Source organism: Nothoprocta perdicaria, unplaced genomic scaffold (genome assembly GCF_003342845.1).
Source record: "Nothoprocta perdicaria isolate Ctin4 unplaced genomic scaffold, notPer1 scaffold_67, whole genome shotgun sequence".
In the NCBI taxonomy this organism is placed as follows: Eukaryota; Metazoa; Chordata; class Aves; order Tinamiformes; family Tinamidae; genus Nothoprocta; species Nothoprocta perdicaria.
In genome coordinates, this window is record NW_020455943.1 from 1,302,561 (window position 1) to 1,367,476 (window position 64,916).

A 64,916-nucleotide genomic window follows, 5' to 3' on the forward strand; every position below is an offset into this window, starting at 1 on the left:
CTCCCGCCAACAATGGAAATTACTGGCTCCAATTTGGACGACTTATGAAAATCATACAAGTTGTGGCAACAAACACATCCTGAGGTTTGCCTTGCTGTCTGTGTGAGGTTCTCATGGCTGAATCAACTTCCCAAGCTGTGGATCAGCGCCCAGGTCCTTGTGTGCGTTCTTGGAGAGAGCGCGGCAGCAGCCCGGCTAACCATGAAGTTTCTCATGGGTAGCTCTGTGGACATGAACATTAGCTATCTCTTCAGCATACCCAGGATCCCTCTGGAGAATCCGGTGACATGTGCAAGTAGGACAGTGCTTTAATTCAGCTGTGCTTTTTGGAGAGTCATTTTCAGTCCTGTTCCTTCACTACTGCAGATACTTCCCCATGTGAGGGGTAGGATGCTCCACATCTTCCACTGGGGCTCCACTTCCATCCTTTCCTCTCCTGCAGTATGAGAGAAAAACAAGTGTTTTCCAGAACAAACGAACGTGATTGCACCAAAATAAGAAAACCCAGGCCTACAAATCTCCAGAGTGAAATAATATTAATGACTTGCTTAAATATTCTTAATTTCATAGTCTATTTCAGTCCTCTATCTTAAAGCCAGCAAAATGAGATACCTAATGATTAAAATAATGCTTTGGCTTGCAAATCTACAATTATCCCCATATGATGGCTCTCTCCCAGCCTGTAAGCTAAAAGAAAGCAGTTTCAACTTTTAAAGACATTTTGACATAGCACAGCAATAACACGCATTAATTAAGGAGTTTCCCCTTCACTTAATCAGTTGGTGGAATGATATCTGAGATGTATGTCCCGCATGGAAAATTTAATTACTGCTTCTGCTTTTGCCTTGTGTGAGAAGACTGCTCAGTCAGCAGCCCCTCTCTGGAAAGCCCCTGTGCTCACTGCGTGGACGCTGGTTATTACCTGTGATCTTCAAAGGCCTCTCAACATCCACGTGGCCGGGAGAGCACAGGGGTGCCGAGAGTAACAAGGAAGAACAAAGGAGAAGGAGAAAGGCTGCAAAAACCACACAAAATTAGGGCTACCTCTCCCTGCTGCAGAGGACCTTTAACTCCAGCCTCATTGCAGCTGGACCTCTTAATCCACCGTTTTAACAAACTGGAGCCTGAGCAAAGCTCTGCTCTCAAAGCTGTACTAAGCTATGTACTCGCTATGAAGGGAAGACTTAGAGCAGGTCAGACCTGTCCACGTCTGAGCTGGAGAACAGGGGGTGATCTTATGGACCACAGCCACATCGCCTGGAACAGGAGCAAACATCGCAGCAGCCAGAGCTTGTGGGAGAGCAAACTGCCCCAGAGCCTTCCCAGGGGATCTGCACCTGGTCGCAGTATTCTCACATGCAAGCCTTGCCATGGCAGGAAAAAAGTGAGATCAGGCTGGCAAGCAGATGACACAAGGGCAAGATGCAAGGCCTTGCAGTTTCTCATAGATATTCTCTTAAAAAAGCAGTTTTCTTGGGATCTCTCGTTATGAAACCAGTTTGCGATAATCGTGTGTGACTTCCCTGAACTTGGTCAGTTGGCCCGGGTCCAACTTGCGCAAGAAGCTGGAAGCCGGAGGGAGGGAAAGCAACAGTGTCGCGGACCCGTTGGGAGCATGTCCTGCATTTGCAGAGCGATGGCGAAAGGGGAGTCATTGGAAGAGCAAGTTGGCAGGAATAGGCAGAGAGAAAGGCACGGAGAAAAAGAGCTCCCCCAGGGTCACACATGCATATTGCAATGGTTTGGGACATGTAATTTCCTTGCAACATAATATTTAATTGCATCACATTAGCATTCCTGTGCTGTAGTAAAATGTGCTATTGTAGCGTGTCTTGACAAGAGCTCTAGGTTTTGGCCAAGAGCCTGGTTTTGCTGTTGGTGCCATGGTGTGGCTGCTTGCTGTTACTACGGTTTGTCATGTGTATGCTCCTTGTCTGGAAGCTGCTGGAAAACGGAATGTAAAACCCTTTGTTTCACAGCCTTGTGCTCACGACAAAAAGCTTCTAAAAATCATACAGCCTAGAACCCAGGAAATCTGAGGAAACTGTGCTTTTTTCCCTAAGGAAAGTGAGGTTGAACTATTAAAATCTGAGCTGCAGGGGACGTCTGTAGCTAGAAGAAGAAGGGGGTCCTGAGACTGTGCTAGATATGAGAAATCTTCCTGATGGAATGAATACACAGCTGTTGCATCATTACTGTTTTTTTTTTCTTTTGCTTTTGTTGCTGTTATTTAAAATGTTTCTCATGAAAGTTATTTATATAAAAATAAAACAAATGAGAGCACTCAGCTTAGAGCGCCCAGGCAGTGCTATACATGACTCTCTGCTTATACAATCCCCAGTTTCACGAGGAAGACCCAAGGGCATTAGTCAGCTCCCGAGTGCTTTTATAGAAGAGCAGCAGTGGTGAGTGAGGGCGACCCATTTCCTGTGCACATGGAGGAAGCAGTTTCACTGGGGCAGCGAGTGCAGACTCAGCTCTCCACTTTTGGGTCACTTTTGGATCTCCTTTCTTTAGGTTAAAACATGTGATGCACCAAACTGAAATGCAACCAGCTCAATGGTTGACTGTTTCCAAAAAAAAAAGCTGGCATTACTGGGTGTATATGTGCTTTCCTGCAAGTTTGCAAGACCTCACTCTTTTTTAGGTGTTCCTCAGAGGGCTCCTCTCTGAGATCCAGTCAGAATAAAGAAAGCACAATCTGTTTCTGCTCCACCAGTATGCGATTGCCAGCTTCCCCTTCATGCCCAATCCTCGAGCAGGTCTGTCTGACTTACAGGCACTGGGGAATTCAGTCTTCACACTCCTCTGGAGAAAGGAAGTCCCATTGCACTGCACGGGAAGCGATGGTACAGAAACTGGAGCATTCTGTTCCTGACCCAAACTCAGAAAGCAAACACACATCAGAACCTAGGGCTGAATCCTGGACTACTGATTCATCATCTTATGCAAACAGCTCACTTCCATCCTTATCACCAGTGGATTCCCAAAAGGGTGATTTTCCAGCCAAGAATTCCCCGTTAATTGTGGCTCATGGAAGAAGAAGATAGGCATGTGAGCCGACAGCCGGAGCAGTTGCTATGTGAAAAGCAAGTTTCCTTTATGCCCTCACGGAGTCTGTTGCGTTCAGAAATATATCAAACTTCCAACAGAAACGTTGGACAGAAGTAGCAATTCACTCCCCAAATTTGGTCAGAGTCCAAGGCAAGGGCAAATGTCACAGACCTTTCCAGGAACCAAAATCCCTCACCTCCCTTCCACTCCTTAGGGAAATGAAAGAACTTGTTCTCTTCCAAGCCTCAAGCCAGAAAATATGTGTTGGTATCTATACATTTGTATCTGTTCTGCATGTTCCCTATTTTATATTTCCCAAACTGAGCTCAGCCTTCGGTCATCAACTCCAGATACTCATTTTCACAATGGAGAACTCCACTGTGCATGTGAATGTTTTCCCACGTGAATCAGCACCAGCTCAGAGTATTGTCCTTGAAGGCAATGCTATTGTACTGTATGGTAAGATCAAATATTTAGCTGGTTTAAATGAAACAGCTCCACTGGAACTAACAGAGCTAAACCAATTTACACCATCAAAGGTCTTGATCTATAGCTATTTTACCACGACTGGACAGCCAGAGTGCTATGTTTGGGCCAAAAGGATTTATGACCATTTTAAACAGAACCAACTTTATTCTGCACATCAGTATACTGCTATGTTATTGGACTGCAGGCAACTGAGTACTTTTCCACTCTTTTTAGCTATTGCTATCAGAAATCATGAGTTAGTCGATAACCACATTCCTCTGAGATGAGTTTGCCAGCGCACTGAAGGAGATCTGTTCACACTGGGAGGCATTGTTTCCCAGACTATCCCAAACAATACAGAAAACACTGTGTTCTCCTTCGAGTGCTATGAAGAAAGAGCTCAGTGGATGGGCTTTTAAAGAACTAGCATATGCAATTCTATAGGCTATGTTCTTTTAAAAAAGAAAAAAAAACCCTTTATGTCATGTAGAACTAAGTCATGATTCACTTATGGACCGCGTCCAACATTAGAAATGTGGATTAGTTTTGGCTGGGCTTTCTCAGCAACAGAAATAAATATTTCATTCCCAGCAGAAAAAAAAAAAAGAAAGCAGAGATTACACTGGCCTTTGAGGCCACTTTATTCTCGTTACCAATATACAATGACAAATTTATTAAAAGTGAACAGAATCAAGACATTCAGGATGAGACCCTAGTCCATCTAGTTAGTGCATTGAAGAGAGAGATTAATCTATACATACTAGACCACATCAGTTTTGCCAACCAGGTCAGGGGTAGCATTTCAGACACTAGCTGCTGATGCTTTAAATAGCAGTGGAGTGTTTGTGCCCCTACATAGTGCTTGCTGTGAGGAGCAACACAAATACACATTGGTTTTGAGGTGGCTCAGCAAACCAGCAATGTCCTGGTGGAAAACAAAGCAGACAGACTCACCTGCTTGGCCCCCTCCAAGCCAGACAGTAAGAAGTGGGCACCCTTCTCATTGCCCAAATTAGAAATGAATAAGCTCCATTTACCTGCTTTTTTTTTTCTCAGTTATACCTCTGCTCGTACACAAGGGAATTCAGTCCACAGATCTCTTTCCTACCATTCAGGATCACTCAGAGCAGATACTTGGTCCTGCATCATTTGTTCCCACCTTCTCTCTTACCTATTGAATTTAACATTTATTTTTTTCTTGTGAAGGCAGCTGGATAAGACTAAAATAAATAAAAGAAATAATCTTCTCAGTAAAAGTTCAGCATAGTCCAACGGTGAAACACACTTGTAGTGAGGCAGAATAGAAAGTACAGGTAAGACAAAATTACTCATTTTTCCTAAGTGGAAGTTTGAAGGGACAAGTTCAAGTAAGGTTTTTTGTTCTGCTTTTAAATCTGGTATATTTTGCATTGCACAACCCTATGAACTCAAGGCCAAGCTACACTGAGAAGAGAATGAAGGAGGAGAAAATATCGGAGAAGAAAAAAAATGTTATATTAAAATAGCGAGTGTGTTTTAGCAGTGTTAGAAGCCTTTTGAACATCCTTACATACATGTTTTTCTCAACATAATCAAGTCTGAGAACAGTCTGCAATAATAATATTAGTTTTGGGGACATTGACAGGAGTAAATTCTCATTGGCAATTACAGCACCTTCATTTGTCTTTCCTATCCCTCAATGCTACAAACAAATCAAGTAGCAGTACTTTATCGGGTCAGCTCAAGTGATAAGGGAGATAGCAAAGGGCATCATATCATAAGAGTAGTAAAACTGAGATACTGCAGTTATTCAAAATAAGAAGCATCATAAGTTTTCAAATAGACATTATTGTTCTAAACCCACCGAAGGCTTCAATGGACTTTTGGTTGGGTCCCAAGCCAAGAACAAGCTGAAATACTCAATAAATTCCTAAAAGATGTTACGCTAGGTTTTATGTAAATTGTTTTAAGTGATCATAAAAGGAAAAAAAACCAGAAAAGCAGAAGAGTGAGAAATATTGTGTCTGAGGAAAGGATTTACTTTTCCTGTGAGGTAAAAAGACTAGAAAAATACTGGAAAAAGTTCAGAGAAATACTAGATTGCTCAAAGGACTCGGCTAGGATGGGAAACTAAGGGATTTGAATTATTACCATTTGGAAAAGACAAGACTGCTGGAGAGACAAGAGAAGAGGCAACGCACACAAAAAGGGCCATTATTGCATTGGGAGCCTGAAAGTGGACTAAGTACTTCAGTTACAATATATTCATATTACACTGCAGGACAAAAATATTGCCTCTGCTGAAATAAAACTGGATCTAGCGCAGAAGTCTGACAGCACAGTCAGAGCTTCAATCTGGCAGCAAGGCTGGTCGTGGCCTGGGGCAACACACCCCGGGGCTCCAAGCAGGGCCTCTGCAGCTGGTCCCCGTCGTACAGGAAGGTTTTTGGGGAAATGAGCTCTTGTGAATGCAGCTGTGATGCCTGGAGAAGTTTCTCCTCCTGCTCTCCACACTGGAAGTGCATTTCCTGCAGCTGGGGGCTGTTGCCCAGTGGCAGGACGGATCATGCATTGCAGCCATGCCAGCCCTACTGCAGAGCAAAGTGGGCTTGAGCTCAGATGTGTGCCTGAGGGAGTATAATTTAACTGTTCTAAGAAACACAAGTCACAGATCTCTAATATACAACTAGATATTAAATGTCACCCAGTGCCTGCTGTGGAGTTGGTAGCCAGGCTTCTCATTAGGACTGAGCCAAAGAGAGTTGAGCTGATGCCAAAAGGGAAAGTCCCTGTCCTCCCTCTTACATTGGCTTTGATGCTCATTGGGCCTGCAAGAAGAGGAGAATTAAGCTACAAGAAAACTAAAATTACTAAAAACTAAAATTACTTAGGTTTTGATGCGATGGTTGTGGCAGTTTTCTGTCAGTTCATCTCCCTGAAGATGCCCAAAGGAGGAAAGTCCCTGTCCTACCTCCTACTCTGGCTTTGTTCCTCTTCAGCTCCATACGATAGAGGAGAACTAAGCTACAAGAAAACTAAAATTGCTTAGGTTTTATTGTTGTGGTTGTGGCAGTTTTCTGTCAGATCAGCTCACTGAAGATGTCCAAAGGAGGAACGGAGGCAATGGGAGCATGCAGCCCGAAGAACCACCCTCATCATCAGTTTTCTGTTAGGTGTTTTCTTAACTCAGCAAAACAACAGGTTACCAATTTAGCAGGCCACATAGGCACCAATGCCAATATAGGGGAGACTGGACAAATTGCAGCTGGGAGTGGAAAACAGAACCACAGTCCCTGGGGAAAGCTAGCACTTACACCAGACCATGAAGCTACAGCCACACAGTGATCCATAACTTGAACCTCAGTCAGAAGCTTGGAAGGTAAGGAAATCCATACAACTCCAAAAGGGGAGAAAACAAAACAAAAACATGCTTACTCTTGCCTACACTGGGGAATTATCCCCTATAATATTTCTCTTAGGAATGAGAACCTAAGAACACCCAGCACTTTCAGCACTGCAGCTCTTCACGTGTCAGTGGCTACTAAAATAGCAGAGGTGAACCAAGGTGAAGAACCGCAGGCTAAGCTGTGAGCTACACATCCGAGCTCCGGACTATAGTCCTGCCTATCTTCCATGTATTGGGCCAAGGGAACACAAGCTCACCACTCTCACTGTGTTACTGCACCCCGCTGTGCGTGACAAGCCTTGTAGCACACAAGAGCACTGCAACTCATTTTCACACAATCTTCTGGTAGCCTTGGTAGATTGATTCTGCTGCAGATAGAAAGCCTAGAAATTTTTCATATTGAAGGTCATAGCCAAAGCTAATCCAAATCAGCATCTTCAGGTGCTTCAAAGGACTTTGTTTGGTGTATTGAAGTCTTTTCATTTCCTCTCCGCACCACTGACAGATTCAGCTGGTGCTTTGTAATTGTACAGATGGCTTGACGACAATGAAGTGTTCATCCCAAGTTGATACATGGTTAGATTAAGAAAAATGCACTGGCAATCACTGAACAATCTTGGCACGTTAATAACACAAACAAAGATCCTGTTTTCTTTCTTAAATGTGTACAGAAACTGTAGCGGAGACTACGGAAGTCTAGCAACTAATGAATCTAAACCACAGGGGGTGGAAAAGCTTTAAACAGAATTCATATTTTGAAGTCTGAATGATATGATATCTCTAAAACACAAACAACTCTTTTTTTTTCTTTCATCTGCTTTGATTTAGTCCGGCAAAACACATTAATCCCCCATTTGGGGTCTAGGAAGCTCATAGTAGCCTCAACCAAGCAGCTGGCTGAGGTGCACTTCACCAATGGAGGAGCAGCTGAATCATCCAGGCAGGTCTCGACAGCACCAGCCAAAGAGCAGGAGGTGGGTAGGACATCCTTTATTAGCAGTCTTGGAGGATGGCAGCCTGGTTAACCATCAGCATTGCACCAAGTAGCGCGAGCCACAGATTAGCATTCCCCAAACACCCACGCGTGTTCTCAGAAGTAGCACCCCACGAAGCAGACGGCAGGGGATGGTGGAGAAAACGTGGAAAAATCACTCCACATAAGCTCTACCACTGCTCAGTAGGCCTGATTCCCTCTCTTAACGTTAAAAATAAATAGATAAATAAAGCAGTCTTTACAGTCTTGTAACTTATCAGGAAAACACACCTTATGGGCAAGGCAGATATTTGTTTTAGCTAGAGTACTTCCCCTTCGTCTTGGCTGATGCTCTCTGAACCGCGGTGGTGGCTGGCATCTACAGAGAATTTCTGCCCCCAAAGAAGGGAAAAGGTTGTTTTTATGGAGCAAATTCCACATCTCAGGCTGATCTTGTCGGTAACTTGTTGAATGGCTCTAGAGAATAGGGTAGCATTTTAGAACCAATTTTTAAGAAGAGTAAATGTTTGCCGATTATTAAAATAACAGTTAAATATTTTCAGCCACCTGTAAGGGATTCGTAGTTTTCCACGAACTTCCACCTCATTCCTAGATTAAAAATAAAGATCAGAACCAAAGGACAGCTTTTGCTGCAGAGCACACTGAGTACTTAACTTTCCTCGCCCACGTGCATCCCAGTCCAGGAGGGAGTGATCTGATGCACCCCTGTACAACCAAAGAGAAAGGTGGGCTGGGCCCCCAGGCTATTACACTGTTTGCTCTTTAAATGGTAGAAAGTAGCTTCTAGATGAATTGGCAAAGGGAGAAAATATGGTTCTCACATGGAGTCTTCTTGCATTAGAGTCCATACACTTACCAGCTTTAAATCTAACCCAAAGCCCACTTTGTTTTCAGTCTCTTTCTCCATCTTACATCCCCATACTTCTAGTCATCCTGAAGCAACTCCTGCATATTAGTGAGTTTGGGACGGGGCTTTTCTAGCAATAGTTTGGCATGCTGTATCATGTGGGACTGAAATTACAATGTCATTCTATGAAAGACCTGGACAGGACTTCGCCGAGTCCCCACTTCTGATCCTTTTGCTTTGTAGCTAAACATGGCACAAGACTGAACCTTGGCAATTGCCCACTCATTATTAAAAATGAACAGCTCTGCAGTTTCCCTTTTTCTTTTGCTCTGTGTGCATACACACATATGTACATACACACGCACTTGGTGACTTCTTTTTTTTTCCCATCTTGATAAATCCTTATTCTTTCTTGACCCAGCTTTCAACAGTACAACAGGGAGTCAAGCAAGAAAGCTTTACAATTTTATTTCCAATTCATCCCAGATTTTTACAAGAAAATACACAAAAGTGGTGGTGTTGAAATTATCTTTCCTCTGTAAGATGCCTAGGCCACTAAGTTGTCCAGTGAAAAATATGCCCAAATGGCTGCATTTTTAAGCATGTATGCACCAACCTGAATGCCTCACAGAGCACAGCTGCTTCCTATAAAGATTGCCACGTAAGGGCAGACTATCTCTCCAACTCATATAAATCTTATCCTGTTTTATACCTATAATTAAGTCTCCAGAAAGAGCTAAGCATTGTCTTTACAAATGGCTTTTGAAGACTGCAAATTCCCACATTTCTGAGCCTCTAGAGATGATATTTGTAAGTAACTAGCCCTCAGCTAAAACCGCCACTTCTGAGGCTACTTGAGACTGAACAAGCTGAAGTGATGTGTTAGATGAAAACCCCAAATATTTCTCATGTCACAAGTTTCAGAATAAAGAGTCTCACTTGGCCAAAGTCAGATTTCACAAAAAGGTGACCTCTCTTCTAGAGAAGGGCCGAGTAGACCTGGTCTCCCTGCCCACTTATAGAAAGTGCACTGTCCACCACAATGTGAGAATAACATCAAAAAGGGCTTATCTTCATGGCACTGTGCCACAGTGCTCAGAAATATTCTCCTGGGTTTTCCTGGGCTGACATAGCTCTGCCGCTTCCAGTTTCAAAGCAAACCCGGCTGGCACTAGTTCAGAGGTCTCATTGTGCCGTGTAGACAGGGCCCCAGAGTGGCTCTCCTGCGAGGCCTTCTGAGGGAAGGGATTGTTTTATTTATAAGAAGGGAGGAAAAAATAAAGTTCCTGTATTGTTTTTCATTTTGGGATGAAGAGGAGGAAAAGAGTTTTCTTATTTTTAATATCTAAAGCGTATTCAACAAGAATTGCTTTGAAAAAGGAAAAAAAAAAGTGTGGAAATTGAACTTCAGTAATGCTTCAGTTTCTCACACAAACACACACAGAGCTTTCTCACTCAAGAATATAGTTTCTCATGAATCAAACCCTAAATTTGATTAAGTTCACTAAACAGATAAAGAAAAACACGTAGCTGAGCCAGATCCATAAGGCTGTGAGGCTGTTCAGCTCTCCAGGCAATCATGCATTAAACCAGAGAGAAGTTTGTTCTTCAAGCTGAGAGATGAGGATCTTGCCTGGAAGACAGGACAGTGTTCCCGCTCACTACAGCTCAGGCACTATTGCCCTCCTCTAGATGTTTTATTTTTTCCCTCACACAAAACAGACTAGACAGTGAGAGCAGCCCACCCCGAGAATATGAGAATATCTATGGTCAGGGCGCTCTCCTGGGAGATGGAAGATGTTAATTCAAAACAGCTCAGTTCAATGAGGCAATTCAACCAGAGGCTTCCACATCCTGAGAAGTGCCATAACCTTGCGGCTGTTGGGTAAAAGCAGCAAGGGGGCAGGGAAGGATTCACATCCTCCATTTTGTGAATCTAACCCTTCTTTTTTTCAGCTTGTCTTGCAATTCAATGAAGTGCTTTGTTTCAGGGAAAAAATGAAATGTTTGTTTGACCCAAAATGAACTTTTAGGTTTTAAATTCATCAATAAACCATGACAAAAAATGTTTTTTGAGCTGTTCTCTCCATTTTTTTTCACTCTTACGTGTTGACAGCGAAACAAGAAATAAGTGTTCACACAATGAAGTACTGTCTGCCACTTGTTTTTCACATGACTGAGATTATATATTTAAGTTACTGATCCCAAGAAACTTTTAAAGATTTTATTCTAAAATTAAATAGCAATGCTTGGGAGAAGGGAATAGTTAAAATTATATTAAATACAGTTATATTTCACTTAGCAACCCTGTGCCTTGGAGAAAGCTTAATACTATTTATTTATCTGCTGCAGTTAGCTGGATAGATTCCATGTTTCATCACAGTTCAGAAGTGATATTTTTCATCCTGTAAAAATGATTCCCAGTTAATTAATACAACCAAGAGTGTTTAAAGCCATGTACTGAAAATCATGTAGATTTAGAATTAATGCAATTTTATTTTGAATTTATGTAAGAGCAAATAGTACTTTAAAATATAAACTTGTAGATACAATGGAAAATGAATTCCACTCAGATGATGTAATTAACCCCCAGTATAAATAATCTGTGGTGTATATTGTAAGATGATAATGTGAATGTCCAAAAGAACTCATTCCCAGACCACATCTGAAAATCTACTGAGTCAACAACTGTAGCAGACAATAACAGCGTGAGTTAAAGAAGTAAAGCTTTAAATCAGGTTAGTTCAAACTGCACAGCATTTAAAATGCCACTGACAAGATTAAATATGGCCATTCATACTCTGGTACTATGTGAATTTTACTCAGAAAATATTTGATGTGTCAGATCAGTGTGTTAAGTGACAACTAGCTCAACTTGCCATGGTAAATTTCCTTGTCTGCTTCTGTTTTGTGTTATCACCACCAGTTTATTGCAGTTTTAAAATAACTTAAAGGAGAATTATTTGCTTAATTTATTTACTTAAAACTTGTTCTAATTACATTAAGGAAACACATCTGAAGCTCACTCACTTTCTTATATAAAAGTTCTCTATGTACATAGCTATGAAACAGATATAAGCAGCTGAAATAAAAAAGACATTATAAAAGTCATTATTATAGAAATAAACATATTGTTTCAACTGGTCTCAGATTAAAAAAATGCATTTCAGTGGGATGCAAGTGACTCAACTATATTTGTAGGAACAGCACAAGTGCCATATGGTAAGAATTACTAGAAGTGCATAGTTATTCACTTTTTCTTGACAAGAGCCACATGGCTTTTTTAATCTTTTGTATCATATATATGATGTAACAGAATATCAATGCAAATCAAACAGACGCGAGGCAGCTTTCCAGCTGAGAATCCAGACACACAGAAGTCAGGCAGCCCAGACTTCTGGTTTCCATTCCCCACTTAGCCCTCAACACACACATTTTCTGTTGCTATCTGTGCTGTTAAAAAATACAGTTTCAATCATAAGAGAAAGGAGAGAAACCACCATCACAATCTTTATGCATTCCAACGGCACAACAAAACTAAAGAGCCTCTCTCCAGACAAAGCCCTGAGTACTCACCTCATCCAGGAGGTAGTTATCATCCTTACGGACAAAAGGGGCACTCGTCTTTCACAGCATTTCATCTACTGTGCAACTTGATTTAATATTAACCTGCTACTCTGCCCACATCTCAGCATTACAGCAGGGAAATAAAATGAAATTCAGCAGAAGCCAAGGAGCTAAAGGTATGTGTTACACTGCATGGTTAAAGCAGCCAAGTTAAAACTGATATAGTTTAATTTTTCTAATAATTTCTTAGGTTTCCTGCACTTCAAATTCAGTATGGTAATACTTTACAAATGAATGTTTTATTTGTACATTATTAATTTCTTTTTAAGAGATGCAATAACATGTTAAGGGCAGAAGAAAAAGTGTCCATGACACAAATTCATTCATCTAGTGTGAGCTCATGGTGTTGGATCAACACAGCTCAGGATCAACACAGGATGAACCTGACGGGCTAACGATGTGCTATAGGTCAGGCCAGACCTCTGATAAGGGTGATTAAGGGATGGCACGAGACATTATCCAGCAGCATCCTGATTTTGGAACTGCCCCACAAAGATTCCCCTTTATGCAAGGCCAGTAGCAGGTGCAGGTCCTACCTGCTCCCACAAGGATCCCAGGATCAAGCATTCAAACTGGCTTCCATGAGACCAAGCAAAGAAACCTGATTTGCAGATCATTCCCTACTTCATTCATTCTCCAGTTTTGCTTTTCCCTCTGGGATCTGTTTCTGGGCACACAGCTGGGACTTCGGCCATCCTTTCCCACTCTGCTCTCACCCAGCAATCCAAAGTCCTGGATCTCCCTCACCTTGACAATGTTGACTACCAGGAGACTTCATGATACCCCTTGCAGCAGTAACCTGCCACTCAAGGCACCATAATCCAGGTCCCCCATCATCTCCAGCTCTGCACTGGCTTTATGCTGCCATGCATGGTCCATGATGAAGAGCAGAGCCTGCTTCTAGTGCAGAGGGTCTGGCATGACAAAGCAGCCATTGGTGAGGTTTTCTGATTCCTTCCAGATTCCTGACATTGTTGTGTTGCTCAGGAGAAAAAAAGAGAAAGAGGTGAATGAGATGTTTACTACGAAACATCCTGCTGCTGGCAATACCTTGAAGAGGCCATGGCACTGAATGAGAGCTGGTTCTGTTAGGAGAACTGTCAAAAAACAACTCCCTGGTGCAATGCTGCTCATAACTTACAAGGCAGAAAGCAGTCAGCATAACACAGTGTGAGCTGGGACACTTCATGGCTTGTGCCAGCCAGTCATCATTGTCACGTTAGCTTGCTGCTTTCGCAGTGGCCATTCAAACTGCAATTTCGTACTACACCTGTCCGACTCAAGCCTGAACCACCAATTCTATTGCATTTCACAGAAGCAATTTTAAAAATCCCAATTAATCCTAATTAATAGGGGAAACTGTGGCAGCAGTTATTATGTGGCAGAAATTAAAAGGCCTTCCTCACTTTTGAGGTTTGGATTTCACAGAATTTCACAACTATATAATAAGTTCAAACCACCAGAGGCATCAAAGTCAACTTAACTTCTGCTTCAGAGAATAGAAAAAGGCTCTCATCAATGTCCCATATAAATCAAATAGAAGATGAACACTTTGAAATCAAAAAAAAAATGAATCAAGTCTCTCTCATTCTAGTCAATCTACAAAGTTTAGATGTGGCCAGAAAGAGATCTAATGTGAAATTATATTTTGGGTCAGAATATCTATTTACAGTGTTCAATTACATGACCATATTGTTTTGCACAGCCTTCTTTATATTGGCAAGCTATAAAAGAACTTATTTAAATGGAACCATTGTTCTGCTACATACTCTAAGAATAGCATAGAATATATTTAAGACCTCAGCTCCAGAACAGTGCAGAGGACCTGACTTGATAAATTCAGAAGTTTCCTATTACATCAAAGTTCCTTCCTCCTTTCTCTTCCCAGTCTCACTTGCCCAGATGTTCCAGACAGTATTTAGGCCAAGGAGCCCCCTCACCCAACATGTATTTTGTACTATACTTCTGCCTTTTCTTTCTAGGAGATTGTGTTATTTCCGAATTTGAAAGGCACATAATAACAGGAGCAGGTGTGATTTGCTGGTCACTGGCTAGGCGGTGCTCCCACCCAACTTGGAGCAGTCTTCTGTCCATCAGGAGGTGATGGTTTATCCGAGGTTTAGGGAGCAGAGAGCCATCCATGGCACTTCACTCCTGAGTCTATCTCTGTGAAGAGTAGAAGAGTATCCCTCTTCCATTAGGAAGCATGCTAGAAAACTCAGCTTGGGACACTTTGCATCCCTACTTCTGAACACAGAAGTAAAAATACTGTCAGTGTCTTATTTTTCTTCTGGTTAAAGAAACTGTGAGAAGATCAGAACTGCTGAAGTTCTAAAGACAGCATTTAATAAAATGGGTGGTTTGGGGGGAAAAAAAATGAACTGGCAGAAAATCCAGATTTAAATGTAGGGCTTCAGCAGTTTTAAAAATCCAAGAAATAGAGTCATCTGTTAACATATTCATGATTAAATAAAAGGTTGCTTACCATCCAGATGAATCTCTCGACACAATCAATGTAATTGTCATCATGTGCCATGTGATGACAATTTATGTTCTCATGACAGTTTATGATCTCTTTGTCTATGTTAACGTACTGCCAGCTCTACTTTGAATACACATATCTCTGCCTTCTCTGCCTTAACCTTCCTGTTGGGCTAAAACCCCCAGGATCAGCAGCACCGAGGAAACAACACAGAGCCTCCCAGTTAAGTGCAATCCCACCAAATTGCAATAGCCCTAGTCAACACAATGGTTCTCTTGGAGGGAAGTAAGGTCTCTCCAAAGTATGGCCTCTCTTGACCAAAACAGGATTTTGCAATAGAGAAGGGCAGAGAGGATGCACAGAGATCACAGAAAAGAAAAAATAGTCACAAAAGGATCAGGAACTGAAATATTTACTCCCACGGGACCCCCAAAGAAAGCTGATCTCTTGGGACAGGAGAGGCTTTAGCAAGGCTACTTTGCCCTCTGCCTGCAAGGGCCTGAGCTGAAACCCCGAGCAGAGCAACAGTAGGACAGTGGATAACAGTGGATGAAAACCACTGTGCAAAGCTTTAGGCCCCTGTTAGGGTTTCCGAGTGTTTCTCACACATCTTCTAAAGGACTGATGTGTAAGGGGAAGGGCAGTGCCATTCCCAAGTATCACTGGAGGCTACATTAATGGTAAGCATTTATTCCAAAGGTAGCAAAGTATCTGACTCATTAATCAGGACAGGCAACTAAGGAGCCACCAAGAAGCCAGATTTCATCACAGAAAGTGGCCAAAAGCTATAGCAGAATATTTTATTGCATTTATATAATCTTTCAAAACAATGCAGACTGTTTCCATGTAATTTCTTCTAATCTGACTCGCTCTGCATCTCAAGCGTGCAGGCCAGGAAGGCAGCAGTCTGGCACTAGCTGCTCGCAAGAGGAAGGAGGACCAGCTGCTATTTTTATACATTATACATGACTACCCACACTGTCTTAGGAAGTGACTCCTGACTGTGGCATGGGCAGATATTCCAGTGACAGATCCTAATTTTATTTCAGTTTGAGAAATCCCACCAGCACACATACTGAAAGAAGAAGAAGGGGAAAAAAAAAAGAAAAAGAAGAAGAAAAGATTCTTAGATCCTAGAAAAGCTGAATGTAAACTTACAGAGATAGTTTTTAAAACCCTCTTAGTTTTGGCCCAAAACAATTTTGGACAGCCCTCAGAACTGCTGAGAACCTCACATACATCAGGGACATCCTCCATTGCACTGCCGAGATATTTCTTGCATATTTAAAGAATTTGTCTTTGCTGGAACTGGAAATAGAGTTTTATGACAGAGTGTATAGAATGACATAAACTGCTTTCACCAATAGTGGTAACATTCATCACTTTTGGGGCCTTCCCCTTTGATATACTTGAAAATTCTACATTTATCAATACCCTATGGAGGTATTGAGGTATTCAAGCAAATGGCCTGTCTCTGTCCTCAAGCAGTGCAGGTCTTCTGTGTAGCAGAGGGTGCTAAGAAGAAACAAGGTGAAAGAACATATAAGAAAGTGCAAAAAGGGAAGAAAAAAGAAACAAAGGTATTGTTTCAACTGAAGTCTCTGAAATAAGCGATGAAAGACTTAGCAAATATAAAGATACAAAATCTGACCCTCAGAAAGGAGGTCCTTCTGGACCTAGATGTGGTGAAGGGCTTGGATAACTTCTTTTAGCAGCGTGTCTTGGTTTACTACCATCCCTGGATTGTTTGGCCTTTTCATTTCATTTCAGCTGCTATACTAAGGTATATGCAAAAATATAACATGTAAACATATTTACCTGGTAAAGTTGAAATAATGGATGAATGTCATCTCTTCCACTTAGGTGCAAGTCACGAAACTGTAGGAAGAGACAATTTTCTGGAAGTTACAAGTCAAGTGCAAGCAGAACCAAGCTGAGAGGCCAGACATTCATCTTTCCTGGCGAGAAGAGCTTTGGGTTGGTGCTAAATGTGGGGAAAGGGGAGAGGGAGAGTAATATTCTTTTTATTGGAACTAACTGCAGTGCATATATGTGCTGACTACAAAATATCATCACCAGAGCAATATGCACCAGTCAGCTTGGCACACAGAAAGGTAGAAAGCAATAAACACTGATGCAAAACATGATTAAGGTAAGTCTTCTGGATAATGTGATAGATCCCATAATTCATTATCATCCCAAATATAAACTGCAAAGCTGACTTGGTTACTTACACCCATAATATTATCAGTCTGCAAGTACTCTAGTCTGGTAGAGAGAAGTTATCATTCAGTGTGAGGAAGGCAGCTGAATCCACCTCTGAGCATTTGCATACTGGAATGGCCACACACTGTTCCCACTGGCACCCAGATCAATCTAGAACGGGTCCATTTGTATTCTTAATGAACCTAGCCTGTTTACAAGAACTAAAGTGATTCTGTAGTATATGTGGCTGATCAGTATAGACTATACTGTGAATGTACATTTGTTTCATGATAAGAACAAATTTTACCTTCTCAAACTGCAGAGATGATTTTGCATGATTGAGCACTTTATGAAAATGGCTTATCATTTCTTAGAGATAAAGAGAGGAGAAGTGTCATAAGAAAACAGGATATCAAGAATGAGGTTGCATTAAATCAAAAATAAGGAGTAGAGAAAAATCGATTTGAAGGATAAAGCTTTCATACTAAAGGCTGAAAATGACAACATATACATTGTAGGAAGCACAGACAGAATAAGTCTGAAAAAAAATCAGGTAGTCCATCGTGTGCTTTAAGGAAGATTGTCAACACATCGTTCTTGACAGATATTTGTCAGACCTGTTTTTAAAGGCTTCAGTGTCAGTCTTCACAATCTTCAGGCAATCTCTTCCCACATTGCATTATCCTTTCATTGAGAACGTATTTCCTAATTCCTTCTGTTGATTAAATTTTTTTCCAAACCTTTTTTTTTTTTTTCTTAAGTGCAAACCCATTAATTCTCATCCTAGTCACAGCGGACAGGAATTAGACCATATTCCCTCTGGTTCTGCAGTAGCATTTCACTGCTTTCAAGATTATCATCACGTTGCCCCTCACTCTTCAGAAAAAGAAGTGAACAAACATGATCTTCTGTCTTTCACCATAATTCAAGCACACCTTTGATCATTCTGATGATCTAGGAAAGAGTACTCTCCAATCAATCCACATATTTCTTAAAATAAAGTGATTAAAATTTGAAAACACATTTCTCAAGGGTTCAGCAGAGGGATTACCTCACACCTAACGTATGCAATTAATGTATGTAATGTATGCAATGCATCCCTCCAGTATACTCCCAGTACAACACGACATTTCCCTCAGCAGCTGGGCCGGACAGCCCCCTGCCCACCCTGACGCTGGCACTTTGGCGCTTTGCCTCCACCTTTCCCAAATGCATCAGTCCGTGAGAGCACATCGTTCTCAGCCCTGCCAACTTACAGGAGGTGTCTGTCATTGTGCCCCAGGGATCAACCTCTCCTCTACAGCTCTCAGCCTCTGCATGAGGCACAGCTATAACTCTTTATGTGCCAGGATTACCATGGATGTAAATACGTTTAGAGTGGGCTAATTATACCCTGCTTTAAAACCCAAGCAAAAGGTTGTTTGTATTTCTTGCAATCAAAGGGACCTATTCAGAAATCTCTTCCATATTAAAGCTCTGCAGAAATCAGAAGAGGGGACTGCTTTTGTATTAGAAAAATCAATAAACCCCATCAGTCTGACTATACACAAAGTCTCCAAGGAAGCCATCTCATGAAGATATTAAGATCTAGGTCTCTGTCTGCATCCTTTATCTCAAAAATGTAACCTCACCAGGTAACATTGGAGGACCAAAAGCAAAGAATATGTCTCATTGGCAGAATTCTCCTACACTTTCACCTAGTATTTGTCACTATCCAAACGCTTAGCCACTGTCACAGTTTTTTTTTTCTTTTCTAGAGTCCATTGCAGACATGAACAGTGATGCTGGAGACTGTGGTAAGGAAGCAAAACAAAGCAGATCTGCAGGAGCAATGAGCACTCCCCTTCAGACGCCTTTCATCTGTCATGTGATACCTCCTGGTTAAGCCATCACCTCTGATTTGTTGAATCAGAGGCTTAATCACTTGGCATCAAGCAAAGGCACTACTGGTAATACTAACAGAGTTACCCAGGACTGGGGGTGGAAGTCCCCGGTGTTTAAAGCAAGAGTTGGACAGTATTGCCACATGATCCCCTCGCTCAGAGTCTTTGAAGTGTTATGAAAACATTTTTAAAGCAATATTTGCCACAGGGTAGTCACTCATGTTGTATCTGTCCTTGCCCTCCTCTTTTCATCTGTGAGCACCTCATTACCAGTGGATAATACTGATGCTGTAATACCACTTTCCCTTGGGAAAAAATAATAATCATATGTGTCATTTGAGAAGGATCTTGCCTGCACCTTCCCTTATGTGCACGAATGCACAGATATTAAGCACACCTAACAAAAACACCTGCTTTTATTATACTCTCAGTTCAAGAAATACAGCTACAATGTGTAATCATTTGTTCCTAGAAAGGGTTTTTGAATGCACTTTTGTTTGCACAAAGAGCTGAAGTACCTGCCCATTCAGACAGAAAATAAAATTAAAAAGCAGTTAAATGCAAAAATAGCACTGCTACAACTCATACGTTTCTACTTTTTTGACCAAAGGCCTATGATAAATATTTTTTTCATTAGATTTTCTATGCTTTTATAGTATGACTTACTAGGACTCATACTGTCCTACATGTTTTATCAGAAACCTGTAATAGACTCTTTAAACTACCTTAAAATTCAAGAATGGTGTGAAAAAGAGGACTAAAGGCAGGACAGCAAATGTCAGCAGAAGTGCAGAAAGTTTTGTACACATGCACATGTCATTATTCTGAAGTTGGAAGGAATTTCTCAAAGAAAATGTTTAGATTTGAGCTTGGAAGATTAGGAGGAGGAAAAAAAAATATATCCTAAGTAATAAGACCCTGTCCTGTTCCAAAGAGGGAATCTAGATGTTTCCTCCATCTAAAACATGACTACCTCTTAAACAATAGACTCTTAGGTAATGCACTTTTCAGCAGTCAAAATGTTAACTCTCACCTCCAAATCTAAATTAAGACTATTTAGATAAAAAATAAAATTATTTCCAGAAGCTAGTTGCCGCATTTGTTCCCCGGAGCCCTTTGCCCTGTGCAGAGAGCACAGCTGGGCTGTGAGCTTCCCAACCATTGCTCTTCTAACCCACACTTAGGCAAGAAACATGAATTCTGCCTTTAAAATAAAGAAAAAAAAGTGCATTCTCTCCAAATCTTAAGATTACTCTGGTTTTGTTTTGCTTTAAGATAAATAAATCCCAGAGAACCATAAAGCAAATGTCCAAATAGTAGTGCAATCTAAATTTATTGGGGGTGCCCTTCTTAAAGGAATGGGTCATGCTTCGAGCCATCCCTTGTCGTGGGTCCATCTTCAAAAATACAGACAGAGCAGCCTTCTAAGGCAGGGTCCAGCATATCCTGCCCTGTCTCCAGGCAGAAGAGTGAAGGTCTCCCAAGCTAATATAGGGAGGATAATGGGAGAGTGGAACAATCTGAACCTAAGGTATTTTTAAACTTTATCATCAGGGGAGTTAAAGCACTGTGCTTAATGTTAGCTGTTTTCAAGATTAACTATAGTATCGTGGGAAAAAAAGGCTGGAGTCACATACTAATTACATGGGCTTTGATGTTTATTAAGAACAGCTACTCTTGTAAAATTATAATGCTGCATTCACAGATTAGAGTTTAGGTTTCGTCAGCACTTCCATTGTAATATTTTGTAAGGCTAGCCATTTTGTTAATGAAATAGGCATATAATGGGACTGTACTTTTAGAAAGTGCTCTACATACAAGCTCTCTATCTTAAAAATATGAATGATCTGATATGATACAGTAAGTGCTAAATGCATACACAGTAGTGACTTTGTGTGCAAGGATGCATTTACACACATACATTTCACTTTTTAACAAATATGCTTCAACTTTTATGCAAAGCACTGTCCTTGCAGAAGGTGAAAATCTCACTTTATTAAGAAATGACAGCAAATATCCAAAAAGAACCTCATCTGCTGTGGGTGCAATGGGAGAAAAATTACAGAGTGACTCCTATTTGTTATGCACGGGAGAGAACGAAAAGGGGAGGATGCTCAGAAAAAAGTTGTTATTCCATAAATTGAAGGTCCATCCAGAGAAAGTGACAACAGTTACTGTTGCTCCAGTCTGCTTCTCCTGAATCAGTAGCTGCAGCAACTGGATAACTTCACCATATCTGTTCTAACCCTCACTGTCATCACAGGTGGGTGTTTTCTAAGCTGTTCAGTATTCATTACACAACATCCTGGAGAGGTGGTGGCAAATGTTATTATTTTTGTTCTTTAATGGATGTAGATGTGGGCAGAGAGAAAGAAAAGGCCTAATCTGAATGAATAAATAAATAAATAGTTACTTAAAGCAATTTAGGAGAAACTTGGGCGTGCAAGTTCAAGCAAGCGATCCAAAGGATCTCCACCCAGTTGCCTCGGCCGTCTCGTGGCCAAGTTCCCATATGTCAAAGGACACCCACAGGCTCTTCTGTGTTTTCTGAGCACCTCCAAACTCTGCCGGTAGCCCAGATTAGTTTAGCCTGAAACACAGCAGCAATGAGCACAGAGCAGGGCACTAAGCCTGGCCACCTTCCCCATGCTCTCCAGTCATGGACCCACCTGTCATACCCTGTTTGGACCACCTCAGAAAAGCAGGAGATGGTTGGGGACAGCCTTCTGCATGCTCTCTTGGCACTTGGATAGGGTGAAGAAAGAAGCAATGCAATGTTGAGACAGAGAGTAAGTCCAAAGAACAGGGCAGAAGCCTAGCCCTGAGTCCAAAGTTCAAGTTGCTGCATCCTACTCTGATTAAGAAAAGATGTATAAAGTATAAATTTGAAAAGTTTTAACCAAAAGCATTGTTATCTCTAGAGCTAGCTTTTTATTTCATCGTTACAGAGCTAGTTTTTATAGCAAGTTCAGAAGCCTACACTAGACTTCAGCCTGCCATAGTCATAATATTTAGAAAAGAAATGAATGACTAAGGGGAGCTCTGGGGAAATACAAGGAGAGTGGATAACATCTATGCAATTCACAGGCTCGAGTTCACAGCTATAAAGACGACCATATCCTGCAAGAGATGTGGGACAGTGCGGGATTAAAAATAATTTTGCAGTTGTAGAGAAAGCTGATGAGGAGAAGAGAATGTATTCTATCATTATTTTTAAAAACTTCTAGGAAACTACTAAAAAGCGAGAAAAATAGGAGCAGAGTTTTAGCTTTCATACTTGCTCACTATTAGGTAATGGCATTCACACTGGTGACTTCAGTGGAGCAGGAAATTAGGCCTCAAATATGATTACTTATCCAGAGTGGAATTAATTCTTCCACAACTCACAACGGACCGACCAGAGAGGCAACAGAGTAAAATGCCTGAGATACCTCCCCTATTGCAAGGGAGATTTTATTGTCTGGAGCTGCCACTTCGTAGGCAGCACATCCAGGATATATATTCATTAAAAAAAAAATAACACAGTCCAGTCCTGGGTCATCCAGCTGCAACAGCTAAACTGACAGATGAGCACTGTTTACATTCCTCCAGCAGAATGAGATAATACAGGAATGTCAAAAATTCAACCAAATATCCTCAAGAAACAATACTGTCCTTTACAAGACATTGAATATTGAGCAATGGGATTTTCCACAACTATAGATTGTCATTTTCCAATTTCCGTGCTTTCTGTTAGCTGCTCTTGCACAACTCCAAACAGAGCAGTCTGTTTTTAAATGACATCCTTTTAGTTAAACACTTAGTTAATCTTCTATTTAGCTTCCTGGGCAGCAACTCGGAAGAATAGAAAGAGCTGAGTCGGAAACGCACTTCATTTTGACATGAAAGACTTGTGATTCTTTTCTAAATGAATGGAGAGAGTACAGTAGTTTTCTCACAACACAATGTACTGCTGAGGAAAAAAAAAAAAGAAAATGAAAAAAATACACACACATACACTGTTTTTTCTTTGCCTTCATTTTTAAGCTTATATTTCAAAAGAAAGTTCATATTATTACACAATATGTTGATATTTTCTCATTTAAATGCTTAATGCCTGGGAATGAAGAGTTCCAGCAAGAATGATACTCTAAAAGGCAACATTTCATTGCAATTTATGATATATTTTTGAAACAAGCCTTTACTATATGAGGCATTTCTTTATTTTGCTTATCTTTAAAAAGAAATAGACAATATTAAAAGCTGGCAAAACAGAATGAGGATGAACAATTATTTTTATATATTAACAAAATCTTACATAAGAGGCAGATCCTGGCCTTGCTGCTGTTGACTCAAATGAAAGTCAGCTGTAACACTTGGTGTGCATCCTGTGCTCTGGGCCCAAGAGTGCAAAAACTGAAATTCACAATCCAAAACAATATTTAGGACTGCCTAGCCCACATCACAGGTGAATATCTACCAGCCTACACAAGAACAATTAAATCTAAATTCTTAAATGGAAATCAGATGGCATAGGAGATTACAAGCATAATAGAGGTCATTTCATTTCTAGTTTATTGATTTACATACAGCCCAAGTGAGTTAAGAGCAAAAATGTCATTAGCAGCAGACATCTGCCTGTAGCCAAATGAGCTGATCTCACTCAGCCCAGCTTTTTCTGGACAGAAGGATAAATTGGGAGGAAGGAGCAGTGAGGAAGAAAGGGCAGAAAAGCATCAGAAAAATGTACACATATAGAAACCTTCTAGCTTCTTAGGGATCAGAAGTTGGCAAAGCATCGCAAACAGGGTAGCAACACCTTGCTGTGAGTCTCGGTCCCCCAAATACTTAAAGCATTTTTCACAATAGAGTCTCTATCTTTGGAATTGGGTCTGAAAGTTACATAATAAATGGTTTTCATGTATGAGAAGGCAAGTAGAAATTATTCTATGTATGTTTCACAAGAAGACAGGCTTTCAGGTACTTCATCATGACTATCATCACATACAGCACCAATTTACATTTGAAGGGGGAAAGGAAAGCTTTTTCACCCTAAATCTGGGCTCTACCATAAATAGGCATCACTTAGGTCAGAGCCAGATTTGGACTTTCATTGTTAGGCCCACAAGCCATGGGCAAGAACAAAACCTATGAGACGTGCTCAGGAAGACTGAGATTCCTTGAGCGACCCAGAATTCATAAGCACCTCTTAAGAGAGTCTCTTTCCTAGCAATTCAGATAAGCATTTTTTGACTTCACTGAGAACAAATATACACATGAGGATAGGGCAATACAGAACTAAAGCATCACATCTCACTGATATCTAGTTCCACAAGTCCAAAAGATAAGAAAAAGCTATGGAGGAAGGAACTGCTCCATATTAAAGTCCTTTGCATTTCTTCTACTTACTTTTTTAAATAAATGTTCATGGAAAGATAACTAGGTTACGAGATTATCCTTATACTACAGAGATTAGGCAAAGAACACAGATTCAAGCTATAATGAGTTTACAGGTATTCATTTGGGCTGTTCACAGACAATAGTGTCCAAGGAACCAAAGCCAGAGAGCATGGCTGTAAAGTCCAGGCAGTATCAAACACAGGAAAAATAAGAATAACAAAGAGTTAATATTAACCAATGGAAAGTGTCTCTTTTTCAAATCAAGATTATTTGTACTAAAAAAGCCTAAAATCTCAACTGTATAAACATCTGCTCAAGAACCCTAGTGTAAATCGAGTCACTCCAGTACATACCAAGAAGAAATAAAATTACTTCACAAATAAACAAAATACCCTTTATTGCTTAGAAGTAATTAGTAAGTTTCAGTACAATTCTTAAACAATGAAACTGGATTCAGAGCTTGAGTAGAAGTTACAAATGCTCTTCAGATCCCTTAAAACGTTGTTACAGAAAATGAAACAGAAACACTATGACTGAAAAGTTTGGATTTATCACTCAATTTTAATTCAAAATGAGGTTTATGTAATACATATAGCTAAGTGATATGTAAACTAAATTTGATGATCAAAATTGATGTTTAACAGATTTTTATTGCTATATTCTTCATCCTTTTGGCTGATCAGTTTTGGCAAAGGAGGTCATGTTCCACAAAGGAGAAGTTACGCTCCAGGGACAGAGCACAAAAGATACTGATACTTCTAAGCAATACTATAAACTTCTAGCCATATTTTTAAAGTAATGAAAGACAGCATAATTTTTTATACCTGGAACAAGTTAGAGGCATGAACAAATCCTACGTTTTAGCCTAAGGAAAAGGATTAGACATAATATATGCTGTGGTGGCTATTGTTACATTTTGTTACAAGCTAAATCAAGTTTAAAACCACTATTTAGACGATAGTTCACTTTTTTCAATATTAATCAGAATTTTTCCTTTTAAAGAAAGATCTTATTCCATCTAAAAGATCTTTTTGTTTGTTTATCTCATTACTATTACAGTCAACATTTAAATTTCAGTTCAGAGCATTCCTCTTAGTAATGTTATGAACCATAAACAAACTTGATGATGCACAAAACTTGTTAGATAGGAAGATTTTGTTGTTATGAGAGGCTTTACCTGCCATATGCTTTGCTTGTTTGCTTACTAGTTTGTCTTATATTAAAATGAATCAGTTCTCTTTGGTCTTTCTTTTCTTCCTACTCAACCACAACTTTCCTTAAGATCTGGAGTTGCAATTTTTTAAGAGTGAAATAAGAACATAGAGATTAGGGAACAGTGACTGCCCAGCTCGAGTTTAGTTTTCAAAATTTATCAAATTATCACTGGTTGAAATGCATTAATCACCCTTTTCGGTTGTTTGGGGCTGTTTTGTTAAAAGCTAATCTAATAGAGAAACACCAAAACCAAAGAGAATAAGAAGGAACCTACTGCCCACTCCCCAGGAAAGCACTTGCAAGGCTATTTCTGGACTACAACCTTTTTCCTGCCTCAGATCAGCAGCTTTGTTCCGCACAAACCATAGTAGCCTTCTGTTTTTGGAAGACATCCTTAAAGAACGCCCAGAAGTCAGCTTGAGGGCACCTGGGGTGGGTTTGGGACGTGGCTCCTCAGAAGGGGCAGCTCTCCTGCCCCTCACACTGCCTGTGCCCCCCCAGTGCCAGCAGCTCTACTCAGACCCAATCTGGCACAGAGAAGACCCAATAAATTAATTTATTAAATTAATTAATTTATAAATAAATAATTTATAAATAAATTAAATTAATTAACACCTGTGATCTGTATGGAAAGCCAGCCTGCTAAAGAAATGAGCCAAAGCAATGCATGAGAGGGGAATGTAGGATCATCACTTTGCGTGAACACAGCTTAAACCTCACGCCTGGGTGCAGTGGCCTAAGAACGCACTTGAAATACAACCACTAGTAGGAAAGAGCACGGTCTTGGCCAGGATGCAAGAGTCATTTTACTGCATGCCTTTGTAAGCAGACCTTGGTCTTGTCTGCATGGATGGGAAGGTGACCACGCAATGGCCAACAGATGAAATGCTCGAGTCAGATTCTCTCAGTATAGGTGGGCAGAGATGAGTTGATCTGACTAGAGTTTAACTTCTTTATACCAAGAAAACTTGTCCCATCCATGCTCTATAACTCTCCGTACCCATCCTGCTAGCTGCAACATCTCAAGTGCTGCTGGAAAGGCGCTGCTCTAAAAAGACTCCGGTTTCACATTCCTCACCTCCGCCTGACGTACAGCCCAGTGGTTTTCATTACAGATTCCCTGGCTCAGGAGGCAGCTCTTGTCTTGCCGTGCCCCAGCCACGGGGCTGCCTCCCTCTCTCCCTGGTCCAGGGCTGCACAGGAGATGTCGGAGCTCTGTGTCCTGCGCCCAAGCCTCTCCCTGTGGCATTCCTCAAAAACACCCTGATCCTAATCTGCTCCACACATGGCCCTAATCAATGAGAGGAAACAAAAAGTGAGGCATAGCACAACGTCAGCAAGACACAGCCCAACATCTGTCTTCTTCTATGCTGCAGTCTGGCATGTTGCCATGTACAAATTAATCCTCCGAAACAATGCCGCTAATTCCTTCAGACTAGTGTCGATTGAGGCAGAATCTCTGTTTTGTGCTTTAATCCTCAACCATTTGCCCAGTTCTCTTAAAAAAAAAAAAAAATACAGCTTTTTCGTTAATCTTGCTGAACTGTAAATGCAAGATAAAAAATAAATTAATCCCATAAAATGGTTTACAGAGATCAAGCTACATGACAGATACAATGTGCAAATGGCAGTTATTTCTTAATACCTTTCACATTTGTATCTTAATTACAGCACAGGTAAAAGAGAAAAGCAGCTCTGAGAGTAGCCATTTATGAAAGATGACACGTTCCATCCTGCATTTGCTGTAATAAGGCCCTAAACCTCTACTGACATTACCATGGGCTCCTGCAACACAAATCAACAATAGAGGGAACGCAAGAGGAAATATCTCCCAGCCTCAAGCAGCTCTGTGTTGACTTTAGCCCTTTTCCCAGCTACTCCTGCCCTTCAGAGCAGTGCCCATGGTTTTGCCCATGTGTCACACACAGCTCTACGTTGCAGCCCAAGAGGCTTAGGTACAAGACACCCAACAAGGTGGGTGGGCACCCAGTTCGTTGCTGTTTGTGAACACGTTCACCTCTCTGAAAGCAAAGCTCTAAAATGAAATAAAAAGAAATGAATACAATAGGCTTAAAGCCATTGTGAATAGAGGCCTAATAAGTAAATATTTACTTACCTATGGCTTTCCCAAAGGCTGTATTCAGCTCCGTCTTCAAAGAGCAGGTTGAAAGTGTGCTGCCTACCTTCTGTTTATTCCCATTAGAGAATACTATTAGACCTTTGAGCCAAAGTCTTTAGCTAACATTCTAATCATTTTTTTGAGGATACTGAAGATTAAATTGCATATAAACAGTGTAGCAAGCCTGATTACTTACTGAAAATTGGCATTAAGTTGTATTTCTCTTAGTATAATCATCAAACAGTAAGAAGGAATTTCTTTGCTCTTTATTCCAATCCTTTTATTCACTGGCCAGCATTTTACCCAAAAAACACTAACTTTTTTTTTCTTTTTTATTTAATTCTCTCTCTTGCCTCTCAGGGCCCCATTACTAAAGCTCCTTTGGCCATGCTCGGCTTTCTGCGGTGGCCTCAGCCTGCTTTTGTGGTATCCCATCTGTACTGCCCACATGCTGCTTCATACAGCCTACAGCCAGGCACATCCTAGCCCTCTGCTTTCACTCCTTGCTGAAATGCAGGTGATCATGACAATCAGGCCCCAGGTGGCCTTAGGCATATTCTACATGGTCAGGTTTTTTACATTTGTCCAATCTTCTGTAATCATTAGCTTCCAGGAGCTTTTCATCTCAAGGGTGTCTTCATTTCTGCAAGGACCTTGGAGTGCTCTGGACACCTCTAGTACACTGCAACCATCAGCCCAAGTCAGTGACCTCCCCATTTGGTAAGTCCCATATGGAGAACATCTAATTAATCATTTATACTCTGTAGTTCAGATCCCAGGTGAGTAAATATGGCACAGAAAAAAAAATGAAGAAAAATCTATTCCTTTCTGCCCAGTGTCATGTCACATAAAGCAACTCCTACCTGTGCCCAAACATGTGAGACAATTGCAGGATACAAGTGGTGGCTTTGGCCAGCTCCATCCAGGATCAGCCAAAGTTACTCCCAGCTGCTGCACACTTGTTTATCTTCTACACCAAGGGAAGAAGAGAAACTCCACCACTATCACCTGCAGCTGGGATGCTGTAGAAGATGGGGACCTTGGGCACTTTGGGCCCTTGGCTTCCCAAATAACTGCCTCCTGGAACAGTATTACCATGGTTGTGTCAGTTAGCTACTGACATTAGAAAATACAGAGAGCTTACTTTAAAACTGCTGCAAGACTGTAAATATTGTATTATTGAGAAAATAATTAAAGGGTGAAAAAAGTAAAATCCTTTCAGAACTATTATTTCTGGAGGCTTTAATCAAGTCCATTTGGCATGCAGTTTAGTTGCAGAAGCAAAATTACAACTAAGTCTCCAGGCACTACCATTCGTTCTGCCTTCTTTGCTGCCAGTAACACCTGAGAAGTGAGAGTTAATATTGGTTTTCTTGTCTCATGAAGACAGCAGATTCACGCAACTTCATACTTCAGAAGATATATAGATAAATTATTCTTCTTATGAAGCCTCTACAAAATCCTCTTCTCAACAGAATCAAATTGACATGTTTTGTGGGCAGAACATAAAGGCAAATGAAAAGAAAATACTGGGTTTGTCAGTACACAGTCTGATCTGTACTGCAGCTAGTTCATTATCCCTGAGTAACACGGCCACCAAATATGTTAAGATTAAAAAGGACACAATTGCTCTAGCAACAGCTTGATATAAAGACTCTGTTTCCAATTAAAATTATCATCCCAACATTAAGAACTGTAGATCATTTCATACTCTGAGATTATGTTCAGCACTGTCTTCCAGTACTTATTTTCGTTGTCTCCCAGGATTTTGCTATATGGCCGTTGCCTACATGAACTTTCACATGAATCATTAAATCTTTCTACCTATTATTTTCTGAAACAGATAGCAGCACAAACTTCCAGAGACTGCAAAAAAAAAGAGTTGCTGCTCAACTTCCCACACTGAATTCAGCTGCCTGGGATCTATATAGTTTATGATTAAAGGATGCACAAGTATTCCTGTACACTCCAGATCAACATATTTTTTACTTTAAGGCAACATACAGTCAGAGTTGCATCTATTCCTTACAGATATCTTTTATTGCTATATTTGTTTTATTTTACACTTTGGTTTGTGTTTCTCAGGATGTAGCACATCTGTTCAGCCAGTGAAGCATGCAATGCTGAAACTACACTCAATGACACTTCAGACATGCTCCCAAGAAACTGGGAAGCAGCAAACAGTAGCTTGATAGCTTCTGGTTTTTTTTTTGGACATGGTTTGAAAATGAAGTTGTTAAGGTTTTGATCATGCACACCGAAAATCATCATTGGAGCAGTTAACTGAATAACTGCCATAAATACTTTCTGGCACTTTAAGAAAAATCATTGTGCATTATCCAGATGCACTATAACACAATGGGCAAGGCATCAAAAGACCAATGAGTACAGAAATAATACATTTCTTTTTATTAGGCAAGATTCTTCACTTGTCAAGTCTGACTAGGAATCCTAATATATGTAAGAGAAAATATATTTTGTAATACACATGAAGAGGCCAACACACTGCACAAGAACTTGTCCCTGAACAGTTGCACTTTCAAAGATGTGAAATAACCTGTGAAATAACCCTCTGTCTTCTGACAAAAGTAGGTCTTATCCTCATCTCAGTTACCGCTGGATTTCAGTTCCCATGGAGTGGAATTTGGTTCAGTGTATTTAATAGGAAACAATAGACCAAACAATCTCATCGCCTGTGAAAATTAAACGCTGTATTTTCATAACTAGTGAGTTATGCAAGGAATATTTCTGAGATATGCAGTTACAAGAGCACAATACTCAGTAGGCAGCCTTTGAAAGATAAGTCCAAAAGATAATTGCATCCAGAACTTGTTAAATATATAGATCTCAAATAATCCCAGTCTCTAGAGCACATTAGTTTGGAAGGTTTTTGTTTAATGCACTTTTGCAGAGATGATGTGAGGAAGACATCACACAGTCAGGCGTAATCATTCTGGCTCTATACACATATGATCTTTAAGTAGCCAACCACTTTGCTCCCCTGAAAGTCCCAAAGCATGTATATAGGCAACATATACTTTCAGCACCCCAATGCACAACATTAAAGGCACCTCACCACTTCCAAGAGGTGCCTCCTAGACCCAAATATCTTCAGCATCACTGGAGTTCTTGGGTTTCTATCAGTAAAAATATGTGCACTTCAGTCATGCAAGACAGCGGAAATCATGAACACACCCTTGTGTGTATATATTGGCTCTCAGAGGACTCTGCTCTCTATTCCATTTCTAACTTAGCTTTTCTTAAATTTAATAAAATATATATAGCTGAAAAAAAAAAAAAACATAAAAATAGCCATCCCACTGAGAAAGCAGATGCCATGGATAGTAAGGACTGGGAATAGGAGGTAGAAAAATTCTTAAGAGCCCAGCCCTCACCTTTGTCCTGCTTGCTGATTTCTTCCAGATAACACAAACACTAGGCCTGTGGCTTTTGGGCCACTCTGTGGTTTGCTTCATGTTTTGTTTAAGTTCAGAACTAGACTGCTCATGACTGAAAAGCAGTAGTGGAAGCAAAATGTGAAGTTTGGTTTTGAGGAAGACCTGAAAAATAGCAATATGGAATGACTGTAAGGGAACTGGAGAATGCAGAGATGCAACAGCAAGAAGAGATCTACATTTGCAACTCTAGCACCCCAAAAGATGCAGTTTTGTAGAGCAAAAGAGTCCTTGCTAAGGATCCAGCATGCACAGGTTTATTTTGCATGTTCAGGTTTATTTTGGATTAGCTCTAGCCTGACCCTGTGGACTGCTTGCCCACTCACAGCTGGAGCACATGAGGTGTGTTTCTGGGGAGTATCCACAGCATTAGTCTCATGCAAAAAGAATTCAGTCAAGTCATGGGCTGCAAGAGTGCCTTGAAGCTTGATTCAAAGTATAGAAAATGGTGATGATAGGCAGATTTACTTCAAAAGAGCATTTCTAATCCAGACTAAAATGCTCTGTAGGCACACCCTGTGAGAGCTGACATAGCATAGAGAGTATAACTAGGTAAAACTGAGCTTTGGTGGAATTTCAAATAAGGAAGAGGCCTTTTAACTCTGTATGGATATAAGAGAACTTGTGCAGACACACAATCGATGCAGAAGCAGCAGTGCTTTATTCTAATTATCTATACCATGCAACAGAGACTGGTGAGAAGGGCAGACTTCAGTACTCTCCTACCAGCAAATATTAGTAGATCTATTGCAATAAACCCAGCCACTCTGTGCCCCACTGTTAGGTATTCTGTCCATCCTTTTGCTGTTCCTTTACCCCATACTCACTTGAAGTGAAGTAGGAAGCTCTGGAGGATTGCAGAGGCTATGTATATGTTTTTGATCCAGCCTCACAGCCTTTAGATTTTTAGATGCAAATACAACCCAAATAAAGGTGCAAGCCCTCAGTGCTCTAGAGCAGACACTAAAGCGAGCATATATAACTGAGCCTGATCTCCCCAAAATGCTCCTTCAGGAAAGAGAAAAATCCCCTAAGCTGATTCCATGTCTTGTTGGCAACATTGCTTAAAAAGTCATTTAAAACATTACCCAGAAAAGTATTCTGTCTTCTTCAGCTGCTCTCTGCAACATTGGTGCCACAGTATATCAAGTTTCTCCAGAATGTGATACCCAGCTTTTTAAATGCAGAGTTTCAGACTCCTGATCTCAGAGGCAGAAGCCTGCTAATTCCAAGCGTGGCTCCACCATGGCCCTTACTTGCATGCAAGGAAAATAGAGTCAGGGTCAATTTCAATGATTCAGAGCACTATTTCTGGATTCCTGTGGGACCAAGGGATGTGAAAATAACAGACTGTAAGGACTGAATTTCAGAATAGAACATAGGCCTTCTTCCTCCTTCATGAACTTGTCCAGCACCATTACCTGAAGATCCTGGCAGGTATGGCAGGCAAGCCTAGGTTGTATTTTCAAGGGCCTCATCAATGCCATGCTTATGGTCCATGTGAAGAGGAAACCTCCATCTCAACCTAAGGTGCCCATCTCAACCTAAGGTGCAGTCAGAGGGTACCCCTGGGGTGGTGCAAAACCCTGTGTGTCCAAGTATGTTGTAGGCTTAAATAGCCAAACACAGGCAAATGCTCAAGGGAGACAAACAAGAGCAAGTTATATTCTCAAGGCCACTTTTGAAGAGCCATACAGGTATCTATAGATATCTAGCCTTATTATAATTAAACCTTAAGAGTTAGGTACTATAGAGTAATTCATGTCTTATGTCTTAAAATAGATGTACTTCTTGTTTCTCTTTCCCACCTAATTCATTTGCTTGGTTTTATCTTTGTGCTTAGAGACAATAGGTTAAATGTTGGCTCCATTATTGTCAAGGGAAAATTCCCATTGACTTTCTGAGAACTTTTCTATCAACCTGTCTTTATTAATGGAAAGAAAATGTGCAAGTTTAAGTGCTGTGTAAGGCATGAATTAACAATAAAGAGAGACTCTCCTTTCTCACCAATAAGCATGTTGCAGGTAGGAACCCTTCCAGAACGCTTCAGAGATGCTGGCCAAGAATCCTCACTTCATCAATGGAGAATGGGCAGAGGTGCAGAAATTCAGTTCGTATTTGTGATCACAAGCTCAAAACAAAACTAACACAAGCTGTGGCATGCAGGCAGGCGTGCCAAATCACAGTGTTGTATTAGCGTGCTCTTCCCACAGACAGGGCAAAGTGACAGTCAGTCATCACCCTACAGTGTCAGCCCACAGAGGTGCAGCTCTTCTCAATGAACACGAATAAACAAAGTAGTGACCATATATAGTTGTACTCTCCTCCAAGCTACCAAACAGCTTTCTGTTCCAAAGCACATGATTTTTTTTTCCCCTCGCCAATCTGCAGGCTCATTCGTCACTGCATTATTCCAGTTTCATGCTGTTGTAACTCTGTTAACACCAGGCTCATAGAAACTCTGATGGCCCGCTGATTCTAAAAGAAAGCACAAATCTTTTCAGTAGCACTAACTCGAGTTTTGTTCTGTAGTTTCTTTCCAAACAAGCCGGTCTGCTGAGTTCAAATTCATGGCAGCTCAGTAAATTAGGGGCCAATTGCCAGCACAAAAAGTTAAATCAAATATATTATTAAAAGTCAAAGTGCATCTACATGAAGCAGTTACCTCTTAATCCCTTCCTTCTATGTTACTCAAACCCTGTCTTTTATATAGGCCTATATTTGTTGTATGTTGCTTTTGAGACCGCAATGAAAAAAAAAAAAAAAAAAAAAAAAAAAAAAAAAAAAAGAGTTAATTCCTTCACTAGCACATTTAACATTTTAATTCAGGATATCCTCCTGTCACACCCTCCAGAGGAACACGAAGCAGCACTGATCAATTTTAAATCAATAATGGGGGAGTTTTCTTGCGGGCTTTCATCTAGCCATTCCAGCTGAAGGCAACAAGGAGCCCAGAACAGCTGGACCAGGTAGAATGTAAATAAGAGATCCTTGCCAAATCCTTCCTGGTTACCAAACGCTCTCCCAAGTTTAAAGATCCCCTTGCGATACCTTTGTACTTTATTTATAAGACTTTGAGCAAGCCACTCCCTTTCCACATTTGTTTGAGTTTATCCCTGCATTCCCATGATTAGTGCAGAACAAATCCAGGTGAAAGGTTGCTCTAGTTTCACACCTGGATTCATCTGAATTTTTCCATTTTCCCAAAGATATTTTTAGCCCTCACTCGAAGCCCTAGAAAAAACAAGAAGGCAGAAATCTGCAAAAGAGAAAGAGATCTGAGGCTCTGTTTACATTCCGTTTTCCTTAGAAACAGGTCACCTTTCACAGAGCAGTTTAACTGCACACAGAGATGCAGAAATCTGTTTTTCAGGAGCTTTTGTGACATTTCCAAATGAAGAAAAAACTAGTGTATTTTTCCTCATTTCCCTAGTGGACTGGAGCTCTTCGAATCAGAGTAAAGAGCCCAGCTCCCTGGATATCTCTTAGCTTCATCAGCGATGCCTACACAGAACTGGATCTGCTCCCACAGTCCTGCCTGAACATATTCCGGGCTGATCCACGCAGGACCTAGGAGGGGTTTGCCAAACGCCGCTCTCCTCTCCGGCGGCTGGGAGAGCATTCCCAGGCTGTTACACAACGTTGCCGCGGGAAAAGCATGAGATAGCGAGCGGGAATGCTAATTAGTAAAACTTCGAAACTGAGTGACCTTCCCTCAGCACTAACATGCCGCAGAGCACCAGCTCTGTCCTGACACGCGAGGCACCTCTCCGCTGTATCTACTCCAGGAATCTCTTTAGATTTCATGAATATACATGCAGCGTGAGTCAGATGTAAACAGAGTTTCCCAACCCTTTAAAAAATTCCATTATGCTTATTCTTCCTGCCAATTAAAGTGAAAGTTTTCAGCAGAGCAGGCGGCCCATGGTCCGATGACTTTTTCCCCTCTGGATTGAGAGGTTGGCATGAAACGGTGGGTAACGGAGTGCGCATCCCTGTCTGCACACACAGACGTCACCAGACATATTCATCGCCCTCTCCTTGTGTTTTAGCCCTAGGGAGAGATCTTTCCAGGCCTTTTATATGCTCCAGTCTCTGCATGGCATGGTCTTTTGGGTTAGTCTAAGGTTACCTTAATACAGCAGGGTTGGATCACACCTCGTGCTCACAACATGACACCTTCCTTAGCACATATGGAGCTGGAGTTGCATGACTTACAGAAGAATAGAAATATTACCAAATCTTTATAATAATCACCCAGTCTACTCTTTTTTTTTTTTCCCCCTCTCTCTCTCTCTCGGAAGTCCCATGATATTTCCTGACAGCCTTAGAGCTCCTTTGAAAGGCACTGAAGGTATTTGATGGGTATCTTCTCTCTTACTAGAGAAAATAAAGCAGAGGCTAGGAGGAGGAGGGGATGGTCTGCAGGAACAACCCTGGAAGTGTCTCGCAGTACACAGAGCTGGGAGAAAAATAATATTTTAAGGCAGAAAGGGGAGGCATAAGTCATTGCTTTCAAGTTCTTGAGACTGAACAGCAAAAGCCGGTAATGTTCCTGTACCCCCCGATGCTTGAAAGGCAGACAGAAAGGGTAACCGTGGATTTCTCCCCAGAACTTTAAATGAAAATGATTGATACAGACAAGAGGCTTTGAACTTCAAACTGAGTGAGTAAAATGGAGCTCATCAGTACTACAGCTAAATCAGCAACATATACTTCGGGACATCTCTCTACTAATCTCAGCATTTAAAAAAAATACATCTTTGCCCTCTACCTTTTCTCTTCCTGGCATGCCTGCTGGCTGGTTACAGCTTTCTTCTCCTCTCCACTGCCAATGTAAAACAAAATAAAACTTTATCTCCAACCTCACTTCAGTGACTCACACCAAAAACATACCCTTTTCTACTTCCCTGAACTTCTGAGGAATTTTGAAGTGCAATCCTCAAAGCCCTAAGGGAAGTTTGGCATTTCATAATCGCCCAGGAGCCCCACCTGATGTGTGAAGAATGCTTTGAAACATGCCTGTGATTAATTAATTAACATATTGGCACCTAACTAGCTCTTTAACACTCCGCCTAATGTTTTAGCTTAGAGCTGCCTGTGCCTGTTATAAAGACTGAATGTATTAATGCCATTACCTTGTAAAGAATAATATGTTTTATATCTAAGTAAACATAGCAATGTAACGTAGATAGAGCAGCCTGAATTAAGGATTAACTACAATAATTCCTAGTGCTTAAAGAGTCCACAAAGGGAGGAAGCAATTACTTTTAAAGATCTTTTTCATTTTTGGGGGGGTCAACATTGCTGTGCAGTTGCATCATTCTTTCTCTCGACAGCAAAGAGAAAACTGGTGTGTTAGAGAACAGTTCCCCAGCCAAGAGGCCCAGCTCTGCCTGTAACTGAGCTTTCCCAAGCAAAACCAGGGCTTGCTCTCTGCTCTGCCCTGCTTAGGGCACACTGGAGAGACCAGGTAGGCTGCTGGCACTCCACCAGACTGGAGACCATGGTGCTCGCGGCCTCGTGCTGTCTGTGCAGGGGCTGCAACTTCCCCCAGGCAGTGCTGGGACTAGGCCCTGCTCCTTCCTACCAGAGATGAGCAGAGCAGATGAACAGGGATGAGTCGTTTAATCTGTAGAATTAAAGAAAAGATGCTGTTTGCTCAAAAAGTATGAGTTAAATCAAATCTTCATTGAAACAGTAACAATGGCTTGGTTATCCAGGGCATTCTCAAATAGATCAGGTTGGTGTAGGTAGGTACAGAATCCACACAAGCAGAACAACAAAGAACAACAAAAATTCTCAAGCATGTCTTCTACTCTCCTTCCAAGTTACTAACTAGAATTATTGTTTGTTGTATAGAAGAGAAACTTCCATAACTGCTAAATCAGGTTTTTTGCATTCAGGCTCCTGAGCAATAAGGTCTACGATCACTCTTAATATGCCATGGGAGTAAATCACCACACTGCTGTGCCTCTGGGGAGAGCAGTCTTGTGGCCTTGTCTCCCAAATGAACAGCTGTGTAACTCCAGGACCTGGAAGCAAAGAAGGCCTTCATCAGAGCGGCCCCAGTACTACTGCTCGTAGGTATTCCAGGTGTTTTGGGGGCTGATTTCCACATCATGGAAGGGTAGGGGCAGGGCACAGGTGGTAGTTGTAACTGCTGTTGGTGTCACCCTGGCTCCTAGAGCAGGACCCTGTGAAAATTAGGAGCAGTTGACTTTTTTTTTCTCTGCTTTCTTCTTCTTTGCTAATTCCTACAGTGTTCTTTGGTTTGGTTTACTGCAGACAGCAAATTTTCTGGAGCACCAGAAATAAAAGGAACACTGCAAAGTTATATAGCAGCCTGTGAGGCAGTCTGTAGACGTCCCACGGACCAGAAGCTCTAGTTTTCTCAAGAAAGCAGGGAGAAAGGTGAACAGCACAGGAATTCTCTCTGGAAATGGTGCCAAGTCTAAGTCTAGGTCTTCCAATCGTCTTCATCGCAGCAGGCTGCTTTTCCAGTGATGACTGAGAGAAAGATCAACACTGGATATTCACCCAAAATTACACAAATAAAAGAAAGAGTTGTAAAATAGTAGTGGAAAAAAACAAGTAAGCTTATTTAAAAAAAAAAAAAAAAAAAAAAAAGAGTGCATTTGGGAAATAACAACCCTAAGTCCTTTGAGAAAAAGCTGCACTACAAGAAGAGACTGAGTTAACACTAAATGTCAACATGTTTATGAGCCTAAAAATCTATAATTTAGTGTTGTTAGTACAGAAGTAGGATATACTGATCTTTCTTGTATGACCCTGTATGCAGCTCTAGATACCTCTGGACCAGAACGACTGCCACAAGTTGGAAGGAATTCAGCAAAGAGCAACAGTGGAGATAAAAGGGCTACAGAGACTAATATACGTTGAGAGAGCAAAGAGGTTAACACATAGCCTGAGGGGAAAAGAAAAAAAAATGCTAACTCTTACAAAGTATTTGAAAACTGTGAACAGTGAGAAACTAAACTGTTTAGATTGCTGCGGGAAAATGGAAGTATGAACGCCAACCTACTCTTCTCAGTGCATTAGTAAAGAAATATAATCATCATGCATTGAGCAGTCTCATTTGAAGATGGAAAACAGGGAGCTAGGTTTGCTTAGGAGCTGACTCTTTTGTTCCTATGTATAATTTTTTCATTTTTTACATACTGGCACTTTTTTTCTCTAAGGGTAACATAACTACAGTGAGTTTGATTACTTCCTGCCCTCCCCTGCCAAAAAAAAAAAAAAAAAATGCTCTCTGTCTCTAAAGATACATATATGGTAATCAGGAATTGAAAGTGGATTTTTCTTTCTGCTAATTAGGCATCTGTCATTTCCACTTTCCCACATGTCCAAACTGGGTTATCTAGGAGCTGCTACATTGGCCTTTTTGACCAGCAAAGGCATTGCAACCACAGCCAGGGTCACGGGTACTTAGGACTTCACTGTGTCCAGTAGCGATGAATCTTGAGCCAGCTGTACATTATGGACCATGCTAATAACCCAGTGCCATTGCAAACGGCCACGTTTTGCTCACGATGCCGTGCTTGTTGCTCAGTTTGAGGGCCCATTTGTAACCTGAGCCCCATCGCCTTGAAGGATCATAACTCAAAGGCTCATCAAGAATAGCTGGTGACAGCATTTGTTGTTCTAGAGAAGAAAATAGCCTTTGAAGGGCATTTCCACCAGTCAAATTTCATTATGCAAGATTAAAATATGTCTTTTTGTGCATTTGGAGATTTCACATCCTGCACCTTTTGTAAATCACGACCTTCCTGTCCTAAAAGAATGGGGCAACAGGAAAAGACTATATGAGGTAAACATTTCAGAATCTGCACCTCTCCACCTGTAAAATTTTCACTGACAAGGTACAGTCTGAGTCTACAAGACTCAGATGACTTGAAGTTCTCCAGTACAATTATATTTGTATTTTAGACACATCTCACATCTTTTATTCTTCCTACATCATACAAAACACTGCATTTTCATCAAGAATCGCCTGAGGGGAGAGATATTATTAACCACTTTAGGATTATCAAGTAGTTCTGGAAAAGGTTAGAGGAAAAAAAATAAGAAAAGTAATAATCACAGTTGCATGAAATCTGTAATTTTCAAACTACACTAATCACAAGCAGTATATACTGACAATATCTCTGTAGATAAATTTGGTCATAAAGTATCATTGAGACACAAATTCATAGAGTATACTACAGGTTGTTTGGAAAAAAAGTATTAACTATTTAAAGCTCACCTCTTTTTTTTGTCAAACTTTTGGGTAACAAAGGCAGTAGGAAATTCTAGGCTCTCTTATTATTCTTCCACATAGTCCCCTAGTTAATTTGATAATCCCACATTACCTTTTAATTATAGTTTAAATTCTGCATAATGCTGGATTCATGATCAAATTTTGCAGTTATGAGTTGACAAACAGTCCTTTTGAACCCAAGAGGAATGTTGACAAACCAGGACTGTAAATTTGACTGCATGTTTGTTTTCCTGCATCTGAAAACAGCATATAATTAATCCAAAATCTAAATTAAAAGCTCTGATTTAGGGAGGGAAAAAAAAGACCCAGAAAAGTCAAGGAGTCAATGACTTGCTTCTTAAGAGCCCTTTTTAGCCTCTCAGCCTCTGCTATAAATTCAGCTGTGGTTGGCCACATAGAAAAGCTCTCGTATCTTCTCACTTGCTTGGTGGCTTATGTGAAGCGCATTGGTCTCCGTTGGGCAGCTGGCCACCAGCAGAGACCGTGGCCACAGCAGGCACCAGTCTGTGCACTTGTTCCAGGCATGGGAGGGCAACTGGAAATGGGCTCTGTTCTCCGGGGGCCCCTGGGCAGGAGGGACCCTCTGGTGACCATGTCCAGTGTCACCTTCACCCACGGTAAAACCTCAAGGGCGACGTCCTGAAGGTGGAGGTCGCCTCCCTGGAGGTGACAGCAAATCCTGATCTAACTGACAGTATGTGTTGGCTGGGACTCAGACAGGAGAATTGTTAATCTGACGTTTTTCATCAACACCCTCAGCAATTGTGGAGCTGCTGGAGAGAGTCCAGTGCAGGGCTACCAGGATGATCAGGGGCCTGGAACATCTGCCCTATGAGCAAAGGCTGAGAGAGCTGGGCCTGTTCAGCCTGGAGAAGAGGAGGCTGAGGGGGGACCTGATCAGCGTGTATAAATACCTCAAGGGAGGCAGTGAGGAGGAGGGGGGCAGCCTCTTTTCGGTGGTGGACAGTGTTAGGACTAGAGGAAATGGCTTCAAACTGAAGCATCGGAAGTTCCACAGGAACTTAAGGAAGCATTTCTTCACTGTGAGGGTGACAAAGCACTGGAACAGGCTGCCCAGAGAGGTTGTGGAGTCTCCTTCTTTGGAGATCTTTAAAACCCGCTTGGACACAGCCCTGTGCCACGTGCTCTGGGTGACCCTGCATGAGCAGGGGGGTTGGACTCGATGACCTCTGAGGTCCCTTCCAACCTTCGGCATTCTATGATTCTATGATTCTATGATAATTCAGAAATGGAAGCAGGAGACTGAAAACTGAAGTGCTGCGTAGCTCAAAACACAAGGTTTCACCAGCCAGGGCATTATCCAGCGTGATGCTGAGTCCTTCAGCACACATCCCACTCCTGCATCCTTACATTTCATATTTGCAGCTGAGAACTTTACTTCACAATACAAAAAGCCAGATTTGTATGCAGCCAACTCTGAAATGACTGATCTGCTGAACTGCCTGTGTCTGACAGGCGGAAATAGCCATTATTTATTGGGGGAGGAGGGGAGCCCATAACAAGGAAACCAAACTACACTGAGTAAGGTAATAAATATGTTGTACAAGACCGGGCTCTGCTGAGTAAAATACTCTGACCTTTGAAAAAAGAGAAGAAGCCTATTAGGAATTAATGTGCTGCACATAGAAATGCCTGGTTGCATTCCTCTTTCACAGACATGTGTTTGGCGCCTGGGGTATTAACTTTCAGACTTTGTTTCTTTTTACTGCATATTCGTCTGCAGTACTGCTGCCTGCAAATGGGGTGCAGTAGAAAAACAAGCTGTGCTGTCCTCACTCTTTCCCAACTCACTCAGGTGAAAAGGCTGATCATTCATAAGATCAGAAATGACCTTAATCATTTGTCACGTGAGATACTGTAATCTAACGAGGGTTTATTTTCAATTTTGGTCTGAACTACAACACATATTAAGTTTCTATTTATAACAACTTTTTTATGATACAGTAGCAATAAAACAAATTGCATTGTAATGGAGTGTTTCTGGAAAGCAAGAAGAGAAGAGCAAATGCTTAGATACAAAACTAACAGCAAATTGTCATTTAATAAACAAGCAATTGCTTCCAAAAATATTATTTCCTTATCTGGTTCAAAGCTATATTAGACACTATTTCAATTAGGCATCTTGCATATACAAAAATATTTCTTCCCTTAGAGACATAAGAAATGAAACATAAATTCTACAGGATGTTTTTCGCCAACCATCTTAGTGATAGTTCTGACCAGAATGCAAAGAAATCAATCTGGCCAATGAGCAGCACAATTTAGGTTCTGAAACTCTCTGTACTATAAAATAGAATTTGCTGATTTTCTTTACAACTAATACATTCCTCACTTCACATATAAACATACCATTAACTTCAACCCAATCTGTTTATTTTCTCAATATAGTAGTAATTTGAGATTTAGACAGTAACTTTGGATTACACACCCTTCTCTATGTGCCTTTGCATTTCAGGTAGTTCTACTCCTGAATGTCCTCATTTTGCAAGGAGCTTCCAAGCAAGAAGGAGTTGACCAAGCAGAGTTTCTATTTTGATGCTAACAGGTTACAGTACTCAAGAATTATGTAACTCGATATGTCCCTACTCATTTATTGCTTTTTGTAAAAAGGTAGCCAAAACCAAGCATGTATATTGCATATTATCTTGGTTTAACATGAAGCAAAAATTAATTTCAGCAGCAGGATGTAGCTGTTTATTCATCATTAGATAAAGGAAGTTGAAAAGGCCATTTATGTGAATACACTCCAGAAAAGAGAAAGAGGATACTTGGTGGCAAGAGAATACTTTCTACAGCAATCATTCCACCACTCTTTGACATGGTGGTGACTGTGTTTTCATGTATGCTCAGCTGCTCAGTGGAGGAAAGCTGAGCTCCAAAGCTCCCATGCTTTGATATATAAGGCTACTAACACTACTGACTCAAGAGGGGATAAAGAGTCAGTGGGTCAAAAAGGCATGGGATTTTTTTAGTGACATTATCTTCAGATACTGCAGCATGAGCTTTTTAAGGTTCTTTCTTGTATAAATTATGTATATAATTTGCATTATTCTGTATTCTGTATGCATGGAATATAGGGACTCATCCAGCACATAATAAACCAGCAGTTTTTTCCAGTTAAGTGTTTACAATATTTATCCTCGTGAAATGGATGTAATTGGAAATGATATATATTTGCAAAAACACTTCTTTTTTTTTCTCAGTGAAATACAAGTAGGGTTTTTGTTTGTTTGTTTTGGTTTTTTTTTCCCTCGTGATTTAAGGTTACTTCCAGGTACCTCCGAATTTCTAGTTTCAGGTTCCCTGCAGGGAATCCATCCTACATGGAAATTTGTGATCAAAAATCAAAACAAGAAAATCTTAGCTTTCACATTTTCATAGCTCAGTATGGTGCTATAATGTATCAGTTTACATTGATCAGCAGATCCCCATGTCCTAAAGTAGAGCAGCACCTGTTACACTGCCCAGCGAAAAGGACTTTGATCTGGCTCCTATACAACTAATTTAGTGACATTTTATTTTTCAATATTGGTTTTAATTATTTCAAGAAATTGCACAGAACAAGGTGTTGTTATTGTACAGATAATAGTGTGTAACAGAAGACTCTTCCTTCACTTATGAAGGAAATCTCATCCAAAAACTCCATTTACCACTCATTATACTCAAACACAGAAATTCAGAGACAAACGCTTACATGCTTTCCTTCTAGCGTACCCCAGTCAGAAATGAACTTTCTGTTCTTCTTCCCTATTTCACCACAAATTTTAGCCCCTATTCCCTGGCGCACACAGAAGCAGGAGCTCCCGTGTGGGGTTGTACGAAGTCGTCTCAGCTTAATGCACCAGTACTGCCGCTTTCACCTCAGCTCCTCAGTGGGCAGAAAACCCAAGCAGCAGCAGGAGGTCACATTCTCCTTCCACATCCTTCTCTGGAGCCACCTCAGAGAGATCAGCAACACTCACAGTATGAACATAATGTCCTTTGCTGCACACCCCAAGAGAGATGCCTTGGGAAGAGCTTCCCTCAGTAATCAGTGCACAGGTTTTGGTAGATGAGGGGGTGTTATCTGCTGTGCCTGGAGTCTCTGCCTCAGCCCCTGAGGACACCCACTAGCTAGAAGCCAAAACAACTTGCCCACTCTGGGGGCACTCTGAGTCCTTCCTTTAAAACATTGTGACTCTTATTTTGGAAAAGGTGAAAGCAATTTCTTTCTTCTTACCTCCCTCCCCTGCTTTTACACACAAGAACAAGTGAGCAAACTCCAAACCAAGAAAACCTGACACATCCTTGTCACTGAGTACACTATCTTACCCTCATCAGTTCATAGTTCATGTCCAGAAAATTCTCTTGCTGCAGTGGTTCATGTGATAACAACAAGCAGAAACTTGACAACACACAGCTGAAACTTCTCTTAGTTATGGGTATAAATCCCAACCTTAGAGTTCTAGTAATACATTTCTAGGCTGAATGTCTCCATTCCACTTCCAACTTTTATCATCTATATTTTAAAACAGATTTCCCCAAGTAAGGATGTGAATTTTTTTTGGGGGGGGGGKGGGGGGAAGGAGGAGGCAAGTAGGTTCTTTTTGAATAAGAATCTCTGTGAACAGAAGTAGTAATATGACATAGTCATTATTTTACAGAACTACCCTCTGAGGAGCAATAAGATTTGGAGGTGCTTGGAGGAAAAGAAGTCATTAATAGAAGAATTATGCTCCCCAGCTCCATCAACTATCAACACCTTCCTCTGTTTCCTTTGTGAAGGATTTGGTTTGCTCTCAGAGGAGAATAGACAGCTGAAGAACAGTGGTCACAGCTTTTCCAAAATATTGGAATAATGAAAAAAAAAAAAAAACAAGACTGTTTTTGGGGCAAGAGAACAGATGTCACTTCTTGGCTCTGTCAAAATTTTCTAATTGACCTTGGCTGAGACACAGCAAAATTTCTCTGTGCCCGAGTCCTTTTGTTAAGCAAGGATTATAAGAATGCTATAGTTATGAAACACTGAGATAGCTCCTTAGTGTAACACATCTCTCCTAGGAAGCTTATGTCAAGCAAGTGGGATGTCATCAATCTCATATCCAGGTGGACACTGCTGGATGATGCAGGCAGCGATGATGCTCAACAACCTTCTGTGCAATAGAGTAACTTCTAATACAGATAAAATTATCCTTGTGGAATTATTCAGTTCCAAATAAAGTAGAAACTGAGCATATTTAATCTACTCGTGTTCACAAACCCACCTCAGGAAGGCAACAGCTTGAGTAAATAAGGAAGGTATACTGATATATGACCTAAGAACTAGTTTCTCATGGGATCTTATGCATCTTAATTGGACATAAGCGGATACCGAACACCTAAACACAAACTGCAAGTCTGGAAATAGTCTTTCCTGCTGTACTATCTTTGTCAGAGCTTTCTTCCACTTATGGTCCTATTCTTTGCACATCATCCCAAGTTGCTGCCTGGGCGTATTAGTAACTTCTCTGTGACCTGCATCCTATGGGATCCTATGTGTTTTATGCTAGATACCGGAATCTGCACGGGGCATGAACACACTTTGCACACCAGTAGGCATCTGCACTAAAGGAAATACCACAGCAATTGCTGTTTCACTTGAGTTTCCTGCCCTGCACCAGGTATCATAATATATAAGCAGCTTTGTGTCACCCACAATGGACAGACAGGGGAAGCAAATCTCCAGTTCTCACATATACCCACACATAGATATCTATATAAAGCTATCCTAAGGAAAATGAGTCACCACAAATCATTTTTTACAGTAAAAGAGAAGATAGCTTGCTCAAAGGAAGGATCCAGGCTGAAGGAAGGCCCTCGCCTACAAACCAGAGCTAGCACCCACATTTTAAGCAGAAATGAGACTTACAAAATGCTTTATAATGCACAAGAACTGGGAAAGAGCAAAGAACGGTGGCCAAAGGTCTGCAGCTGCTTCCATGTAAGGAAATGATTGAATAGTCCAGGACTCTTCAGTCTAGGAAACAGATGACAGAGGGAGGATATGCAGAAGGGTGTAAAAACACAGAAGTCATGGAGAGGGCAGATGCGCTCCAGCTTTTCGCTGTATTTTCCAGTTCAGGAATGAGGGGCATCAACTTCATCTCCAAATAAGAATTCAAATTGGACAAAAAGAAGTGGTTGTCTTGAAATGGGCGGAATTCCTTGCAAGCAACGTCATAAACGCTAAAGCTTTATATGGCTTAAACCGGCAATCAGATCAGCTAAGAACCTGTGGTTCCCTAGTCATCCATTTAAGATTATTGGGAATTTGAGTGTAGGAATACATTTTTAATTCAGGAGAAAGGGCAAACAGTGTCCTCCTCTCCACAAACTTCACAGTCAAGTTTCCTTGATCTTTGGAAATAGGTCAGGAGTGAGAGGGATGAGTCTCAATCCCTGAAAACACCCTACTTGATGAGCACATCTCCCTGTCAGGCGAGTATCACAGAGAGCACACTGGGCTGGGTAACCTCTGCTTTGACCCAGTACAGCCATCCTTAGTTCACCCAGCCCCACTGCATCTCCATGGACTGTTTGAGCACACACTCACCTTGCTGGAATATCTAACTCCATGCATGCCCTTGCTTCGGAGTCAACGCTCTGAGCGCTAGGTAACTCAAGGATACCTTGGCACTGAAACTTCAGGCTTCACAAATCTTAGCTTCTTATCAGAGCCAATACTTACAGCCATCTCCAGGCTGTGTAAATAGTCAGCACATGGCTCTCAAGTACTAAACAGAGAGTACAGCGTCTGGAAAAATGGACCCGAGTAGCGTGTTCAGACACTAAACTAGGACCCAGACATCATACACAGTAGAGAAAGGCATTCCTGAGGAACAAGCAAAAAAATTGTGCTAAACGGGGAGAGACCTAGAGGCAGCCAATGGGAAATTGTATTTCAGGAATACACCTCTCTAGAGATGAACCTATCTACTTCTACCAGGTCAAGACACAGTCCTGAAAAGCCAATGGGTCTAGCCTGGTGATCTGAGACTTTCAGCTGAGATGGAGCAGCTGTAAGGGACAGATGCTTGAATAAACATGCATTAGAATGCTTTAGATGCCTATGGTCTTGTAGCTTTACTGGTGCTCAGGTTTTATACCATCTTGACCTGACTTCTATGCAAGTTGCATAGGAAATGTTTCTGTGCTATTTTGGAACTTGCCCTTAATACAAACAGGCCTTGAGAGGAGAATCAGTTAACTAAATAGAAAGAGTCTGATGAAAACTTAATTAAAATACATGGAAGTAACTCCATTGTACATCCCACTCCGGGAATATATGAACCTTATGGAGTGTGAGTTTTTGAGAACCTAAGGGATTTTTAAATTCTCGAAGGACTTGCAAAATGAATTTGGTCTCTTTTTACTCTGTCATTTAAACTCATAGTTTGTTTTATTTCATATAAGGATAATTCAATTTTTTAAAACCCACAAAAATGTTTTTCTAGCTACAGACAATCATGTGCAATGTATTAAGGATAGAACAGCCTCCAAGTTCAAGGTTTGGCACAGTCTCTGTTCTAAAGACATACTTACAAAAATTAGGATTTCTTTTCTTTCCCTTTTCTCTGCTGCTTTCCCAGAGTATCTCTTTCTTTTTTCAAACGACCAGCTCCTCTGCTTCTTTTCTCATCTTTTTTTACTGTGTATATATTTCTGTCTTCTCCCTTTTTCATAGTCACCTTTAAACAGATACAGAAGATGTGCTCCCAATAACGCTGAAATCTAAGTCAAAATTTTAATGAATAATATTGCAGTGGACATGATATCTGTCAAAATGTTTTAGCCCACTGCTAATAGGAACAGGATGTCCATGGATTATTTCCAGCATTCCTTCTTGTGAGTTTACCGCTTCTGATTCACAAGCAGTGCATTTTGAATAGAGCTAAGTCAAATCTTCAGAGAGTATTCACTCAGATAAAATTTGGAATTTGTTTGGGTGCCTTCATTCTCCCTTGTGTATGCTCCCTTCACCCACCGTGAGACTACGAGAAGTGAAATGATGACAGAAATGATCAGAATAAGACGTAAATTACAAGGGAATATTTTTTAAAATGTATCTGTTGGGAAGAATCCACAGATTAAAAATAATTCCCATAATTTATCAAAAAAAAACATAGTAAATTTGAGAAAACTGTAAGCAATAAATGGGCATTTTTAAGGGGGGAAAAAAAAAAGTCTAATTTGCATAGATGGTATCAGTGAAATAGCACAAATATTGAACATTTCCTTATCAGAAATAGGGTTAAATTAGTTAGTCATTATTCCATAACAACTGCCAAGACTCCCTTGAGCCAAAAATGTCTTAATCTTTAAAATCAAAGGTTATTTGAAATTATTCACCCTGGAGAAACATGATAACATTTGTGTGAAGGATGGAGCAAGAAGCACTGGTTTCAAAACAGAGAGCTTCCTTCTTGGGCCCAGATGATTTCAAGTGCAACAGCATCATCCCCACGGGCTCTGCTTTCTGCCGCTCGGGAGCTGGAATCAACACAAGTGAGAAAAGGACGTTGAAAAGGATTCATCCTCATGTACTTAATCCAAAAATTATCTTCCTTCTCACAGAAAAGAGTTACTTTATAAAACAGACTTTTCCAAATAACTCCCCAAGTAAACTAGACAATTTCCCCAGTTTATTTAGTTCCTTTATCAGAGTTGCTCCAGATTACTTAAAATTATAGCAGGTACAAGCCAATTGGAGGATACTCAGAAAGCTAATTTTTCAGAGGGAAGATGTTCAAAGAAAGGAAACTTGGATTTAAAGTAGGGCAGTTTCTGCAGAATGCTAAATAAAATGCTATGAGAGGAACAAGCTTTACTAGCCTTATTTTTTATGTAAAGAGTAAATAGAAGATGCATTTTCTTATCAGCCAGCGCTGGTTTTTGAGAACCTGGCTTGCAGAGGGAAGGATATGGTTTATGGTTTTTTTGCGGGGGGGGGGGRGGGGGGATTGAGTCACAAAAAGTATAACAACTCACAGACTACAGCAACTCAAATGTTCATATTTTGAAGACTACATGCTTCTCCAAAGTCTGGATTAAAGCCTTTTCTTCTGTCTAGGTGCATTGCGTCAGGCCTACCTGAACAGCAGAGCTGCAGGAGCCCTGGACATTTGGCACTGGTTTAAATACCCAGGTAAGAATATTGAGTTATGTGTTGAATCTGGACATTGATTTTTTTTTCATATGTTTGCATTTGCAAACATTTTTTTTTGCAGTGGAGCTACTGACGGAAGCCAAGTGAGCAGACTTTGGACCTGCCTTTTCATGATGCATTTCTAAGGAGAAGGCGGACGACCCACGTGCCAGTCTTTTCTCCGCTCCATATCTTTCGAAGCAGAGTGATAAACTCCTAAGTGCAGACCGCAAGCGTTAGCATTAGTATTTGTCCATTACCACGTTGTTTGGGAGCCCTTGGCACAAAGGCTACATATCGGCTGCAGGCAGGCAGGACTAGGGGAACAAGGCCAGTATTAACTGCAGTTATTAGAGCTAGCTCTAACCAGATTCAGAGTTCAAAGGAAAATTTTGGGAAATATTGGGCCTTGGTTCAGCCGAGCCACTTTGGCTGCTTCTGCGATCGTTGCTTAGCCTGGATTCTTGAAACCCTCAATTGCTAATTCTGATTTGCCTTGAACCAGAGCCCCTTTTCCTGTCAAAACGCCCAGATGTAGAATCAAGAGAGGCTTTGGAGTAGGAGAGAGTGCCATTCCCCTGCTCGGAGCAATACGTGAAGGCGGACTGAGCAGGGGAACTGCCGCCTCGTACACGGCAGGCCGCAGGCGCCCGAGGCCCGGGCCTTGCCACCGAGGCAGCGCTGAGCTCTGCTGCGAGCGGTTGCCGCAAAACCCACGTGAAACGAAACAGGAGGAGCTGAAAAAGGGCATCGGGGAGGGAGCGGCCGCGCTCCGTCTCTTCAGCAGTTACTGCAGGACACTTGTGTAACTCACAGTTCTTCACTACTGGGAAACGGAAGTGGGTTATTTCCTTTACAATGGCGATGGCAGGAATATTTATTTATTATTTCATAGGCAGTTCCTTTCCTTTACAACCTGCCCGGGCTTCAGTCAGGCAACAATGCAGGGCTGTTAATTAATTACCCAACCTCACATGTGAAGTAATAACCTGTGTGATACGCGGCTCTTGCTCCATAAACGAGGGCTCAAAATGAAATGTCTTTTGATGATAAGAGTGCCCGTTCTCTGGTCCCCCTTGACATGGATCTCTGCTACAGTGAATCTACAGGACGGGGTATAGGGCACTGAGGGAAGGGTATGGATTTCACAAACTACATGATAAAATGTTTATGTCGTAAATTCTTCTGCACCCACGGTTAAAAAGGACATGCAGCATCTTGCTACATTGCTGTAGGAGAACCTGCAAACCATAAGCAAAAATAATGAAAGAAAATAAATAAACATTTTTAAGGATCTGATCCTGCAAGTTGTTGAGTCATCGCCCGGTGATCTCCATGGGAATGTCTGTGCTTAAAGTGCAAAAGAACATACTTAAGAGTGTTGCTGATTCAAAGCCAGAGAATTTTCGAGAACTTATAGGAACTTTTTGTACCTACCTTTTACAACTGGATTTATGAATCATTGTCCTATTATAAATAGAGACGTCATTATGTTTATGACACAGTGTTTTCTTTTTCTTTTTTTTTCACCAATTTCCGCTCTGGCCTTAGGAGAACAATTTAACCTTGCACTTTCCCCATCGCTTCCTGTGTTCCTTCCACGCAGCTCATAACGCTCTGCTGATCTCTTCCCCTCCTGCCTGCAACCTCTCGCTTACTGCAAATCGCACAGTCATTAATAGAATCAGTAACATTGTCTTGGAAACGTTTTTAAAGTCACTAAGGTTTTCTGGATTGTTGCCTGTTAGTGATCTGCCTAACGAGGAATACTGTAGTACTGTAAAAGAGCTCTTGGCCAGTTTAGCTGAGATTGTTGCCCATGTTATTGACACTCTTGAAAGAAAAAATGGGATCATATCACAAACCAGGAGCTTCATTCTTACAGAAAGAAACACTACAGAGGAGCTCACTGTGGCTCAGATGATGCAGGTTTAAGAAGTCTTTACCTTTAACCAAAATGGCATGCAGCTTGCTTTAATGAACAAATGCTGTAATGCTTCTGGCATTCTCCACTAGGATCAAAACAGCTGGCTTTGGAGAAGAGCAAATTTTCAGCAGAACATAAAATAGTTTATAAATGCTGTAGTGCCTCTGATTATAAAGAAAAACCTTTCCAAAGTAAATGGCTGCAAAAATGGGTCTGATATATGATACCAGAAAGTACTCTGGATCTTAAAGCCAAAGAAAAAAATTGTTGCTCGTGTTTTATCATACTGAAAAGCATAATGTAGGTGCATATTTGTGCACTACTGGCCAGAAAAAGAAAAAAAAAAAAAAAAGAAGAAGTTGAACCTCAAAAAGTGAAACAAAAAATGTTCAACCTGTGCCACATCATCCGCCCTATCTTCTGATTCACATATAGGACATTTTTACCTATTTATCTCAGAATAACCAGGGAAAGTTTACTGTCCCAGGGGGTTGCCTCACTCATCGCGGGCTGCAAACACCTCAGGAGGTGCTGTGGTGGGAAGGAGGGATGAGTGCCAGAACGTGGGAAATGTGAGAACTCCTGGCACTGACGCCACCCTTGCGACACAAACCTGCATCCCAAGAAACCTCCTCCGGCAGCCTGGGACCAGCAACCGGGAGGTGGGAAGGAGGCTGCACGAGCTCCCAGCACCTCGCATGAAAGCGAGAAGCAGCTGACTCTTCCACAGCAGCTCTGAATTTCAAAATAGCTAATTAGCTAAGCTAATTAATCATAGACATTACAAAAGGAAAAAAAAGGTCCAGCTAATACAAAATGCAGCTAAAAATTCCTCCTTTTGCTGGAATTTTTCATCCCTTCAGACGTTATCATGTTATTTTACTGACACTGCCTTCATCTGATGCACCTTCCTTAACTGTGAGGCTAGATGTAGAGAAAAGCTGAGCCCAGTCGCTCCAGCCGTGGCAGAGCCGGTGTCGTGGTTTCCCCTACAGACTTCCTTGTGCTGCTGTTCCAGTCTCAGTGCCCATCCCGGGAGGGACAGCGGCACCTTCCCATCTGCTGGCACCACTGCGGGTGCTCTCCTCTAACCCAGTTCTGTCAGAACCGCTTCGAGCACTTCCTTAAACATCCCTCACGATGAAGTATTTAAAATTATTCAAATCCTTTCAACAGAATAATGTTAATGTCAACCGTGCTGGAGCCCGGGGGGGCAAAGAAAAGCTATAAAACAAACAAATAAATATATAATTTTTGATCTTTTTTTTTCATATCATATTGCAGAGAAAAATCTAAATTACCAGTTTATGTTTCAACTTTGACATTTAATTTTAAGTAAAAATGCTTCGAATGAGAGTTGTGCAATTACAAGGCAAATGAGTTTCTTAGAATGGACTTTTCCAAACTATAATAAAATAAGGAGAATCCACTATCTTATCTTATCTACCTTCTTCTTCTATCTACCTTCTTGCTTTTCTACTTTCTTCTTTTATGTACCTTCTTGCTTTTTGCTATCTACCTTCTTGCTTTTCTACTTTCTTCCTTTATGTACCTTCTTGCTTTTTCTTTTTCAATTTCCTTTTTCTATTTAATCTGTTTCAGTTCTGGTCATGTGGTGCTGATTGCATAACATTTGTTCTCTTTTGGATGAGTGTTGTATTGAGTAAACCTAAAGCTAAGTCCAGATCAGTTCATGCAAAATTTGGCTGTGCCAGAAATGTTGAACTGGACCTTTCCGATGGCAAAAATCACTTATTATTCAATGTACAAGATCTTATAGACTTGGTTCTTTTCTAACTATCCTGATACAAATCAGTATTTTGTTTTATATCAGGCTGCATTTCTGTTGACTGAATCCATGTAGCAAAAGTCAACTTTTCTGAATCATTTCTATCATAAGGGAAAATTACCTGCGTGACACTTCATTATTTAGTATAATTTGTTCATGTCTTACTGCTTTCAAATGAAAAGCAGGGCTATCCTTAGAGTCATTGCAATAGCCAGCAGGTACAGACAATTTTACCTTAAATTAAATAAGCAGATATTTCTCGAGAGACCTTACAAAATCCTAGGTTTGATCTCATCAGAAATCCTTCCTTACCATTCCTAAAACAGAGCAGTCATGTATCAGTTTGTGTGATTTTTGCAGCTGATCTCAAGGTTGACAGACAGGCACAAAGTTTTAAAAGTGTTTGCTTGTGGATGTCTACTTTTTCATATGCTGGTGTAAATGGCAGAACGTGTAAGTCCCAGTACAGCTCAGACTATTTATCTTGTTGTAACTGGCCTTGGAAAAGAAAGCAATCACTGTTATCAAGAACAGCGAATTCATCTCCATCACAAGTTTGGAAAGACTTTAGAGGAAACTGCAAGAGAAAAAGCACTTCTCACATAAAAAAATACATCTTCAAAAATACTTGTTTTTTAAGGTAACTGTGTATTAGGTATCTGTTTTAAGGTATCTGTTAATTAGAAGCTATTGGGGAAAACAAGTGCAATAGAAATATTAGTTTAAAAAATATGAAATTTTGAAAAACTTGTGCAAAACCTGAATATATGGGATGGCTTGTGTGTTCACATGGGGCCACTGAAGAAAACTAAAAACACTCATGCCATCTTTTTTTTTTCTGAGCAAGATATGATTTCCTCTTCAGGAATGCTATTTATAGAACTAAAATCAGCAAAAACATTTTATTCCTTTATTCAGAGAACCATATACAGACTGGTTTTCTAGGCATCTATCTCCCATGTATCTCATATGCAGACCACCACAACAGTTCTGGCTTCTCAATGTTTGTTCTTCTCTTTCCAGTTCTAATTCCTTTCCATATTCCTAACTTTCCTCCTCCCTGGCCTTAACACCTAGCTTCTTGAGAAACTCAGCTAAAACACATTTATTTTTTCATAGGACAGTTTAAGTTATGAAACTATCTTATAAATTCCAAGGATCGTATCTGAGCCTTATTTCCATACCCATGCAAAGGTGAGAAACGCAGCAGGCAGAGCTCCCTGGTCATGTGGAAGAGGGCACAGATGCTGCAGATGTTTCTTTCCAGCTTAAGGTCTCGTGAGGACCCCCATCAGAAGTGCTGTTTGTGGGAGGTGTTCAGTGGTCTCCAGGCCTGGGGGATTTGGCAAAACATCAGTCCATGTCTATCATGTCATGGCATCTCCCTGGAATAATCCTCCATCCCTCCTGTGCCTGTCCTGCAGGCTTCTGTAATTAGGAGCTGGGATCAGGACATGCCATACCCATCGCATTGTACAATATTTACCCTGGATCTGGCACTTTTCAGTGTTTTCCTTAATGATTTGCATAATGGAATCAATTGCACTCTTACTAAGTTTGCAGATGATGCAATCCTAGGACAATCCGCCAATTTTGGTTTGAATCCAAAAGGATAAACTGGAGGAACAGATAGGGTGCATTACTGAAGTAAGACGCATGTGGACATTAAATAAAATGCTTTTCACTAAGGACATATCCGAAGTCCAACACTCGGGAGTGATTGACTGAATAAATATAAGATGGAGAAGGGCTAGGCAGCAGTTCCATAAAAAGGATGAGAGGTCAAATTGGATCACAGACTGAACATACGTCAGAGATACCCCAAGGCTACAACTACAGCAAATATCACCTTGGAGAAGTGTCAAGAGGGAGGCTTCACTCAGGCGGAGCGCCGTGTTCACCCTGAAGCATCGCGATCCGGGAATGCCGGGAATCCAGTAGAGATAGCGCAGAGGGAAGCACTGAGGGAGATGTGAGAAACATCGGAAGGACTGAGGCTGCTCGTCTACCACAGATAAGACTGCAGGGAGACATAATAAGGGTTCTCAGGAGCAGAGGGCCACGGCAGAGCAGTCACACTGCACTCGAATGGCAACGGGATGGAATCGGGGCAGGCATCAGGAAGGGCCTCCGTCCCTGAGGGCACTGACTGGGAGGCTGGAGCCAGGTCTGTGAGGAGACAGGGGACAAAACTCGGCCAAAAGGTGGATTGGTCCCAGGCAAGACAGGCCTGGAGAACAGGGGAGGGAGCAGCGGGCTTCCCTCAGGCAGCTCCGTGCCTATTTCCTGCAACTTCTGTGATGAAATGTTCACCAAAACCCTCGAATCTCTCCAGGAGCAAAACTCAAACACGTCTGCAGCTTTGGAGACGTACCAGCTTAAACACACACTGAGAAAGAGAAAAAAATCCACTCCTCTCCTACTTAAAGGGGCTAGTTTAAAACCTAAAAATAAATGTCAAAGACCAGCTTCCCCCCCAGCAACAGTGAGAAAACGCATGAAACATAAAAATAGTTTCCAGCATTTGCCAATATCAATGACAAAAAAAAAAAGTCAATAACAACATGATTGCTAAAAGCAAGCATGACTCCACTGACGCCTAACAATTCTGTATGAAGGTTAAGGGTTTTTACAAGGACATGCTTCATGACAAAATCAATCAACAAGCTTTAGCAAAATAACCATTGCTCATGCAGACCCTTTTTTTTTTAGAATATTCACTTCATTATTCAAAGCTATTTTTATCTTGGAATGTTTTTTCCATAGGAGAATTTTAGCTCCAGAGTTAGAATAGATTAGTTATTACAACTATTTCAACACCATCAGCCATAGGGATAAGTCTGGCTCCCCAGGCTTCCCGTTAACTAGGACCTGATTTTTGGACTCCAGGGTGGGTTCACTGAAATTTTTTTATCTAGATAAATTCTAACTGGGTTTTGAATTTAATTATCACTGTGCTTGGGAACACCTATCATATTTTCTGGTATTGCCTATGTTGGCAGGAGAAAAGAAAGTAGTGCTTTGGGTCAAATACCTCTCCTGTACAGACAAGAGCATCTCTCTGTCACTGATACTATTGCAACTGCACATTTTCACAGAGAGGTAGAAACTTGGAGGCGGATGGCACAGATAGTTTGGGATAAATCAGCCACGGATGGTAATTTTATAGTAGCAGAGAATCCCCCTCAGTGTCCTACGCTGCGTCACCAGTATCTATAGCACTGGGTCTTAGTCACTGCCTGTGTCTCATTCATGTGATCGACACCCAGCACTCACAGAGTACGAGGCAAGCAGAGGAATTTCATGCTTCAGAATTGCAACAACAGGATAAATTATATAAAATCGTTTCACTTAACTGTTGCTGCTTTTGCACCAAAGTAAGGTTTTTAGGCATTAGAATAAAAGCTTGCAAAAGAAGCATATCCTATGAAGAATATTGCATTTCAATTTAAAAAGAAAGAAGTAAGAAAACAAACGAACCAGTTACCCAAGGAGGAATTTCAGGTTCTGTACATATAGCGCTCAAACTCAGAAATACATAGATAACTCATTGAACAAGACTCTGTGTAATTTTGAGAATACAAATACTTTTAAAATTTCACAATAAGGTATTTATTTCCTTCAAAACATTGAGTAACTTCCTCAAAATATACTATCACAAAAGGTCAGAAGAGGAAATAACTGGTTCTATACCACAGAAATATCAAAATGTAGCTATTTCGTGTTTCATCTCCACTGGATGAAGGGATGTATAAAAACAGAAAGCCAGGAGTATCAGTTGATACTCATGTTATTTTTTATTTATAGACTTGGAAAATGGTGAAATACTATACTTAAGGATACACATACCATTAGGAAACTCTATATTAGCTCATCTTGAGAGACTTTTGAAATGTATTTGGCCTGTATATTTAGACATGGTATTAAGTATCCGGTTATAGAAATGAATGAGAAATAGCACAGAAAAGTTTTGAAGTTTTAATTCTGACAGTTCTTTCCCTATATCCCTTTTACTTATCTGACATGAGTAGCACTTGTTCAAATATGTGAAGAAAAAAAATGCTCTCTCGCATTCTCACTAATCATAAAGGAGGTGGAATTCGCAGTCGGCGGTTTAAACAGCAAAGATTGCCAGATGTTTGTGACCACAAACGTAGGGAAAGACAAAGGGTCCAGAGCTGAGGGAAGGACACCTGAGCTTTCCTGCTGCATGCCATACAGGACAGAGCCCTGGAACAGGCTGGCAAGAGAGGTTGTGGAGTCTCCTTCTCTGGAGACCTTCCAAACCTGCCTGGATGCCGCCCTGTGCCACGTGCTCTAGGTGACCCTGCGTGTACAGGGGGGTTGGACTAGAAGACCTCTGAAGGTCCCTTCCGACCTTAAGCATTCTATGATTCTATGACAGCTTGTGTTAGTTTAAATTGTCCTGGAAAGCTACAGACTTTGCACTGAAACCGAGGAAAGAAGCTCCCGGCCACGCTGCTCCAGGGCGGCCGCGGGAGCGCAGCAGGCCCGGCCCACACGTGGCGGCGGCGCCGTTCTCGCGGCGCGGCTCCTCTCGTGCCCTTGCTGCGCGCTTGGGGGCCGCAACCAGGCTCGGCTGGGAAGGATCCGGCTTGGAAGGCAGCGCGAGGAAGAAGTGACGGAGGGAAATGCAGGTGGCCGCCCACACCGGGTGGCACCGCTACGTACTGCAGCAGCTGAGCGCGCCCGAGCACCTGGGGATCCAAGAATTAGTCATAGAAGTTCTGATACTCCATAAAGGACTCCGAGTGGGTACAGCAACTTCATATGTTTTACAGGCACACAAGAGAAGAATATTTGCAATTGTGTCTACTATTGGAATATTGTTTTAAATATTCATGTGGTCTCACACAGCTAGGGACATCTAGGTATGGCTGCAGTGTGGGTGCATGTGCATACAAAAGCACAAAACCATGGCAATATTGTAGAGTATTATAATCTTATGTGCTTTAAAATCGCCTTTGCATAGTCCTCCTTTTAATTTACAGAAGTACAATATTGCTTAACATTTGGCGATAAAGAACAGAAAACTTTGAGAGAAAATGTTATATATAGTGGCATGTTTTATACCCTATAAGCTAGTATAAGACTTTACTGCTCTTCAGTATTTCTGGCTTTCAGATTTATAATGGTTAGGAAAGAAGATCAGCTATACTTAAAAATGCAAAGACTGTCCCCTGCATGCTGCATTTAGATGCTCACTTAGAGATGAACTAAGCCGCGCGTTCCAAAACAGATCATCAACATCTAATATTGTCCTCATCATGATTTGCAAGCAGCTGGTGCGTTAGACTACAACTAAAATAAAAATAAAAATAAATGCGTAGTACTCAGTAAGAAAGTATTTTGTTTACCCATGAAATCTTGTAGTGACTCTACACAGGCAGACTCCCACACCTTCCTTTTATTAACTGCAGGATTGGGGCCAAATTCCTACCGAGTGCCTTTGACTATAACCAACATAATATTATGTAAATATACACTCCCAGAGTAGTAAAAGGAGTCTTGATGTGCTGTAAAAAAAAGAAATGTTTTCATTTCTACTGCATGACTGTGTACTGAAAGTCACCATACTTTAAGAAAGACGGAGCTAACTGGCACGAACCTACATCATCTTCCCAGGAATTAGGAAGGATAACAGACTACGAAGGTGCACATGGGAGGCTGGGCCCACCTTACCAAGCTGAACAGTGAAATCAGGCAGCACCAAGCAAAGAGACAGTCTATTCGTTATGATTTTTCCATTGCACTTCACAGTAGCCTGTAAATGTACAAGCAGCCAGCAGGCTTTGAGTGTGGGAGTTGCAAGGCAGGGAATGGCCTCACGGATGCACAGCTCTGCTGTGACCCGGCTCACCAGGCCCTGCGCCCGGGACGTTCCCCCTCTCCCGCCGCGCCAGGGGCAGCAGGACAGGCCGAGCGCTTCCAAGCTCGGGCACAGGAACACCTGCAGCACAAACGGCACTGGGATGCTAGGAGCTTGTTGGGATACCAGGAAAATACGAGTGGAGAGAAGTCAAAACAGCTCTGGGCGGATCTGACCGCTTTGCACGAGGGCTGTGACACGGTGCTACGAGTCGAGCAGCGAATGAAGCGACCAGCTCTTGACAACTCTCTTGCCTCCCCGTGACTCCTTTTTATGAGTCCCACTCTGGCTCCAGTCTTTTTTGGTTTTTTTTTTTTCTTATAAAGCTTTATTACCGTTTCATTCCAAAACTTTTCATAAAATCAAAAACCACAGAGAGAGAGGCTGGGTTTTTTTCAGTGTCATGAGGGATTTACAAGGTGCTAATCTGATCTAGGGAGAAAAGGTCACGGACACCAGGTAGATACCGAGAAGTCAGGCAGACAAACTCAAGCCTGCTCTTAGTGGGGAAATTCACATCCTGCAGGAAGGCAGTGAGGCTCATTTTGTTCCATTCTCTAAATACCTGTGTGATTCTGTCTAGGTTAGCAGCTTTTCCTCTGCAGAGATACCGTCTCACACATCTTCCTTAAGAGAAAAAGAAAACTTGTAAATTTTTATGTTTTCTAAGTCCATGTTGGCAACAAGGAAATAATTTCATTTTGCAACAAACTGTGTTTTTGTTGGATTCATTCCTTGTAACATTAAAGAATATTTGTAAGCACAGGAAAAAATAATTAATGATAGGCATCTCTAGTACACTGATAAAATAATTATTGTCTAGTTTCCTTCATGGTGCAGCAAAATTTACATTGAAATGATCTCAACATCTTTATTTTCCTGTGAGGGTTTTACATTTAGGACTGTTTTCTAAAAAACTACGAGAATAGATCAGGAGAAGTTCAACTCCTCAAGCAGCCCTGCAAACTAACATGATGCCAAAAATAACTCAGCAAACAGAACAGAAAGGAACAAATTGTGTTTAATAATAGCATCCATGAGCCGTAATTAATTCTAAAGTTCCATTAAAACCATGTTTCTCTTTTTAAATATACTCCCTGCTTCAACGCTAACTGGTGAGTTTATTTACCCGTATCTCTCAAGATCGTATTTTAAATGACCTCAGTTGCTGATGAAGAAATGCCCCCCTATATTCCTTTCTGGAGCCTCCCTGTTCAGGACCTGTATCCGAAACCAGCTGCTTGTAGATGTGTTTCCTTGTGGGTGCAAGAGTTCCCGCATGGAACAGAGGCAGCCCTGCACATGTCCTGTGTTCCCTAGCCTGGGATCACCCAGACTGCTCCACAGCAGAACTGATCAAAAGCTGAACTACCAAACGTCATTATGCATTCCATACATGTCCGTTATTTATAGAACTGTCTGCAGTTTTTAAAGTCTTCGGATAATTTATAAAATTTATAGTTATATATAACGGTGCTTCCATCAGCCATATAAACCAGCTACTCACAAGATTTTAAAAGGAATAGTAGCTGTAGATACTTCTATGAATTGAACCTGCATTCTGTCTGCCACGATCCAAGTGTGTATTTGAGCATTCAAGGAAAAGAACATTTTTAAAACCCTATAGGAAAGTGCAATAAATGCATTGGACAGATTTGTGATTCTATAATAAAACCTTCCCACATTTATGAAAAGGAAAGCAATGTTTATAGCTTTTCTCTGGCTTCTTCTGTCCTCACAAACTATTCAATATATATTATAGATTAGCATCATAAACTATAGATTATCTAGATTTAGATTTAACCTCTCTAGTGATGTACATACTTTTCCCTGTTCACAAACCATGCCTGCCTCCCTCCCACCCAAAACGATGCAAACATCCAGGCAAAATTTCCTCCGACCCACCGCACTGCACAGCTGCGAATTCCGCACACCGGCACGAACACCGTTATACTACAATGTTTAAATAAAATGAACCACCACGGCCAGAAAACGATTGAACACGAGCAGCTCTTGGTTTACTCTCCGCAGCTCCCGAGCGCGCTCCCCTTCTGCTGCCTTTGCAGCGGGCTCAGCCACTCTGCTGTGTCATCCTTTCACTTCCCAAGCGAGGGGTGTCGCCCGATGCGAGGCACAGGAAAAAAAATCCAGCGATTCTTCCTGGAAAGGGCCAAGCGTGACTCAGCAGCACCCTGCCCACCGCAGATAAGGCCTGCGCCGGCCCCTCGTGTGCACGGGAACGCGCCAGTGCGGGCAGGAGCAGGAGCGCCCCAAAGGAGAACGAACAGCCTTGGAAGTGTAAGAGGTCCTGGTCAACTTAACTACTCAGCTCTACAGCAAAGGCGCAGTCTAATAAACGAGAGGGAAAGCTCTTCCTGCTGACAGGAGAATGTGCATACGGGGAAACATTGGACTGAACACAGAACAACAGCAAAAAATGCCCAAAGAAAAAAGAATCTGCTTGCTGCCAGTGAACGGGAGACTCCAGCTCTTCATGCTACTCGTTAGCAAATGGGAAGGCACCTTTACAATCTTCACTGTCTCCAGGACAGGAATCAAGAGGGACTAAAGATCTTTTCCCATCCATCCAGCTCCCATCCATGAGATGGTCTAGGCCTTCTCAGCTTCAAGAAAGAGGACTGTGTAATAAAGGTTCAATAATTTCACGCAGACAGGTCTATCAGAAACTACGGGATACACCCTCTGGCTCAGAAAATCACAGATGTCCAAATGCTAGAAAATACAACTTTGAACATAACTCCATGCTTCTCCTCTAATGCTCTTTCTTACACTTTGCTCACAGAGGAATCCTCTATTGGTCTCTATAGGGAGAAAAGTATCACATTTTATGGGCTTTTTGTAACACTGTAAACAGCATTCTTGTATTTCTGTTAGAGTAGGTGAAAAGTGAAAATTTAAGTTCAATACATAGTGGGTGTCATCCATACAGTGGAATCCAGTCCTCAAAATAAGAGTACCAGCTATTTTACAAAGACAGGGCAGCAGGTACAATTTTATACATACTCATTTGCAGAACAGAGATCTCATTAAAACACTTCTTTCCTGTTATTAGTTTGCGCTACACTTTGTCAAGAAATAGTAAGTCAGGGACCAATCCTACAGGTTCACTGAGACTGTTTTCCATAAAAACACATTCCTGGCTGATCCCCTGCCCTAGTTTGTCCTTTACTGCTCTCTGCCCCCATCAGTGCATCCATCTCTACTCTACCAGGTGAAGCACAGAAACGTCTCGTATATTGGACACAATGCTCAAGGTTTTGGTCCCTTCTGAACACAGCTCTGGCATGGAGACCTTTGCCTACAGAAATCTGCCTAATTTCTAAAACTCACCCAATTTTTCAATGGAACCCACAAAAAAAAAAATGCAAGTGATTTTGCAAGACCTGAAGCAATAGTTATTTGACAAACAATGTACCCAAAGATCTGCTGACATAATAAGTGATGCCGACGTACAAAACTGTTGTAATTATGGCAGAAAACATCTTCGAGAGTCCAAACATATCTTCAATTGTAGTCTCTGCCACCAGCAAATGTTGAAAGAATAAAAATAGTAGCTGTGATTCCCATAAGGATCTAAACAAAAATCCATGCAACGGCTTATAAACAGTGACTGATCTTCTGTTAATTAACAAATACTATTCCCAGAATTTTTATAGACTGTGTGTATATAGGTGTATAAATATGTGTATATATATATATAATGCACATATATATTCACACACATACACACTTTAAAATTTATGTAGATTTCAGATTCCAAACAGGAAATAAAACACAGCCAGGGTTTGCTGGCTGGAAAAGATGAATCAAGATTAATGGCAAAATGCTTTTTTCGTCCCTCCACCAAGAAAATCTTGTTGAGTTGAAAACTTGAAAGTAAAAATTATTTTTATAGCAGCTAGCAATGTCCGTTTAAGGCTGACAATTTCTTATGGATGAGTAGTAGTATATATCCCATGAAACACTGTTTTGAATGTATTGCAGTATAATACCATAATCATATGGCTTAAAAAATCAGACTCAATCTATTCCTACTTTTGGTATAAATCCAAATTATAATTACAGTAAATGTAATATTTTCAAAAGAATATTGTTGCTTATTTTCTTAACATAGTGATTTTGTGTTTTCATATTGCAAAACTGAAACTAGACTAGGATAAACACAGAGGGAAAAAATTAAGGCTTAAACCAAGTTTAATGTGTAACTCCAACTCACCATCATATAGCCCAAGAGGCAGGATATGCAATCCTGCATTCCTTACGCACTCGTAATTCCTCTTGGCTTCAATGGAAGTTTTGTTTGGGAAAGCATAGAATCAGAAGCTACAATTTCATTAATTGCACGCCACAGGCAGGCAGCGTGAGGCAAGAAGAATAAACCAAAGTGCTTGGAAAAAAAGGCGGAATCCTCAGCCCCACCTGCACCTCAGTGAACCACAGGGTCTTCACAGCAAATCTGCGGATCCTGGTGTTTTTGGTGCCCATCCGTTTCCAGCGTTTCCTTCTGCTACGACGTGTCTGCCGTGCAAAGGGGATCGCTGGGCAGACGCTTCGCTCAAGGCACCGGCTCTCCAGTCCCTGTCACTCCACTCTGCAGCACGAACCCTCCTCAGCCTCTTGGCAGCACCTGGGATTTCACCAGACCCACGCTGCCATTTAAGGATTTTCGTGTTATTCTTTCCAGGCTCTGACAAAATGAAGGTTATGGAGCTATTAATACAGATCGTTTTGACACTCTACATATTTCATTGTACGTCCTTTGGGCAATTTAGGAAGCATCATCTCAAAACCATGCGGATGGACTTGACGTTTAGAGCGTTAGTGCACACATAACTTTTCATTGCAAACTATAAACAGGAGTTATTGCACTGTGCATGTGGCACAGATAGTTTTACAGTACTAGGTTTGTTTATGTATGGAAGAAGAAACAGTATGAAATGAGAACTTCCTAGATTATATTTAGGAGGCCATTTATTTGCTAAAACGTGACCAAAGAAAAATCCCACACACTTGCCAAGTACTTTTTTTCCCCAAAATAAAAACAACTAACCCAATTTAAAAAGAAATTGCTCAGAAGCTGAGAATTGGTAGGCCCTGTTAGAGTGAGGGTTCTGGTTCACTTCTACTCTGGTTCACTTCTACTCATGTAATTGAAGATAACTCAATTTCCATAATGCTGTAACTGAAGACTAATTCATAGCTTTGCTCAAAACAACTGTACAATAGTAAGTCTTATTTTCAACGAGTTTTGCTTCATTTTGAAAGCATAAAGATTCAATGGTGGTAAGGTACCTTAGCAAGGAAAATCTGACTAGCATGCTAACAATAGAGAAATCACTGACAGCTATAAAGATATATTCAAGAAAATGTAGAAATGTGGGGTTTGGGGTAATTTAAAAAAAAAAATCTTCAGTGGTTTCAGTCTCCAGAATTATGCTGGATTTTTTGGGAGAGATAAATAAAGTAGAAATGGACTCTCCAAAAAAAAAAAAAAAAAAAAGACAATTTTGTTAAAACTTTATAACTACACTACAAGCTTGAAATTTATAAGAAAGCTCGATGTAAGCAGATACAAACACAAAAGCAAAGGAGAACGGGGGACAGTCAGGAATAAAAAAAAAATCGAGGTGTAAAGGTGAGGGAGGCTAAGGGATAAATGATGAGATAAATGGAAGAAAAAATAACAGAATGAAAAAAAAAGTAGAATGAAAAGCGAGACTAAAAGAAAACAAATAAATTGTTGAAATTATGGTGGGAGGAACTGATTAATATTACTTTTATTATTGTGATTCCAAAACACATTTTGAAATTGGATGAAATACAAATTGCGTGCATGTTTTGCCAAGGACATTCTTAGCAATTACAAACAAAGTGAAGAAAGCCATAACTCAATCAGCGAAGCATTACTTAGAACAGCTTAAAAAAGGGGCCATTTGAGCCATCTTTGGAGCTCTGCGGCTGAGGATTCAGGAGCGCGAGCGCTCTGGGGCAGCGCAGGCCGCTGCTCTACGTGCTGCTCAGGGACACTTCCAGTAACGGGGCCATTAGGTGAAACGAAAAGGCTTTTTTTTTCCTAACTGTATTTTGGCAAGTTGTCTTCATATACATTATGTATGTATGCATATGTATGTATATGTACGTATGACAGGGACTGCCATGGGCGCTCCTACAGCCACTGCTGCAGGGCAGCGTTTCCAGCGGGCACATCCCCGGCGCCCGGGCAGTTATCCCGGCGCCCGGGCCGTTATCCCGACGCCACACGGCGACGGGCGGCCCGGCCGTTGGCGACCCCAAACGGCGGGGCGGGAAGTCCCCAAGGGCGCCTCACGCGGAGCCGCTTCCCGGACGTGCCACGTCACCCCTTAGCCCCGCAACGCTCCCCGCTCCGGCGGAGCCAGGCGCAACGCCCCTGTCCCCATCCGTGCCCCTGCTCCCGTTCCCATCCCCGCTCCCGTCCCGGTCCCTCCCGCCACTCTCCTCCCGCCCCTCCCGCCATCACTCGGCCCCACCGCACGGGCGGGGGAGGGGGGAAAAGGGGATCGTGACGTCACAGGCCGGATGGCGCGGAGGGGGGGGGAGGCGGGGGAGAACTGCAGTTATGGAAAATTTTCGGCGCCGCGTCTGCTGCGCGTGCGCGGCGCGAGGCCCCGCCCCGCCGCGCGCCCGCCCTGCCCCCGTGGGGACCGTCTGATTCCAGCATCTGCAAGGCAC

General features: G+C 41.3%; 1 long non-coding RNA gene across 1 annotated transcript; it reads right to left on the bottom strand.

Moving 5' to 3' along the window:
- Positions 1 to 47,769: 47,769 nt before the first annotated feature.
- Positions 47,770 to 53,691, bottom strand: LOC112956805. The gene is made up of 2 exons (XR_003251109.1): positions 53,479 to 53,691; positions 47,770 to 47,923 (listed from the first exon to the last, which is right to left on the bottom strand). It is a non-coding gene; the product is annotated as an uncharacterized LOC112956805 (long non-coding RNA).
- Between the last annotated feature and the right edge of the window lie 11,225 nt (positions 53,692 to 64,916).